Source organism: Phyllostomus hastatus, unplaced genomic scaffold (assembly GCF_019186645.2).
Source record: "Phyllostomus hastatus isolate PE091 unplaced genomic scaffold, TTU_PhHast_1.1 phas_scaffold_261, whole genome shotgun sequence".
In the NCBI taxonomy this organism is placed as follows: Eukaryota; Metazoa; Chordata; class Mammalia; order Chiroptera; family Phyllostomidae; genus Phyllostomus; species Phyllostomus hastatus.
Window position 1 is genome coordinate 85,012 of NW_025334021.1, and position 70,115 is coordinate 155,126.

The 70,115-nt window shown below is 50.7% G+C and overlaps 2 protein-coding genes and 3 pseudogenes across 6 annotated transcripts; all 5 read left to right on the forward strand.

Annotated features, from left to right (window-relative positions):
- Positions 1 to 3,198: 3,198 nt before the first annotated feature.
- Positions 3,199 to 13,052, forward strand: LOC123804992 (leukocyte-associated immunoglobulin-like receptor 1). Of its 5 annotated transcripts, XR_006783262.1 has the most exons (13): positions 3,199 to 3,597; positions 4,729 to 4,869; positions 5,334 to 5,369; positions 6,711 to 7,034; positions 7,845 to 7,904; positions 10,215 to 10,250; positions 10,362 to 10,400; positions 10,712 to 10,822; positions 10,918 to 10,960; positions 11,050 to 11,087; positions 11,295 to 11,350; positions 11,880 to 12,497; positions 12,604 to 13,052. XR_006783262.1 is itself a non-coding variant. In XM_045817442.1 (12 exons), the coding sequence occupies exons 1-12, from the start codon at positions 3,588 to 3,590 to the stop codon at positions 12,024 to 12,026; spliced, it is 1,041 nt and encodes a 346-aa protein (XP_045673398.1). In that variant the 5' UTR covers positions 3,199 to 3,587; the 3' UTR covers positions 12,027 to 13,052. The 5 variants fall into 5 exon arrangements, 4 of the variants coding, with proteins under 4 accessions (XP_045673398.1, XP_045673399.1, XP_045673400.1 ...); XM_045817442.1 differs by having other exon boundaries at positions 11,880 to 13,052; XM_045817443.1 differs by lacking the exon at positions 4,729 to 4,869 and adding an exon at positions 4,870 to 4,928 and having other exon boundaries at positions 11,880 to 13,052.
- A 9,790-nt stretch (positions 13,053 to 22,842) lies between these two features.
- Positions 22,843 to 23,798, forward strand: LOC123804987 (annotated as a pseudogene).
- Positions 23,799 to 24,488: 690 nt separating this feature from the next.
- On the forward strand, positions 24,489 to 40,590 carry LOC123804974 (leukocyte-associated immunoglobulin-like receptor 1). Its single transcript, XM_045817420.1, has 13 exons — positions 24,489 to 24,540; positions 25,207 to 25,249; positions 25,341 to 25,378; positions 25,586 to 25,641; positions 26,180 to 26,244; positions 31,906 to 31,970; positions 32,367 to 32,402; positions 33,709 to 34,043; positions 39,279 to 39,378; positions 39,474 to 39,516; positions 39,607 to 39,644; positions 39,852 to 39,907; positions 40,444 to 40,590. Exons 1-13 carry the CDS (start codon positions 24,489 to 24,491, stop codon positions 40,588 to 40,590), a joined length of 1,074 nt encoding a protein of 357 aa, XP_045673376.1.
- On the forward strand, positions 36,758 to 38,067 carry LOC123804986 (annotated as a pseudogene).
- Positions 40,591 to 60,673: 20,083 nt separating the features above from the next.
- Positions 60,674 to 63,863, forward strand: LOC123804982 (annotated as a pseudogene).
- Positions 63,864 to 70,115: the final 6,252 nt, after the last annotated feature.

Below are 70,115 nucleotides of genomic sequence, written 5' to 3' on the forward strand. Positions count from 1 at the left end.
CCCCACACTTTGCCCATACAGGTGTTTCTTAACCAGAACACCAAAAATGCTAAAGATAAGACAAAATACAGATCAGCCCTGGCCCAGTGGCTCAGTTGGTTGGAGCATTGTCCTGTCCACCAAAAGGTTGTAGGCTCGATCCCCAGTTTCTCTCTCTCTCTCCCTCCATTCCCCTCTCTCTAAGAAAAATCAATAAGTATATCCTTGCATGAGGATTTTTTTAAAAATACAGATCAACTGGACTATAATGAGATTTAGAAATTCTGTTCTTTAAAATACACAAGAGGGCCCTGGCTGGTGTAGCTCAGTGGATTGAGCACAGGCTGTGAACAAAAGGGTCACTGGTTCAATTCCCTGTCAGGGCACATGCCTGGGTTGTGGACCAGGCCCCCAGTAGGGGGCATGAGAGAGGCAACCTCACATTGATGTTTCCCTCCCTCTCTTTCTCCCTCCTTTCTCCTCTCTCTAAAAATAAATAAATTAAATCTTTAAAAAATACACAAGAAAGTGAAACTTCAGCTAGACTAGAAGATACTCACAATGAAGGTATCTGAAAAAGAACTAACATACGTAACAAGGAAAGAGAAAGCTCTCTATTGTTTAGTTAAAGAAAAAAGACAGTCAACTCCTTCTAATGAGGAAATGAGAAAAAGACCCAAATAGACATTCCGGAAAACTAACAAAGATATCCAAATGACCCAAACCATATGAAAATGTCCCCAACTGTGTTAGTCATCAGATAAATGCAAATTAACCACAACAGTGTAGCTAAAATAAAGATGGAAACTTGACAAGTTTTCTGAGAATGTGAAATAACCAGGAAACTGAAATGCACTGGGTATAAGCTGTTACCATCGCTCCGAAAAATGTTTGCCAGTACCCACAAAAGTCGAACAAATGCACAACATGAAAAAACAATTACGTTCCTAGGTTTATACGAGCAGAAATGAACGTACATCCTCATCGAGAGATAGGTATTAACATATTGAAAACAGCCATGGCTGGTGTGGCTCAGTGGATTGAGTGTCAGCCTGCAAACCAAAGGGTCACCAGTTCAATTCCCAGTCATGGCACATGCCTGGGTTGCATGCCAGGTCCCCAGAGTGGGGTTCACAAGAGACAACCACGCATTAATGTTTCTCTCCCTCTCTTTCTCCTTCCCTCTCTCTAAAAATAAATTTAAAAAATCTTTTAAAAATAGATATTGAAAGTGTTATTATCTGTCTTAAACAACTAAACATAAACAGATGCACAGAAACAGAGAATACACTGATGGCTGCCAGAAGGGAAGGGGGTTGGGGGGCTAGGTGTAAAAGGGGGTGGGGTTAAGAACAGATTGGTAGTTACAGAATAGTCACTGAGAGGTAAAATATGGCATAGGGAACAGAGTCAATAATATTGTAATGACTGTATGGTGTCAGATGGGCACTAGATTCTTGAGGGGGAGTGTTTCCTAATTTCCATAAATGTCTAACCTCTATGCTGTCAGGTTTGTGGTCTAGTTGAGACAGGGAAGTACTGGGTGGGGCAGGGTGGGGTACACCACAGGCACAGATTCTATTTTGATCAGTTGTCTTGCAGTATGTTGATTTCACGGGGGTTTCCTTTATGTTTTTTGTTTGTTTAATTTTTTCTAAAGTGGCCTTTCGACATTGATCAGCAATGTGAGGGTAAATGTGGACCAATCGGCTTTCAGAGAAAACAACAACAACCCTGATTTGTAGTTTTTGCCAATTTCTGTGGTGTAAATACTGACACCAAGGCTGAGTCTGAGCTACCAAAGTGGTATCACTGAACATGGAATTGGAAGGAGATGCCCACAACCAGGTGTCAGGGGCTGGTCTGAGCTAAATGGCCCTAGCACACCACTGAATATAGCAGCTGGTACAGTGAAAATTGTATTAACCCAAAGGCCTGGAGCTATAAGGCTGTCTTAAAGAGAAATAAAGTTTAGGGAGGGAGAGGCAGAAGGGTGAGCAGCAAAGGTGGAAAGGAGGAAGAAAGAGAGAGCAGGAGGGAGACAACAGGGGCATGGGGGAGAGGGAGACAAAGAGGATAGATAAAGAAGATAGATATTTAGATAGCTAGGTATTGCAGATAGATAAGAGATGGATGGATGAATAGGCAGGTAGATAAAGAGACACACAGAGAGACAGACAAACATGTAGATAGATGGATGATACACAGATGATTCTTAAAGGATACATACATAGTTAGACATAAATATAAGAGATAACTGATAGATGACAGCCCATGATGATGAAGTTCAATAGACAGATGTAGATAAATAATAAATAGATATAGATAGATGAAAGAGATATCAATACATGATAGAAAGCTGGGTAGATGATGATGATGGTGATAAGAGAGAAAGATATATGGGGGCTAGAAAAAGAGAATCCTATGGTCCAAAGAATAAGAGGATTTTAGATAAGCCTTTAAGAAACAATATCATATGTTGTTATTAAATGGAATTCAAAGGTTCATCCAGTAACTCACTGGCCTCCATGTAGGAAAATCACTGGCTTTACAAGTGGTGCTGAGTCAGAATTCTCGGCGTAATCATTGGAATTTGTGTGTTGTAAATGTTTTTTTTTCTTTCTATTTTTTTCCTCTGTGTGTTGTAAATGCTTTCATTTCACAAGAATAGTACACTTACATATCTCGTTGGTGAGGGAATATTCTACACCACAATAAGACACTGTAGGTGAGGAAGGAAGGAAAGGCACAAAAGTGTCAGCGTTGATGTGAGTGCAGCACCTGCTGAGACCAGGTTGTCCCGATGGGGAGCTGAGGCTGTGGGCAGAGCTGCCCCCTGTGCAGGCACCCAGGAGGGGAGCCTCACTCCCCCTGGGGTCTCCTGCAGAAAACTTCCAGGAAGCTGCCTGCCTGCCTCAGCCCCAGCCTGGGGAAGATCAGAGACTTACACAGAGTGGGGGGAAAACCAACTGCTCACTGGGTGGTTGCTGTTTAAATTGTGGTGGGGAGCCCAGTCCACCACATCCTGTGCACTTGTGAGTTTGGTGCGGCTCCTGCTTGGGGTGCAGCTGGAGCATTTTTCTTGTTGTTATTTTTAGAAATTCGTACTTTATTCTTTGCTTTTTTGTTGTTCAACTACAGTTGTCTCTATTTTCCTGCCACCACTTTCCCCCACTCCACTCACTCGCACCTCCCACCCTCAATCCTTCCCCCTTTGTCCATGGGTCCTTTATACTTGTTCCTTGATAGCCCTTCCTCTTCTTTCCCCACTTATCACCCTCCCCTCTCCCATCTGGTTACTGTCAGTTTGTTCTTTGTTTCATCTTCACCCCCCACTTTCGTCACCTTGTGTCCCAGTTAGTTCAGAGAAGGAGGGGAGGGGAGGGCAATAGTGGAAAACCCTCTCCTGGACACGCGGCCTTCCACAGCCCAGGGCTGCAGGTGGGAGCCAGTGGGCAGCTGGGTTCCTCCCTAGCCTGAGTCCAGGCCAGACTGCCAAGGCTGACAACCCAGATGACGCTACCTTCCTGGGAGCCTGGGTTTCGGATGAATGTGGATCGAGGTCATGAGGTCTACCTTCCAGGTTCCATTGAGGTCTGAGGATCTGCATGCAAGTGGGTGAGTTCACCGGCAGCCCTAGGTTGCCTTCCGGGCTGGACACCAAGGTTCTCCCAGCAGGAGGAGTGAAGGGCAGGGGAGTGGGCGAATGTGGAGGCCTTGGGAAGGGTTGTGCATTTGGGTCTCCTGGGAACACCAAGAAGCAGAGACCCCTGGGCTTTCTAGGATCACTCTGTCCTGCAGACCCCATGGCAGACACTCCTGTTTGGCTGAGCTGGCTGAGGATGCTCAGAAACATGGGGCCAGTGGAGATCTGAGCGACCACTCTGTGTGTGAGGGCAAGACCCTTGGCTGCAACGTGCAGCTGGGGCAGAATCGAGCTCCAGAACCCGGGTCTGTCCTCGGGGCTCATGACCCCATCCCAGTCCCAGGAGGAGGACTGGCCAGCATCAGGGCCCCTGTCTGAGTACTTTAGGGATATTCCAAGTATTCTGATGAAGACTCACCTTTTTAAAAAATCAAAATATAATTGACATAAAATACTGTGTAAGTTAAAGGTATACAATGCAATGATTTGTTGCATTTATATGCAGTACAATTGCCATTGTAGCCGGGAGGAGTACAAACACCTTCCCACTCCTGCTCCTGCCCTTCCTCCCAGCACCCAGCTGGGGGCCCCATGTGCCCTCCCTCCCCCGGAATGGCTCCTGCAGCCTCTCTCCCTTTAAGGGGTTTAAAGGGGCTCAGTCCCTTTAGGGTTTTGCATCTGCTGATGGGGCAGCCTGCCCTCTCCTGTTTCCAGGGCCACAGTGGTGGGGGAGGCATTGGGGGGGAAAGATGGGAAGGGAACTGGCATTAACAGCACACATTTACTGCACCAACTCCCTCTCTGGAATTTAACATGTAGCTTAACATTAAATGCATGGAGGGGGATTTCAGGCTTCCCATTTTATACATGAAGACACGTTGGTGTGAAATGGTGCCACGCTTTGCACAAGGACAGAGGGTTCGTTTGTGAAGCTAGAACCGAAATTTATGGCAGCTGGTTGAACAAATCCATGCTCTGCCTTGTCCTGTAAAATAAAGTCAAGTCCACACTCAGGGGGTCCTCTGGAGATCAGTTCAGACTCACCAAAGCATGGAGGGGGAGGAAATAGTTTTGGAAGCCAAGGCCCTCCCGTGTCTCCTTAGTGAGAAATGTGGAGAGGACTGGAAAGACCTCTTCCCCTTTGTACAAAGACATTGATGCAACAACCCCGGGACGGGCCCCCGACCAACACTTCCTGTCCACGGTGCCAGCTGCTGTCTCTGTCCTCCACCCTCTGGCTCCAGGTTGGTGCCTGCTGCAGGGCTGGCCATGCGTCCCTGTCCCACCTGCCTCTGGGTCCTTGGTGAGTCCTGAATTGCAGGGACAGCCTCCTGGGACAAAGGGGTGGAAGCTAGGGGAGGTGTCTTTGTCCCTTTTTGAGTCCTGACTCCTGCCCAGGAAACTCCTGGTTCCTCCTGGGAGTCTGACCCCTCAGCTCTGGCCCTGACCCAAGTCTGACCATTGAAGGTTGAGTCCTAGAAGCTGGTACCTGAGTGTGGGAACAGGTTCAGGCTGAGTACCTGTTGGGAGAGGGGACAGGGGCTTTGCTGAAACTCAGAGCAAGAAGAAAGGCTGTGCTCAGAGGTAATGCTGAGGAGGGAGCTGGACATTCTTGGGGACTGAGCCCTGCCTCCATCAGGGCCCTTGAGTGCAGCCCCGGGAGGAGGCCGGGCATTGGGCATTTTTCTCACCACAGCTTCTCTTCCAGTGCTCTGCCTGGCCCAGACCATCCACATGCAGAACAGTAAGTCTACCTTTTTAAATTCCATTTTTCATGTATGTTGTGTTTTCTGACAAAGTATTAATATTCCTTAAAGTCCTGTGATGGTTTATCTTCAGCCAGGAGGACACCCAGGCCCCTCTTTCTGTCTGGATGGGTCTGTTCTCATGCTGTGTGACTCACTGATCTGCAGAGACACAGCCTTTCTTTTACTTCCACAGACACTGTTGTCTCCCTCACTCGATTCCTATCCCTCCCTGGCTGACGTTACCTCTCACTGGGCTGGTTCACACTTGGCAGTTGGATCTCAGCTCAGTGCCTCTCCTCTGTGTCTCCCAGAAGAGGTCAGCTGTCCCTCGTCAGCTTTGAGCATACCACACTCACTGGGGTACATGCCTATAAGTGTGGCTGTGGGTTTGCACAATCCCTTCATCAGCCTCTGTGCTCCCTCTTCCCTGCTGACAAGCAGGCAGGTCCTTGTGTGTGAGACTCATGTTTGTGGGGCCAGTGGCACATGGAGCCTCTCTGTAGATGGATGGAGAGGAACTAGGATGTGGATGAAAGAATGAGCGAAGGAGGGAGTGAGTGAACTGGTGGGGAGCCTCAGCCAGTGCCTGCCTCTGTGGGGCTCCAGTGACGTGGGTGCCATCTTTCTGTTTCAGGGCTATGAGCCCCCTCTTCCCCCCTCCCCAGACATGTGGCACATGGGGCTTCAGGACCCTCAATACTAGAATGGGAATAGGCTGCATGGAAGGTAGAAAATGCAGTGAGAATAGAGATCAGTGCTGCTCAGAAGATTGCCCTGGAGTCTGGAATTCCCACCCACTGGGGTCATGTGACCAGATCTGTGTGGAGCTCCACCCCCACTGTACATTCAGTGGAGCTCTGCAGCCCCTATTGGTCCCCACATTGTCGCCAGCTGCCCTTCAGACCCAGCCCAGGTCACTCCCACATCTCAGACTCCTGTTTCCTTGTCCCCACATGTGACCTGTCACTGTCACCCTCTGCCTCCCTTCTAGAGTCTCTGTCTCCTAGAAAGTGGTCCTGGGCAGAGAGATGTACCCAGGACCCCAGCCTGCACTGACCCCTCCCATGTCACCCTGAGAAAATCACAACTTGTGACCACGACTCGGGGGTCCTGTGTCAGGGGGGTGACTCTGCAGTGATGAGGATTCAGTCACTGGAGTTAGCGTGGGGGGTGGTGTTTGGTGAAAGGATGGTGGGAAGTTCTAAACTGGATTGAGGGGATGGTCGCACAGCTCTGCAAGTTTGCTAAAAACATAGAAAAGAACCCAGAAAACAGGGGACTGTGAGTGTGGGGACTTCCTCCTGAGGGACCCTGAGATCTGCTCTGCTTCCTCCCAGGGGTCCTGCCCAAACCCTCCATCAGTGCCGAGCCAAGACCTGCGATCCATTGGGGACAGCCTGTGACCATCGTGTGCCAGGGCCCAGCTGGGGCTGACCTATTCCGTCTGGAGAACAAGGAGAATATATCTGTTTATTGGGATCAGAAAATCACTTCTCAACATGGCTCACAGGGGGCAGAGGCCAGATTCTGCATCAGCGCAGTGAGTGATGACACTGCCAGGAGTTATTGGTGCCGCTATCGCCAAGAGACTGGCTGGTCTGAGCTCAGTGAGCCCCTGGAGCTGAAGGTTGCAGATGAGGAAAACAACATTCCACTGTCAGGTTTGCCCCATGTCCCTGCACTCTGTCCCCAGCTATGTCCTCTGTCCCAGGCCCCTGCCCTCCTGCTGGCCCCCAGCCCTGTGGCTCCCCTGTCCCTCTGCACTCATATCCTTTGACCTTCACCCCTGGCTCAGGGCCCTGGAGTACTGGACCCTTTCTGAAACCACGATGACCTGGACACTGAGCCTGGCACTGTGGACACAGAGCTGTCCCTGCAGGGCTGGGTGGGGAGTGGACTCCCAGAGGTCAGGTGGGGACAGCCCCCTTCAAGGAGACAGGTGTCACACCCTGCAGGATGGTGTTTTACTGTCCTTTTTCCTGGGCCAGACTCGATGGGGCCACAGGTAATGTGTCCTGTATGCATGATTGATCCTTTTTGGAAACTCATGGGGTCCAGGAGCCATGACCAGGTCTGGATGTTGCTTTGCAGAATTTGGGGGTTGAAGCTGTCCATCCCCAGTGTGTTCAGGCCTGAGATGTCTTGGACCCAGAGTCCACTGGGGACACTGTGACCTCCTCCATGTCCTCCTGGGTTTCAGAGGATCAATTCCTTGCTGACTCATGGGGTCTGGAGCAGCATGGTGGTGGGAGGTGAGACAGTGACCACTTCCCCTCAGCAGAACCAAGCAGGGATCTCTCCATGACTCCTGTCCTCCATTTCTCAGGAATGTGAGGGGTCTTCTGGGACTGAAGGATGGACTAATGTGGCCTGTGGGTGGATGATCAGGATGGAGAAGGGCCAGGGGATCAGGTGGGATGGACCCAGGCAGCCCCCACATGGCATCAACTCTTCTCCTGCCCTGTTCACAGGAGCCCCCAGAGTTGTCAGCTCCACCCCCTTCTCATGCACAAAGCCCCCCACCACAGCTGGTGAGTAGAGACTTCAGTCTAGAGGGGTTTTGGGGGGCTCTTCACTGGAGATCAGGCTCCGGGGTCCAGCCCTCTGCCCTGGGCTAGGAGAGTCAGAGAAAGACAAATACTGCATGATCTCACTTCTGTGTGGAGTCTAATGAACAAAATAATGTAACAAACAAAATAGAAACAGAGGCACAGATACACAGAACAGAATGACAGCTGTCAGAGGGGAGGGGGTTGGAGGCCAGGTGAGCAAGGTGAAGGATTATTTTTTAAATTTACATATATGTGTGTATATATACATGTATGTATTTGACATGTAGACACAACCACGGCATGCAGACAGCCAGAGGGAAAGGAGGTATGGGAGGTGGAAGGAGGCAGGAAGGCAAGGTCATTGGAGACAAAAAGAGACTTTACTTTGGGTGACAGGCACACAATGCAGTGTGCAGATGATGTTCCATCGAGGTATGCACTTGAATCCTATATGGTTTTATTAACCAATTTCACCCCAATAAGTTCAAGTTTAAGAACAGACCATGGCAAGGGGCTGGCACACACAGGGCGGCACTAACGTTGGTGACTGGGACAACTTCACTGGCAGGATGGATAACTCGGTGTCAGGCTCTGTGGCAGCATTTCCTGCCCACCACTGACAGTTGGGGGAGGGGTGCTTGTCTGACCTCTAACAGCCTCACTTTTTTAAATCTGCAGAAACAAAGCTCAAGTTTCTTGCCCAAAGACACAAGGTTATGAAGAGGCAGGAGCAGCCCAGGGTGGACAGAACCCAGGCCCCAGGGTTTGTTCACAACTCTGCACCTCCCCCTTGTGGGCAGAGTCGTACTACCTTGCAAGACAGAGGGACAGAAGGACAGAGAGACACGGGGACAGGGGGACTGACAGCTCAGATTCCAAACTTGGACCCTAGGAGAGAAGCGACCTCATGACGGTTGTCCCTGAAGAACGACTTAGTCACCTAGAGGCAGAGACTCCGCCCTGGGAGATCCTGAGCGCAGCGCTGCTGCGGGGACAGGGAGGTCATTACACAGGGCAGGGCGCTGAAGTCCTTTTCCCGCGGGACAGGGACAGAGGGACAAGCTCTTAACCACCACATTGAGCACATAGTTCCTGGTCACTGCGCCTGCGGCAGACGCCCCCTAGCGGCGGGCTCGGTGCACACGGGGAATCAGTAGAAAGGGTTCCTGTCACCCTAGTTTTAATGGGGAGAATTAATTAGAACAAGCAGAAGAAAGGCCTATATTAATGTGTCTGCATGTGCAAATATAAATATGTAATTTACAGTGTGAAGTTTCAGATCTATAATTTATGTCAGTGCATATATTTAGATTGTATATTAAATATATAAGTCATATAATTTATATAATGAACATATTAACATCATCACAAATGTATATAGACATTATAAATTTTTCCCGTATTACTAAAATTAACATATGTAGATTTTTACGTAAATATAGACCATATATGATACAATAGAATGTGTAATTGGTAAAATTGATATATATGACTTATGTCATATAAGTTTTTTAAATGATTTATTTTTAAACATTCATATAATTTAAATTATACCTATATAAGTTAAATCACGTAATTTATACATGCTTACATCTGCTACAATTATACTTCAATCATGTGATTATTATAAATAAACACCTTATGCAATTACACGTATCATACATACACTGCATGTACATGGAATTTAAATCGAGGTGAACGTCACCCAGGTGAGCTCAGACAGCGGCGTGCAGAACGGCCGGTGGGTCCTGGATCGTGGACTTCACAGGTGCTGAGCGAGGCACTCTCTGGGAAGTGAAGCTTTTTACCTTCCTAAGGGGTAGTGACGACTCAGTCTCCGGCAGGGGCGGGGCAACGGTTCCAGCGAGGGAACAAGGGACCCGCTCCCTGGGCCTGGACCAAACTCAGGACCTCAGTTTGACCGCCAGGGACCTGAGTGGTGACGCGCATGCGCAGAGGAGGTAGCTGGGACCGTGAGGGACATACAGCGCATGCGCCAAACTCAGACCCTGTCCAGTGCTTCATATGCTGGCCAGCTGGCTGCGGGGATTCCCGCAGCACGAGGGCAGCGGCTTGGCTTTCTCCTGCTGTGGGAAGGAAATACGGTATTTCATCTGCTCCATCCAGTGAGCACGTCATTAGCCAGGTGTGGCCACTGAGCCTTTGAAATGTGGCTAGTGCAGCAGAGGGCCTGGCTTTTACAGTTCTTTAACTTCAATATCAGTGGATTCAATAACATGCGGTTACCACTTTGGACAGGACTGACATACGGTATTTCCATCCCCACAGAAAGTTCCACGAGCAGAGCAGCATTGGAGGGAACAGGTGAGAGTCCCAGAGGCAGGGAGACCCCCTGGGTGGGGGCTGGGGACACTCAGAGCCTCCTCTGCCCAGCTCTGGCCTTTGACCCATGTCCTCCTGATTCCTTACTCCTAGGACACACGCAGACAAATTCCCCGGACACTAAGACCAGCAGTGAGTGGTGGGGTCAGAGGGCCATGGACCTGGAGCGTGCCTCTTGGGGGAGGGAGAAAGAATGGGGTTCGGCGTTCGTCACATTCCAGTTCTTTCATTGTCCTGTGGACAGAGGACCCGATGTCCTCACTCAGGACCCCGGTTTTGTAAAATGGGGGTGATCATCTCGGTGTGGCAGGACTGTGAGGCACGTGAGCGATTATCCATGTGGGTGTGAACATGCCAAGCCCCCAGTACAGCTATGGTATGCAGTAGGTGCTCAGTAAATGCACGCTGCTGATACCTTGGTTCCATTTTCTCTGCTCACCCAGTTCTGTCACCAGAGCTGCTTTATATTCTTGTCGGCATCTGTGTGGCTTCTCTGCTTTGTCTCCTCCTCCTGGCCTTCCTCTTAGTCCACCGTCAGCGTCAGAAAAAACCTGGTAAGTCTCAGGGTCAGGCTGGGGTCATGTGGGAAAGCATTTGGGGTGCTGGGAAGACAGCCTTCCTCCTAATTCACACCCCTGACTGTCCTCAGGGACCCCCAGCAGCAAGGATGAGGAGCCAAGACCCCAGGAGAGGTGAGGCCCCCTGGGGGTGACCATGCACCCCCTCTTCCAGTTCTCTGCCTCCAGGTGCCCCCTCATGCTCACCTGTTCTCTCTCCTCAGGCTCAGCCCGACAGATGACATCACAGAGAGCCCAGCAGGTAAAGGGACAAGGAGAGGGGACCTCTTGGGAGAAGGAAAATGGGCATTCAGTGCCATTCCAGAAGCAGTGTGGGTGGGAGGGTGTCTGGGAACATTGTAGGCTCTTCTGGAGGAAGAGGGTATGAAATCGGACCCTGTGAATTCTCAGGCACATTTGGCTTCAAAGGTCCACCCCCAATAGCTGACCACTGTTCTCTCCCCTCCAGATGTGGCCACCACAGTGGATGTACTTCCTGAGGAAAATGGAGACATGCACAGCCCAGTGAGTCCTTGTATTTGCCACTGGTTTCTGGGTAACAGAGCACCCCCACTTTAATGGGTTCACAAAACCATCCCAGCATCCTGGGTGAGGATTTGGAAGCAGAAGGGATGTGCTGGGTGGTGCTGGCTCAGGGACTCTCATGAGGTTGCTGTGCAGACGACTAGGGCTGCATAGTCCATGTTTAGGGTGGCACCCCCATGGGACTGTGGGTGGAAGGCCTCAGTTCCTCTGCAGGCAGGTGGGCTCCTCCATGGCAGGTGGCCTCCCCAGAGGGCAGGATCCTGAAGTGGATGCAGGGAAGCCACATTATCTTTTGTGGCCCCTCCTTGGAGACCACACGACCTCACTTGTGCCATGTCCTGTGGGTCACACAGACTGTCTCTGACTCTGTGTGGAAGGAGGCCATACAATGGAGATTCAGGAGGAGGGATGACAGGGGCCACATGGAAGCCGTCTTCCCAGTCTTTCCTTCCTACAACCCCCACCCTCAGCCTCTGCCACACTAACTTAGCTTGGGTGTGTCCCTCAGAGCCCTGCTGCAGGAGACCCCCAGGAGGTAACATATGCCCAGCTGGACCAGTGGGCCCTCACACGGAGAGCAGCTCACACCGAGTCCCCACAACCCACAGAGCCCACAGCTGAGTCCAGCGTGTATGCAACCCTCCCAGGACACTGACTTCAGGACCACCTGGCCTCTGCACCTCAAGACACCGGATGCCAATCTTGCAGAGGCCGGTAGCAGCCATTTGGAGGACTTTCCTATTAAACTATCTCCCTCCTGAAAGTCATCAACACATTTCTGCTGGAGGCAAGACCTGGACTTTGGGGACCCCTACTGAAGAAGCAGGAGGTTCACCAACCAGGTTGCTCCTCCTACAACCAACCAGCTTGGTGGAGCACAGTTGGAACTCTTGTTTCCAGAGACCCAGCTACTGGTACCTGGCTGTTTCCAGAGACCCAGCTAATGTTGTCAGGCAATTTCCATAGAACCAACCAATGTCCAGCAGTTTCCAGAGATTCAACTAATTTTGTCTAGCAGTTTTGAGAGACCCAGCTAATGCTGTGCAGCAGTTTCCAGAGACCCTGCTAGTGCTGCCTATCTGGTTTCAGCAGACCCAGCTATGGGTCAAACCGGCTGCCCCATCAGGTTAAAAGGAGTCTTTACCCTGAGAACCTCTAGGGGGCGCGAGGGTCTCCTTCAGATAATTCAGCGGTTTTTATTTATTTATTTTTTTGCTTTCTTTTTTTAATAGGAAAAAAGAAGAAACTTGCATGCCTGTTACAGACCTGGTATTAAAAATGTTATTCCATAGTAAAATAATATTTTAAAAGTTCAACCAAAACTCAGCCAGCCCTTTTAAATGTGCAATTGCTACTTTAGTTCTATGAAACATCAGCATATTCAAACCCTCCGTAATACCTGCAGTCTTTCCTCTGACTTGTTTTTTAAAAACTAGGCACTGAAATACTCACTAAGTTGACCAAGGTCAGCTACCTCTGACTTCAGGAGAGGAAAACATCTCATTAGCCGGGAGGTTTCTGTCCTGGTTCAGAGAGGGTGAGTGTCCATCCTTCCCCCTCAATTTTAAATTGTGCTGATCTTTCATGTGCCATTTCTACTCAGGGTGACTTTCCCCCAGGAATTTGTTTTCCAATTCTGCATTTTTATCTTTATTTCTTTGGCATTACATCATGGATTGAATTTCTGCCTTTCCATGTCTTTGTTACTTTTGATCTATTAGTGCATTAGTCTGGGCTCTTCAGGGACACAGAACCAGTGGGTTCTGGTATTTATGTTACCTAGAGACACAGGAGAGTAAGGATGGATTCAGCACAGGAACAAGCTCACAGGTCACAGAACCTGCAAGTCCCACCAGCTGCCGTCTGCCCATGGTGGAGCCCCAGGAGAGCTGGTGTTATACATCTGACCGCAGATGCTGGGTTCCCTGCAGCACACCAGGATGCTGACTGCTGTGGCCACACCATCCCAAATCCACAGTTTCACCTCCTGGGTTCTTCCCCAGGGCAGAGCCCGTGGTCTGAAGCTTCTGTTTCTTGGAGGTGCTGGGTGACTGGGGCTTGGGAACATGGGGCAAAGGATGGGCAACATTGAGGCCCAGGATAATAATGCACATGGGCCTTGGTGTCAGGAGGGAGGGCACACTCCCAGAGCCCGATGCTCTTCTTCTTGAGCAGCAGTGACCACAGGACTGGGTGCCCCCTGGGCTGAGCTCATGTCTGGGGAGAGCAGCAGGTCTGTGCCCTTGGAGAGGCTGAGCCCCACCCCATACATGAGGACGTGACAGCAGGCCTTGCAGACACCTCCTCTTCTCTTTCTGACCTCACCTGGCTGACCTAGGACAATGAGGAAGTCCCTTTCCACTGACCCCAGCTCTTCCTGGGAGACTGCCTGCCTGGTGCTGCAGCCCAGCAGCCCCTCTCTGGGCTGTGCCTCTGAGAAGTCTCAGGTCTTTCCCTCCACGTCCGGTTTCTCCCCCTCTTGGGGCTGGGCCCTCCCCTGTGAGGTCATAATCATGCGACTTTCTGTTCTGAGGGACAGAGGCTAGGAGTCCACCTTCTCTACACTCAGTGCCTGTGATCTGTGCCATAAATGACCTAGAGATGCCCACAGCATCCTGGTTCTTTGCAAACACAACCTTCCATGAAGCTCCGCCCACAATCCTTTGGGCAACATGACTGATTCATTAGTGCATTTGCTTCTATAGACTTAGGGGCTTTTATTTTAGAAGTTACTGGTGCCAGCTGGGAGGCAGGTGTGTGCAGAGTACAGCCCAGGGTCACAGGACACAGAAGGACACAGAGACAGGGGCATCGTGACTGAGCAGGCTGCCACCTGCCCTGGAGAGCATGGGGGGCGGTGTCGTTCACTGAGTGTCCTTTCAGTGTGCCACTCTCCTCTCTGTGTCCCCCCAGTAATAACATGAAGGTCTCAAGAGAGTTGTATGCTTGGCCTTCTGCACGTGGGAAAACAAAGTGTTTGCATAAGTGTGTTGTTGGGGACAGTCAGCCTATGAAGACCAGAAGCCAAGCCAATAAGATTCCTTGCTTATGCTGTCCATGTACTTGTCTCTGTATCTAAGTCTCTATGTACCTAAGTATTTATTTGTCTATGTTACTATCTATGTATTGAAGTGTCTATGTGTCTTTTTATGTAAACATTGATCTATGTATATATCTATGTAACTTTCAATCTATATATTTATCTATGTGCCCATATACCTCTGTATAAGTTTCTATGTATCTAAGTGTGTATATATCTATCTATGGTACATATGTATCCAGGTACCTATCATTTTTCTATCTAGGTATTATTTACTTAGCTATTCATCTACCTGTCCTCTACTTTTCTATCTACCCACCCATTACCTATATCTATGTTTATCTATCATTTATTTATCTATTCTTTATCTATCATTTATCATCTCTTTACATCTCCATACAGTTCTCATTTATTTATATATCTATCTTTATCCATCTATGATGCAGTTAATACCAGATGGTCTTTATGTGGACGTGGGTTCAGCAGGTTATGGAATATCTCAGTAGAAATGCCTTCGGGAAACCAAAGCCTCTGTAGACCCAAGGAGGCAATGTTAGAGTTGGGTCTGGGGGCACCCAGCCTTGCCTCCTGTGAGACCACGGAAATGAGCCCACGGAGTGGCCACTGCACACTTCCTGAACTACAGGGCCCTGTCCTCCTCCCCACAGACAAGGACAGAGAAGGTGGTGAGAGCCTGGGACCTACTACAGAGGAAGGGAACTGCCCCCTGGGAGTCATGTGGATCATGGTGGTTTGGAGGTTACAGAGGAGACAAAGTGTTTCCCTGCAGCACACTGATCTTGATGCCCAGTTAAGGAGATTAAACAGTGGGCATATTTCTCCCTGGGTCTTCCCTTGTCACTGTCTGCCTGTGCTGGGTGATCCACATCCAGGAAAGGAGTTATTTGTATACCTCTAAACCCTCCAACCCCAAGGGCCGCTCTGACTGGAGTCCTGTGGGTTCTGGGAGGGATTGAATCCCGGTTACAGCCGAAGAATGTCCTTCCCAAGTCTCCCCTGATGGCTGCAAACACCCCCGGCATGTCACACTGATCTCCAGACCCCTCAGAGCCAATATATGCAAAACTGGACCCCTGGTTCTCACCCACTCACACCCGACTCCTCATCACTCTGCTCCTGTTTTCTCAGTGAGGGTCGAGAGTCCAGCACCAGGGAACACAGTCACCCTAGGTTCCCTGTATGTCCCTCCTCATGTCCCTCCATCCCAGATCCCTGCTGATTTCTCTCCATGTGTCCTCACATGTCCTCATGTGTACCCATGTCCCTGCTGGGGACTGTGTCCCCAGTCTGAGCTCCCTCACTCACCCCTCCATAGCAGTTATTGGGGTGTCCAGGGGACCCTCTCTGCCACCATTGCCCTGTTCTGTCCTGCAGGTGGACTTAGAGAAAATATTGATTCTTTCCATCGGAAACCCTCAACAGGTTGAATTGAAGGCACATCAGATCCCTTATCAATGTGTCTCCTCTGGCCGTGTCTACCTCTAGCCACCTCCTGCCCTGCTCTGTGTGACCCCTTGTCACTAGACATGTTGGGTTTCTTTTGTCTTCAATTAACAAAGATGTATCAAAGATATTCACACAAGAGCAACAATTGAACACAAAAAGCAGGGAAGTTGGTATTGTTTTCCCAGCTGGACACACTCCATGGAACAGTGGCAGAGGGTCTGGGATCTCATCTCTGAGGCATCATCCCTTCCAGATGCTGCCTTACACAAGTCACCTGTCATTCTGCCAATGGTCTTGATCTGCTAGTAAGAAGATGCAGAAAGTGTTCTTTCCTTTAGAAACAACCCCACTGCTGCCTTCGGTGGTCAGGGACAGGAATGTAGGGACACAGGAAACAGGGCCCCAAGACCCACATCAGTTGGTGTGTCCTGAAGAGGAAGTGCTGGCATGTGAGAGCCCCTCCCTCAGAGGAGGCTGCCCCAGAGCCCAGGGCCAAGGGCTGGTGAGGGCTCTGCTGTGTATGGGGGGATGGGGGCATCTCTGCCAAGTGCTGACCCATGAGGGGGCTGGCTGGGTGGGGAGGTGATGGGTCAGACAGGAGGCAGCACAGGGAGCTGAGGACAGAGAAGCCACCTGTGTTGGTCATTAGAGGGCAGGCCAGCAGGTGCTCTGGGGGCAGTTCTCAGTCTGCCCAACAGAAAGGGAAGTTTGGACACTTGTATTGGGGGAACCAGGAATGTGTAGTGTATTCACAGGGCCTGATGAGAAAGGTGGGAAGGGAGATGCCCCTTTTCTCTGTAAGAGTGACTGTCAGGAAGCATCACAGGTAAACCCCACACCTGCTCTAGAGAAGGTGTGTCCTTTCTGCCTAACACACCAAGGCTCACCCGAGTTCTGTCTTCTCAGCATCATTTAGAGAAGAGAGACCATCCAGCATCCCACCCTCCCCTCCACAGCACCCATGAGATGGCCTCCAAGGGTTTTGTCTTCAAAGTGGGTGCAGGAAGGTCTAGGTGACAAGGTGGACCTGTGTGCACCTCTGCCAGCACTGACCACAGACTGTGCCTGAGATCTGGGGCTACAGTCACCACCCAACCCTGGTGAGCACAGCTATCAGCCTCTGCTCCAGCCCCACCATGGTTCTGGGCACCGTTTCAGCCCTGTTGCAGTTCCCTGGGCCCTGGGCATGGTCATAGCCTCCTGCACTGGGCAGGGCTCCAGTCTCTCTCAGTGTCTCACAGGAATTGTACTCAACCTGCACTCAGGACCATCTGCATTAGCTCTTCCCCTTTGCTCTAGGACATTGATGTAGCAACTCCCGGAAAACCCCTGACCCCACGCTTCCTGACCACTGTGCCAGCTGTTGCTCTGTCCTTCATTCTGCACCTCCAGGACAGTGCAGGCTGCAGGTCTTGCCATGGGCCCCAATGCCAGCTTCTACCTGGTCCTCGGTGAGTGCTGGAATGGAGGGATAATGTGCCAGGACAGAGGGGGTGGGAGCCTGGGGAGGCATCTTCATCCCTTTTGAGTCATGACTTCAGCTCAGGAGGCTCATGGTCCCCCCTGGGGGTCTGACCCCTCTGTTCTGTCCCCGACCCAAGTCTGACCATGGAAAGCTGAGTCCTAGAAGTGGGTACCTGAGTTTGGGGACAGGTTCGGTCTGAGTACCTGTGTGGGAGAGGGGACTGGAGCTTTGTTGAAACTCATAGCAAGAAAAAGGTCTGTGCTCAGAAGTAATGCTGAGGAGGGAGCTTGACATTCTCAGGGGCTGACCTGTCTCCATCAGGGTCCCTGAGTGCAGCCCCAGGAGGAGGCTGGATGCTGGGTGTTTTTCTCACCACAGCTTCTCTTGCAGTGCTCTGCCTAGCCCAGACCATCCACATGCAGAACAGTGAGTCTACCTTTTTAAGCTCACTTTTTATATACATTGTGTTTTATGGCAAAGTATTAATGTTCCTTAGAGTCCTGCCATGGCTTGTCTTCAGCTAGGATGAGACCCAGGCCCCTCTCTCTGTCTGGATGGATCTGTTCTCATGCTGTCTAACCCACTATCTGCTGAGACCCTGCCTTCCTTTCACTTGCACAGACATACTGTCCTATTCACTTGACCCCATCTGCTCCCCAGCAGATATCTTCTCTCACTGGGTTTGGCTGGTTCACAGTTGGCCTATGGGTCTCAGCTCAGTGCCTATTCCTTCTGATTCTCAGAGGAGGTCAGTTGTCAGTCATCTGTCCTGAGACCCTCACACTCACGCTGGGTGCCTATCACCCACCACATGTGGCTGTATGTTTGCATGATCCCTTCATCAGCCTCTGTGCTCCCTCTTCCCTCCAGAGAAGGAGGCAGGTCCTTGTGTGTGAGTCTTGTGCTTGTGGGGCCAGTGGCACGTGGGGCTCCTCTGTAGATGGATGGAGAGGAACTAGGATGTGGATGAAAGAATGAGGGAGGGAGGGAGTAAACGAGTGGGGAGCCTTGTCCAGCGCCTGCCTCTGTCGGGGATCAGGTGCTGTGGTGCCATCTTCCTGTTTCAGGGCTATGAGCTCTCTCCTCCCCCCTCCCCAGCCACGTGGCACACATGTATTTTCAGGACCCTCAATATTAGAAATGGGAAGAGGCTGCATGGAAGCTAGAAAATGCAGTGACAATAGAGATCAGTGCTGCTCAGAAGATTGCTCTGTGGAAGGGAATCCCCACTTACTGGGGTCATGTGACCAGATCTGGGTGAAGCTCGACCCGCACTGGACTTCCAGTGGAGCTCTGCAGCCCCATTAGTCCCCACAGTGTCACCAGCTGCCCCTCAGTCCCTGCCCAGGTCACTCCCACATCTCAGACTCCTGCTTCCCTGTCCCCACATGTGACCCATCACCCTCACCCTCTGCCCCCCTGCCAGTCTCTGTTCCCTAGAAGGTAGCTGTGGGCAGAGAGAAGTTTCCAGGACACCAGCCTACTCTGGCCCCTCTGGTAGTATCCTGAGAAAAGCCCAACATGTGACCAGGACTGGGGATGCTGTGTCAGGGGGGTCACTCTGCAGTGATGAGGATTCACAGTCCCCTGGACTGGGTGTGGGGGGTGGTGTTTGGGGAAAGGATGGTGGGATGTTCTAAATTGGGTTGTGGGAATGGTTGCACAGCTCTGCAAGTTTGCTAAAAACAAGGAAGTGAACTGAAACGGGACTATGAGTGTGGTGACTTCCTTCTGAGGGACCCCAAGATCTTCTCTGCTTCCTCCCAGCAGTCCTGCTCAAACCTTGTATTAGGGCCGAGCCGGGACCTGTGATCTGCCGAGGACAGCCTGTGACCATCGTGTGCCGGGGCCCAGCCTGCGCTGACCTATTCTGTCTGCAGGAGAAGAACAGAATATCTGTCTATTTGGATCAGAGAAACGTGTCTCAACGTGGTTCACACTGGGCAAAGGCCACATTCCACATCAACGCAGTGAATGAACTCACTGCTGGGAGTTATTTCTGCCCATATCAAAAAGGGTCCTTCTGGTCTGAGTGTAGTGAGCTCCTGGAGCTGAAGGTGACAGGTGCGGACGGCTCCACTCCACCCTCAGGTTTGCCCCAGGTCCCTGCACCCTGTCCCCACCCCTGTCCTCTGTCCCAGGCTCCCTGCCCTCCTGCTGGCCCCCAGTCCTGAGGTTCCCCTGCCTGTCTGCCCATATGGCCTTTGACCTTCACACCCGGCTCAGGGTCCTGGAGCATTGGACCCTTCCTGATACCATGATGGCCTGGACACTGAACCCAGCATTGTTGTGGACACAGAGCTGTCCTTGCAGAGCTAGGAGGGGAGTGAGTTCCAGAGGTCAGTTAGGGACCCACCCCCTTCAAGGAGACAGTTATAATAGCCCACAGGATGGTGTTTTATTATCTTTTTTATGGGGCCCAGGTAATATGTCCTGTATGCATGATTGATCCTTTTTGGGAACTCATGGGGTCCAGGACTGGACCCCATGACCAGGGCTGGATGTTGCTTTGAGGAATTTGGGGGATAAAGCTGTCCTTCCCCAGTGTGTTCAGGCCTGAGATGTCCCGCACTCAGAGTCCATTGGGGACACTCTGACCCTTCTATATCCTCCTGGGTTTCACAGGATCAATTCCATGCTGACTCATGGGGTCAGAAGCAGCATGATGGTGGGAGGTGAGAGGAGTGACCAATTCCCCTCAGCAGAACCGAGCAGGGGCCTCTCCGAGACTCCTGGCCCTCATTTCTCAGGAATGTGAGGGGTCATTGGGACTGAGTGATAGGCCAATGTGGCCTGTGGGTGGAAAATCAGGGTGGAGAGGGGCCAGTCTGGGTGGGACAGACAGCAGGCAGCCCCCACATAGCATCAACCTTCTCCTGCCCTGTTCACAGGAGCCCCCAGAGTTGTCCATTCCACCCCCCTCATGCACACAAAGCCCCCCTCCACAGCTGGTGAGTAGAGACCACAGCTTGGAAGGGTTTCAGGGGGCTCTGTGCTTGGGATCAAGCTCTGGGGTGCGGCCCTCTGATCTGAGCTAGGATAACCAGAGAAAGACAAATACCATACGATCTCACTTCTGTGTGGAGTCTAATGAACAAAATAATGTAACAAACAAAATAGAAACAGAGGCACAGATACACAGAACAGAATGACAACTGTCAGAGGGGAGGGGGTTGGAGGCGGGTGAGCAAGGAGAAGGATTATTTTTTAAATTTACATATATGTGTGTATATATACATATATGTATTTGACACGTAGACACAACCACGGCATGTAGACAGCCAGAGGGAAAGGAGGTATGGGAGGTGGAAGGAGGCAGGAAGGCAAGGTCATTGGAGACAAAAAGAGACTTTACTTTGGGTGACAGGCACACAATGCAGTGTGCAGATGATGTTCCATCGAGGTATGCACTTGAATCCTATATGGTTTTATTAACCAATTTCACCCCAATAAGTTCAAGTTTAAGAACAGACCATGGCAAGGGGCTGGCACACACAGGGCGGCACTAACGTTGGTGACTGGGACAACTTCACTGGCAGGGTGGATAACTCGGTGTCAGGCTCTGTGGCAGCATTTCCTGCCCACCACTGACAGTTGGGGGAGGGGTGCTTGTCTGACCTCTAACAGCCTCACTTTTTTAAATCTGCAGAAACAAAGCTCAAGTTTCTTGCCCAAAGACACAAGGTTATGAAGAGGCAGGAGCAGCCCAGGGTGGACAGAACCCAGGCCCCAGGGTTTGTTCACAACTCTGCACCACCCCCTTGTGGGCAGAGTCGTACTACCTTGCAAGACAGAGGGACAGAGAGACACGGGGACAGGGGGACTGACAGCTCAGATTCCAAACTTGGACCCTAGGAGAGAAGCGACCTCATGACGGTTGTCCCTGAAGAACGACTTAGTCACCTAGAGGCAGAGACTCCACTCTGGGAGAATCCTGAGCACAGCGCTGCTGCGGGGACAGGGAGGTCATTACACAGGGCAGGGCGCTGAAGTCCTTTTCCCGCGGGACAGAGACAGAGGGACAAGCTCTTAACGACCATATTGAGCACATAGTTCCTGGTCACCGCGTCTGCAGCAGACGCCCCCTAGCGGCGGGCTCGGTGCACCCGGGGAATCAGTAGAAAGGGTCCCTGTCCCCCAGTTCTAATGGGGAGAATTAATTAGAACAAGCAGAAGAAAGGCCTATATTAATGTGTCTGCATGTGCAAATACAAATATGTAATTTACAGTGTGAATTTTCAGATCTGTAATTTATGCCAATGCATATATTTAGATTGTTTATTAAATATGCCATATAATTAATATAACAAACGCATTAATATCATCACAAATGCATATAGACATTATAAATTTATCCCGTATTACTAAAATTAACATATGTAGATTTTTACGTAAATATAGACCATATATGATACAATAAAATGTGTAATTGGTAAAACTGATATATATGACATATGTCATGTAAGTTTTTAATTATTTTAATACTTATAAAATTTAAATTATACCTATACAAATTAAATCACATAATTTATACATAATTACATTTACTGAAGTTTCAGTACAATCACTCAGTTTATTGTAAATAAACAGCTTATTATTTTGACACCAGAGACAAAGGGTCAGGGAGGGAGGGAGGGAAGGACCTCCCGAGGGAAACTCCACGGGTCGAGGGCGCCCTACGTTTTCAGGCAGGTATGTGACACCCCTGGAGAGGCAAGATCGGCTGTCCTCCCGCGCCCTTCCCCAGGTCCCCCGCCAGCTGTCCTCCTTGGGTTCCACCCCATCCTCAGCGAAGGAGTGCGGGCCAGGGCAACCGGTGCGCAGAGTAGGCTCCTCAGACTTTCCCCCTTTATTACGCTTTGGATGTGGCACAGGAGAAACAGGACCTGGACAATGGTCGGGGCAGGACAGGCTGCTGGTGTTCTCTGAGCGACAGCAACCTGTGTCGCCCCCGCCCCCACCTTGAGGACGACCATGGGGGTCGAGACTTGGTATTTTTAAATCTGGTGGGGCTTCTCCTCTCGGGCCAACTACGCCCCCCCTTTTTGCCCTAGCCAGTCAGCGTCAGGTCCGCCATTTTTCAAACCCTCTTCCTGCCGTCAATCAAGATGGAGCAGTACATTCCTCTCCTGACCGGTTCCAACAGGTCTGGAAGTTAAGGACCTGGGCGACCCACCGAACCTGCTAGGCTGGGGGCGGAGGGACGGCCCCGGAGAAACACTACCAATAGAAAGCCTCCATCGAGAGGGGGCAGAGCTCACCAGAGTTTGAATACTCACCAGACCCAATCAGAGAGGCGCGGGTGTGGCCTGTGGTCTGGCTGGTCAAGGTGCCCTGGAGCTGAGTGGAGCGGAGAAGACTGCAGAACAACTGCCTGAGGATTGGGTAAAATAAGCCAGTTCACGCTGGAGCCCAGCATGGGAAGCCTCTCAGCAGGAGCTTGCTACTTGGCGGGGACGCTGAGGAAGACCTACCGTCAGCTAGATGCCGTCTGTCACCATGGCTAAAGGCGACCCCAGCAAGCCGAGGGGCAAGATGTCCTCATATGCCTTCTTCGTGCAGACCTGCCGGGAAGAGCACGAGAAGAAGCACCTGGACTCCTCAGTCAGCTTTTTCCGAGTTCTCCAAGAAATGCTCGGAGGGATGGAAGACCATGTCTGCAAAGGAAAAGTCCAAGTTCGAAGATATGGCACAGAGTGACGAAGCTCGCTGTGACAGGGAGATGAATTAGTTCCTCCCAAAGGTGGTAAGAAAGGAAAGAAGAAAGATCCCAACGTTCCTAAAAGACCTCCGTCTGCCTTCTTCCTGTATTGCTCTGAACATCGCCCAAAGATCAAAAGTGAACACCCTGGTTTATCCACTGGGGATACTGCAAAAAAATTGGGCGAATTGTGGTCTGAACAGTCAGCCAAAGATAAACAACCATATAAAGAAAAAGCAGCTAAACTGAAGGAGAAGTATGAAAAGGATATTGCTGCATACCGTACCAAAGGCAAAAGTGAAGTGGGAAAGAAGGGACCTGGAAGGCCAACAGGCTCAGAGAAGAAGAACGAACCAGAAGATGAGGATGAGGAAGAAGAGGAAGAGGAGGAGGAGGAGGAAGAGGAGGAAGATGAAGAATAAAAGGCTATCCTGTAATGATGCGTGTGGAGTATGTGTGTGCTCAGGCAATGGTTTTGCTAAGAATGTGAATTCAAGTGCAGCTCAAATTAGCTTCAGTATAAAAACTGTACAGATTTTTGTATAGCTGGTAAGATTCTACGTAGAGAAAATACTTTTTTCAAAATGCAGGTTGTAGGTTTTTGAGGGGCCTACTACATTCAGTTAGGTTTTAAGGCTTTGGATGTTAAATGTTTCTAAATATGTAATGGTTTCTTTAATTTCTTGACTAGTGTATGGTAGCACAGCAAACTGATAGGAATTAGTATCAATAGTAAATTTTGGGTTTTTTTGGAATGTTGACATTTAGTTTTACAAAAAATTTTGTAATAAAATTATGTATATTAAAAAATAAACAGCTTATGAAATTACACGTATCATACATACACTGCATACACATGGAATTTAAATCGAGGTGAACGTCACCCAGGTGAGCTCAGGCAGCGGCGTGCAGAACGGCCAGTGGGTCCTGGATTGTGGATGTCACAGGTGCTGAGGGAAGCACTCTCTGGGAGGTGAAGCTTTTTACCTTCCTAAGGGGTAGGGAGGACTCAGCCTCAGGCAGGAGCGGGGCTGCAGTTCCAGCAGAGGGAACTCTGGGTGCTCCCTGGGCCTGGACCAAACCCGGGACCTCAGTCTGGCCCCTAGAGACCTGTGTGGTGGCGCGCATGCGCAGCGGAGGAAGCTGGGACTGGTGAGGGACAGAGCGCATGCGCCAAACTCAGACCCTGTCCAGTGCTTCATATGCTGGCCCGCTGGCTGCGGGGATTCCGGCAGCACGAGGGCAGCGGCTTGGCTTTCTCCCGCTGTGGGAAGGGAATACGGTATTTCATCTGCTCCATCCAGGGAGCACGTCGTTAGCCAGGTGTGGCCACTGAGCCTTTGAAAAGTGGCTAGTGCAGCGGAGGGCCTGGCTTTTACAGTTCTTTAACTTCAGTATCAGTGGATTCAATAACACGCGGTTATCAATTTGGACAGAGGATGGTATGTCCATCCCCACAGAAAGTTCCACCAGCACAGCAGCATTGGAGGGAACAGGTGAGAGTCCCAGAGGCAGGGAGACCCCCTGGGTGGGGGCTGGGGACACTCAGAGCCTCCTCTGCCCAGCTCTGGCCTTTGACCCATGTCCTCCTGATTCCTCACTCCTAGGACACACACAGGCAAATTCCCGGGACACTAAGACCAGCAGTGAGTGGTGGGGTCAGAGGGCCATGGACCTGGAGCATGCCTCTTGGGGGGAGGGGGGAAAGAATGGGGTTGGGCGTCCATCACATTCCATCTCTGCCATTGTCCTGTGTACAGAGGATGTCCCCACTCAAGACCCTGGTTTTGTAAAATAGGAATGATGGTTCCCATGTGGAGGACTATGAGGCACGTGAGAGATCATCCATGTGGGTGTGAAAATGCCAAGCCCCCAGCACAGGCATGGTATGCAGGAGGTGATCAGTAAATGCACACTGCTGATACCTTGGTTCCATCTCCCATGCTCCCCCAGGCCGGTCAACAGAGCTTCTTTATATTCTTGTCGGGATCTGTGTGGCCTGTCTGCTTTGTCTCCTCCTCCTCCTGGCCCTCCTCTTAGTGCACAATCAACGTCAGAAAAAACCTGGTAAGTCTCAGGGTCAAGGTGGGGTCATGTGGGAAAGCATTTGGGGTGCTGGGAAGGCAGCCTCCCTCCTAATTCACACCCCTGACTGTCCTTAGGGCCCCCCAGCATCAAGGCTGAGGAGCCAAGGCCCCAGGAGAGGTGAGACTCCCCTGGGGGTGACCATGCACCCCCCTTCCACTTCTCTGCCTCCCGGTGTGCCCCCTCATGCTTACCTGTTCTTTCTTCTCAGGCTCAGCCCGACAGATGACATCACAGAGAACCCAGCTGGTAAAGGGACAAGGAGAGGGGACCTCTTGGGAGAAGGGAAATGTACATTCAGTGCCATTCCAGAAGCAGTGTGGGTGGGAGGGTATCTGGGAACATTGTGGGCTCTTCTGGAGGAGGAGGGTATGAAATCTGACCCTGTGAGTTTTCAGGCATATTTGACTTCAAAAGTCCATTCCCAAGAGCTGACCACTGTTCTCTCCCCTCCAGATGTGGCCACCACAGTGGATGCACTTCCTGAGGAAAATGGAGACAGGCACAGGCCAGTGAGTCCTTGTAATTGCCACTGGCTTCTGGGTAGCAGAGCACCCCCACCTTAACAGGTTCACAAAACCTTCCCAGCATCCTGGGTGAGGATTTGGAAGCAGATGGAATGTACTGGGTGGTGCTGGCTCAGGGACTCTCATGAGGTTGCTGTGCAGATGACCAGGGCTGCATCCAGCTGAAGGTTTGACTGGGGCTGCATGGTCCATGTGTAGGGTGGCACCCCCACAGGGGTGGGGTGGGAGGCCTCACTTCCTCTGCAGCAGGTGGGCTCCTCCATGGAGCCGGCCTCCCCAGAGTTGAAGGGCCAAAGGCACAATGTCTTTTGTGGCCCCTCCTTGGAGGTGACAGGCCCTCACTTCTGCAATATTCTGTGGGTCACACAGACCAACTCTGACTCTGTGTGGAAGGAGGCCACACAATGGAGATTCGAGAGCTGGGATGACAGGGGCCACATGGAAGCTGTTTTCCCAGTTTCCTTCCCACAATCCCCACCCCTTAGCCTCGGCCACATTAACTTATCCTGGGTCTGTCCCTTAGAATCCTGCTGCAGGAGACTCCGAGGAGGTGACATATGCCCAGCTGGACCAGCGGGCCCTCACACAGTGAGCAGCTCGGACTGAGTCCCCACAACCCACGGACCCCACAGCTGAGTCCAGCATGTACGCAGCCCTCTCCAGACACTGACTTCAGGACCACCTGGCCTCTGCACCTGGAGACACACCACTCTTGCAAAGGCCGGTAGCGGCCACTTGGAGGATTTCACTATTAAACTATCTCCCTCCTGAAAGTCATCAACACATTTCTCCTGGAGGCAAGACCTGGACTTTGGGGACCCCTGTTGAAGAAGCAGGAGGTTCACTAACCAGGTTGCTCCTCCTACAACCAACCAGCTTGGTGAAGCACAGTTGTAACTCTTGTTTCCAGAGACCCAGCTACTGGCACCTGGCTGCTTCCAGAGACCCAGCTAATGTTGTCAGGCAATTTCCATAGAACAACCAATGTCCAGCAGTTTCCACAGATCCAACTAACTTAGTCTAGCAGTTTTGAGAGACCCAGCTAATGCTGTGCAGCAGTTTCTAGAGACCCTGCTAATGTTGCCTATCTGGTTTCAGCAGACCCAGGTATGGGTCAAACCAGCTGCCCCATCAGGTTAAAAAAAGTCTTTACCCTGAGAACCTCTAGGGGGCGCCAGCGTCTCCTTCAGATAATTTAGCGGTTATTATTATTATTATTGTTATTATTATTATTTGCTTTCTTTTTTTAATAGGAAAAAGAAGAAACTTGCATGCCTGTTACAGACCTGGTATTAAAAATGTTATTGTATACTAAAAGAGTATTTTAAAAGTTCAACCCAAACTCAGCCAGTTCTCTTAAAAGTTCAACTGCTACTTTAGTTTGCGAAACAGCATATTGAATCCTGGTTCAAACCCTCCATAGTACCCGCAGTCTTTCCTCTGACTTGTTTTTTAAAAACTAGGCACTGAAATACTGCTAACTTGCCCAAGGTCGGCTACCTCTGACCTCAGGAGAGGAAAACATCTCAGTAGCCAGGAGGTTTCTGTCCTGACTCAGAGAGGGTGGATGTCCAGCCTTCCTCCTCAATTTAAATTGTGCTGATCTTTCCTGTGCCATTTCTACTCAGGGGTAATTTTCCCCCAGGAATTTGCTTCTAATTCTCTATTTTTTCTTTATTTCTTTGGCGTTATATCATGTGTTGAATTTCTGTTTTCCGTCTTTCATCTCCTTGTTAGTTTTTGTCTATTAGTGCATAGTCTGGGCTCTCCAGGACACAGAACCAGTACGGTGTGGTATGTATGTTACCTAGAGGCGCAGGAGAGTAAGGACGGATTCAGTAGAGGAACAGGCTCACAGGTCATAGAACCTGCACATCCCACTGTCTCCCGTCTGCACGCTGGAGCCCCAGGAGGGCCGGTGCTGTAATTCTGACCACAGACGCCAGTTCCCTGCAGCACACCAGGACACTGACTGCTGTGGCCACACCACCCTGAATCCTCAGGTTCACCTCCTGGGTTCTTCCCCAGGGCAGAACCCATGGTCTGAACTTCTGTTTCCTGCAGGTGCTGGGTGACTGGGGCTCAGGAACTTGGGGCACAGGGAGGGTAGGGTTGAGGCCCAGGATCATAATACACATGAGCCTTGGTGTCAGGAGGGACGGTGCACTTCCAGAGCCTGATGCTCTTCTTCTTAAGCAGCAGGGACCACAGGACTGGGTGCCCCCTGGGTGTGAGCTTAAGATCTGGGGAGAGCCTCAGGTTTGTGTCCTTGGAGAGGCTGAGCCCCACCCCATCTAGGAGGACATGACAGCAGGCCTTGCAGACACCTCTTCTCTATCAGACCTCACCTGGCTGACCCAGGACAATGAGGAAGTCCCTTCCCACTCTCCCCAGCTCTTCCTGGAAGACTGCCTGCCTGGTGCTACAGCCCAGCAGCCCCTCTCTGGGCTGTGCCCCTGAGAAGTGTCAGGTCTTTCCCTTCAGGTCCTGATTCTCCCCCTCTTGGGGCTGGGCCCTCCCCTGTGAGGTCATAATCATGGGACTCCCTGTAGTGACGGGCAGAGGCTAGGAGTCCACCTTCTCTACACACAGTGCCTGTGGTCTGTGTCATAGATGACCTAGAGACGCCCACAGCATCCAATTGGAACTCCAGCCCCCAGATCCAACTGGTTCTTTGCAAACACAACCTTCCATGAAGCTCTGCCCCCCCAACCTTTGGGCAACATGACTGATTCCTTGGTGCATTTGCTTCTATAGAATTAGGGGCTTTTAGTTTAGGAGTTGCTGGAGCCAGCTGGGAGGCAGGTGTGTGCAGAGCACAGACAGCTCAGGGGCACAGGACACAGAGGGGCACAGAGACAGGGGCATCGTGCCTGAGCAGGCTGCCACCTGCCCTGGAGAGCATGAGAGGAATGAATGAGTGTCCTTCCAGTGCCACTCCCCTCTCTGTGTCCCCCCCCCCAGTAATAACATAAAGGTCTCAAGAGAGTTGTATGGTTTACCTTCTGCACGTGGGAAACGGAAGCGTTTGCGTAAGTGTAATGTTGGGGATGGTCAGCCTGTGAGGACCAGAAGCCAAGCCAATAAGTTTCCCTGCTTATGCTGTCCGTGCATTTCTCTCTGTATCTAAGTCTCTATGTACCTAAGTCTTTATGTGTCTATGTTACTATCTATGTATTGAAGTGTCTGTGTGTCTTTCTATGTAAACATTGATCTATGTATTTATCTATGTAATTTTCAATCTATATATTTATCTATGTATCCATGTAGCTATATAAGTATCTATGTATCTAAGTATGTATGTATGTATCTATGGTACATATGTATCCATGTACCTATCATTTTTCCATCTACCTATCATTTACTTATCTATCCATCTACCTGTCCTCTACTTCTCTATCTACCCACCCATCCCCTCTATCTACATGTTTATCTATCATCTGTGTATCTATTCTTTACCAATCTATTATTTATCATCTCTTTGTATCTCCATACACTTCTTTTATTTATATCTCTATCTTTATCCATCTGTTATGAAGTTAATACCATAGGTTTTTAGATTGACATAGATTCAGCCCCTTTATGAAATATCTCAGTAGAAAAACCTTTTAGAAACTAAAACTTCTGTGGACCCAAAAAGGGGACGTTAGAGTTGGGCCTGGGGGCACCCAGACTCACTTCCCTTGAGACCACGGAAATGAGCCCACAGTGTGGCCACTGCACACTTCCCAACCTGTAGGGCCCTGTCCTCCCACCCAGAGGACAAGGACAGAGAGGACAGTGAGAGGCTGGTTATGGACCCCAATACCACCCCGCTTCTGGGCCTCAGGGAGTTGGAATGCAGGGGCAGAACCCCAGGGACAAAAGGGGTGGCATCAGTGTGAGGTCCAGGCCCCACCTCAGTTGTGCCTCTAGTCCAGGACCTGCTGGGCCCTGGGAGAGAGTCAGTCATGCAGGCCCTGCCCACTCTGGGGCACCTGGGCCTGAGCCTCCAGAGGAGGGTCCAGGTCCCCTAACCTGTTCTGACCCTGGGAAGGGGCAGATCCCATAGAGAAAGGTCATGGTAAGTCTGGGTGAGAGGTGCCTGGAACTTGAGTGACACCCACTACAGAGGAAGGAAGCTGCCCCCTGGGAGTCATGTAGATCAGGGTGGTTTGTAGGTTACAGAGGAGACAAAATCCTTCCCTGCAGCACACTGACCTTGACCCCCAGTTAAGGAGACTAAACAATGGACATGTTTACCCTGGGCCTTCGCTTGCCACTCACTCACTGCCTGTGCTGGGTGACCCACACCCAGGAGAGGACTCATTTTTACACCTCTAATCCCTACCATCCCAAGAGCCGCTTTTACTAAAGTCCTGTGGGTTCCAGGAGGGACCGTACTGTGGTTAAATCTGAGTGATGTCCCTCCCAAGTCTCTCGTGATGGCTGCAAACACCCCCGGCATGTCACACTGATCTCCAGACCCCTCAGAGCCAATATATGCAAAACTGGACCCCTGGTTCTCACCCACTCACACCTGACTCCTCATCAGTCTGCTCCTGTTTTCTTAGGGTCATGAGTCCAGGATCAGGCAACACAGTCACCCTAGATTCTCCATATGTCCCTCCTCATGTCCCTCCATCCCAGATCCCTGCTGAGTTCCCTCCATGTGTCCTCACATGTCCTCACGTGTACCCATGTCCCTGCTGGGGACTGCGTCCCCAATCTGAGCTCCCGCAATCCCCCCTCCACAGCAGCTACTGGGGTATCCAGGGGACTCTCCCTCTGACCGCTGCCCTGTTCTGTCCTGCAGGTGAACTTAGAGAAAATATTGATCCTTTCCATCTGAAACTCTCAACTGGTTGAACTGAAGGCACATTAGATCCCTTATCATTATGTCTCCTCTGGGCGTGTCTACCTCTAGCCACCTCCTGCCCTGCTCTGTGTGACTCCTTGTCACCAGACACATTGGGTTTCTCTCAGTTTCTCTTGTCTTCAATTGACAAAGATGTATCAGAGATATTCACATAGGACAACAACTGAACACAAAAAGCAGGGAAGTTGGTGGTTTTCCCAGCTGGATACACTCCATGGAACAGTGGCAGAGGGTCTGGGATCTCACCTCTGAGGCATCATCCCTTTCAGATGCTGCCTTACACAAGTCACCTGTCATTCTGCCAATGATCTCGTTTGGCCAATAAGAAGATGCAGAAAATGCTCTTTCCTTTAGAAGCAACCCCACTGCTACCCTCTGTGGTCAGGGACAAGAATTTGGGGACACAGGAAACAGGGCCCCAAGACCCAGAGCAGTGTTGTGTCCTGAGGAGGAAGTACTGGCATGTGAGAGCCCCTTCCTCAGAGGAGGCTGCCCCAGAGCCCAGGGCCCAGGGCCGGTGAGGGCCCTGCTGTGAATGGAGGGGTTCAGTGAGGGTTCTGCCAAGTGCTGACCCATGAAGGGGCTGGCTGGGTGGGGAGGTGATGGATCAGACAGGAGGCAGCACAGGGAGCTGAGGACAGAGAAGCCACCTGTGTTGGTCATTAGAGGGCAGGCCAGCAGGTGCTCTGGAGGCAGCTCTTAGTCTGCCCAATAGAAAGGGAAATTTGGGCACTTGTATCGGGGGTACTAGGAATGTGCAGTGTATTCACAGGGGCTGATGAGAAAGGGAAGATGCTCCTTTTCTCTGTAAAGGTGACTGACAGGAGCCATCACAGGTAAACCCCACACCTGCTCTTGAGAAGGTGTGTCCTTTCTGCCTAACACATCAAGGCTCACCAGAGTTGAGTCTTCTCGGCATCACTTAGAGAAGAGAGAGCATCCAGCATCTTGCCCTCCCCTCCCAGCACCCACGAGAGGGCCTCCAAGGGTTTTGTCTTCAAAGTGGGTGCAGGAAGGTCTAGGTGACAAGGTGGACCTGTGTGCACCTGTGCCAGCATTGACCACAGACAGTGTCTCATGGATGGGGCCACAGTCATCATCCAGCCCTGATGGGCACAACCATCAGCCACTGCTGCAGCCCCACCACTGTTCAGGACACCATCTCAGCCCTACTGATGTTCCCTGGGCCCTGGGCATAGGCATAGTCTCCTGCCCTGGGCACGGCTCCAGTCTAAGTGTCTCACAGGAATTGTACTCAGCCTGCACTCAGGACCATTTGCATTAGCTCTTCCCCTTTGCTCTAGGACATTGATGTAGCAACTCCCGGAAAACCCCTGACCCCACACTTCCTGAGCAATGTGCCAGCTGCTGCTCTGTCCTTCATTCTGCAGCTCCAGGACAGTGCAGGCTGCAGGTCTTGCCATGGGCCCCCACCCCAGCCTCCTCCTGGTCCTCGGTGAGTGCTGGAATGGAGGGATAACATGCCGTGACAGAAGGGGTGGAGGCCTGGGGAAGGGTTTCATCCCTTTTGAGTCCTGACTCCAGCTCAGGAGACTCATAGTCCCCCCTGGGGGTCTGACCCCTGAGCTCTGTCCCTGACCCAAGTCTGACCATGGAAAGTTGAGTGGGTACCTGGGCGTGGGGACAGGTTCAGACTGACTACCTGTTTGGGAGAGGGGACAGGGGCTTTGTTGAAACTCAGGGCACGAAGAAGGGCTGTACTCAGACGTAATGCTGAGGAGGGAGCCGGACATTCTCAGGGGCTGAGCCCTGCCTCCATCAGGGCCCCTGAGTGCAGCCCCGGGAGGAGGCCGAGCGCTGGTTGTTTTTCTCACCACAGCTTCTCTTCCAGTGCTCTGCCTGGTCCAGACCATCCACATGCAGAGGGGTAAGTTTATATTTTTTAATTTTTTTTATATATGTTGTGTTTTATAGCAAAGTATTAATGTTTCTTAGAGTCCTCTGATGGCTTATCTCCAGCTAGGATGAGACTCAGGCTCCTCTCTCCGTCTTGGTGGGTCTGTTCTCACTCTGTCTGACTCACTGATCTGTGGAGACGCAGCCTCTCTTTCACTGCCACAGACAGTGTTGTCCTACTCACTCAACTCAACCTCCTCCCAGGCTGATGTCTTCTATTTTCACCTCCCCCTGAGACTCCCAGATAAGATCAGCTTTCCCTCATCAGTCCCGGGACTCCCACACTCACTGGGTACATGTCACCGCATGTGGCTGTGGGTTTGCATGATCCCTTCAACAGCCTGTGTCCTCCTTCTTCCCTCCAGACAAGCAGGCAGGTCCTTGTGTATGAGTCTCGTGTTTGTGGGGCCAGTGGCACATGGAGCCCCTCTGTAGATGGACGGAGAGGAACTAGGATGTGGATGAAAGAATGAGGGAGTGAGTGAGTGAGTTAATGAGTGTGGAGCCCTGGCCAGCACCTGCCTCTGTCAGGCTTGTGTGACATGGGTGCCATCTTCCTGTTTCAGGTCTACGAGTCCTCTCCTCCCCACTCCCAATCCACATGGCACACATGGGCTTTCAGGACCCTCAAGACTAGAAATGAGAACAGGCTGCAAGGAAGGTAGAAAATGCAGTGGGAACAGAGCTGAGTACTGCTCAGAGGATTGCCCTGGGTTTGGAAATCCCCACCCACTTGGGTCACATGATCAGATCTAGGTAGAGCTCCACCCTCCTCTCCCCTGACTTCCAGTGGAGCTCTGCAGCCCCCACTGGTGGCCACAGTGTCACCAGCTCCCCTTCATACTTGGCCCAGGTCATTCCCCAGACGCCTGCTTCCCTGTCTCCATATGTGACCCATCACCTTTACCCTCTGCCACCCTCCCAGCATCCTTGTCCCCTGAAAAGTGACTGTTGGCAGGGAGTAGTATCCAGGACCCCAAGCTGCTCTGCTCTGACCCCTTCTGTGTCACCCTGATAAAGACCAATGTGTGACCAGAACTTGGGGTCCTTTGTCAGGGGTGTCATTCTGCAGTGATGAGGATTCACAGTGCCCTGGACTGGGTGTTGGGGCTGGTGTTTGGGGAAAGGATGGTGGGAAGTTCTAAACTGGGTCAAGGGGACGGTTGCAGAGCTCTGCACGTTTGCTGAAAGCATTGAGGTGAACCCCAAAAATAAGGGACTGTGAGTATGGTGACTTCCTCCTGAGGGACCCTGAGATCTGCTCTGCTTCCTCCCAGGGCTCCTGCCCAAACCCTCTATCAGGGCTGAGCCGGGACCTGTGATCCGCCGGGGACAGCCTGTGATCATCGTGTGCGGGGCCCCAGACTGGGCTGACCTATTCCGTCTGGAGGAGAAGAATATAAGATCTTCTCATTGGGATGAGAGAAGCAAGTCTCAACATGGTTCTCGGGGGAAAGAGGCCACATTCCACATCGATGCCATGAGTGATGACACTACCAGGAGTTATCGCTGCTTGTATTGCCAAGGGACCCTCTGGTCTGAGCGCAGTGAGATCCTGGAGCTGAAGGTGACAGCTGAGGACGTCATCACTCCACCCTCAGGTTTGCCCCAGGTCTTTGCACCCTGTTCCTCAGCTGTGTCCTTTGTCCTCAGGCCCCTGCCCTCCTCCTGATGCCCAGCCCTGTGGCTCCCCTGCCTCTCTGCCCACATGACTTTTGACCTTCAAACCTGACTTAGGGCCCTGGAGGCCTAGTGACTGTCGACACCATGATGGCCTGTACACTGAGCCTGGCATTGTTGTGGACACAAAGCTGTCCCTGCAGGGCTGGGTGGGGAGTAGACTCCCAGACGTCAGGTGGGGACACACCCCCTTCAAGGAGACAGGCGTCACATCCTGCAGGGTGGTGTTTTACTGTCCTTTTTCCTGGGCTAGACTTGGTGGGGTTCCAGGAAATGTGTCCTGTATGCATGATTGATCCTTTCTGGAAAATTATTTGGTCCAGGGGCCCATGACAGGACTGGGTATTGCATTCAGGAATTTGAGGGTTGAAGCTGTGTTTCCCCAGTGTTTTTAGGCCTGAGATGTCCTGGACTCAGAGTCCATCGGGGACACTCTGACCCCCTCCATGTCCTCCTGGGTTTCACAGTATCAATTCCTTGTTGACTCATGGGGTCAGGAGCAGCATGGTGGTGGGAGGTGAGAGGAGTGACCACTTCCCCTCAGCAGAACTGAGCAGGGGGCTCTCCATGACTCCTGTCCCCCATTTCTCAGGAATGTGAGGGGGCATCTGGGACTGAAGGATGGACTGATGTGGCCTGTAGGTTGATGATCAGGGTGGAGAGAGGCCATGCTGAGTGGGACGGACCCCAGGCAGTCCCCACATGGCATCAACTCTTCTCCTGCCCTGTTCACAGGAACCCCTAGAGTTGTTAGCTCCATACCCTTCTCATGCAGAAAGCCCCGCACCACAGCTGGTGAGTAGAGACTTGGGTCTAGAGGGGTTTTGAGGAGCTCTTCACTGGGGATCAGGCTCCGGGATCTAGCCGTGTCCTGGGCTACAAGAGTCAGAGAGACAAACACAATATGATCTCACTTCTGTGTGGAGTCTAATGAACAAAATAATGTAACAAACAAAATAGAAACAGAGGCACAGATACACAGAACAGACTGAAAGAGTCAAAGAGGAGGGGTTGGGGGCTTGGTGAGCAAGGTGAAGGATAATTTTAAAATTTACATATGTGTGTGTATATATACATACATGTATTTGACATGTAGACACAACCACAGCATGCAGACAGCTGGAGGAAAGGTGAGCAAATATTTCCTGGTCACCGCGTCTGCAGCAGACGTCCCCTAGCAGCTGGCTCAATGCACATGGGGAATCAGTAGAAATGGTCTCTGTCCCACAGTTCTAATGGGGAGAATTAATTAGAACAAGCAGAAGAAAGGCCTATATTAAAGTGTCTGTATGTGCAACTATAAATACATATTTTACAGTGTGAAGTTTCAGATCTATAATCTATGTGTGTGCATATCCTTAGATTGTATATTAAATATGTCATATAATTAATATAACAAACACATCAACACCATCACAAATGCATATAGACAACATAAATTTTTCACGTATTACTAATATTAACATATGTAGATTTTTACGTAAATATAGACCATATATGATACAATAAAATGTGTAATTGGTAAAACTGATATGTATGACTTATGTCATGTAAGTTTTTTAATTATTTATTTTAATACTTATAAAATTTAAATTATACCTTTACAAATTAAATCTCATAATTTATACATATTAACATTTACTACAGTTACACTACAATCACGCAATTTATTGTAAATAAACAGCTTATTATTTTGACACCAGAGACAAAGGGTCAGGGAGGGAAGGAGGGAGGGATCTCCCGAGGGAAACTCCACGGGTCGAGGGCGCCCTACGTTTTCAGGCAGGTTTGTAGCACCCCTGGAAAGGCCAGATCAGCTGTCCTCCTGCGCCCTTCCCCAGGTCCCCCGCCAGGTGTCCTCCTTGGGTTCCACTCCACCCTCAGCGACTTCGGGCAGGCCAGGGCAACCGGTGCGCAGAGTAAGCTCCTCAGACTTTCCCCCTTTATTATGCTTTGGATGTGGCACAGGAGAAACAGGACCTGGACAATGGTCGGGGCAGGACAGGCTGCTGGTGTTCTCTGAGCGACAGCAACCTGTGTCGCCCCCGCCCCCACCTTGAGGACGACCATGGGGGTCGAGACTTGGTATTTTTAAATCTGGTGGGGCTTCTCCTCTCGGGCCAACTACGCCCCCCCTTTTTGCCCTAGCCAGTCAGCGTCAGATCCGCCATTTTTCAAACCCTCTTCCTGCCGTCAATCAAGATGGAGCAGTACATTCCTCTCCTGACCGGTTCCAACAGGTCTGGAAGTTAAGGACCTGGGCGACCCACCGAACCTCCTAGGCTGGGGGTGGAGGGACGGCCCTGGAGAAACACCTACTGTTGTGGAAAATCCACCCACACGCGGGGAGATAATGAAGCACGAACTTTATTACCCGGGGGCCCAGAGCGGGTGGCTAACATCCAAATCCTCTGAGCTCCGATCCTCACTCTCCCGGGGTTTAAATAGTCCCAGGCTTCCTACCTACGTGGCGAAGCAAGGTTACAGAAGCCAAATGCGGAAGTTAGGTCCAGCTACCTTATATGGGAGACAAAGAGAAAACTCAGGAGGAATTTGCAGAACCAAGGAGCGAGGAGCTTATCATGGGAGTCTGTGTACGACCTTGAGTAACTGGCTGTTGCTTTGGTTACGACTTGTCAGCTTCTACAGTCCTGTGTGAAACTTTGCAAGTGTTACAGTTACAGAGCATAAGAAACCTTTGGAGTTTTCTTTTCCTGCCACACTACTAATAGAAAGCCTCCATCGAGAGGGGGCAGAGCTCATCAGAGTTTGAATACTCACCAGACCCAATCAGAGAGGCGCGGGTGTGGCCTGTGGTCTGGCTGGTCAAGGTGCCCTGGAGCTGAGTGGAGCGGAGAAGACTGCAGAACAACTGCCTGAGGATTGGGTAAAATAAGCCAGTTCACGCTGGAGCCCAGCATGGGAAGCCTCTCAGCAGGAGCTTGCTACTTGGCGGGACGCTGAGGAAGACCTACCGTCAGCTAGATGCCGTCTGTCACCATGGCTAAAGGCGACCCCAGCAAGCCGAGGGGCAAGATGTCCTCATATGCCTTCTTCGTGCAGACCTGCCGGGAAGAGCACGAGAAGAAGCACCTGGACTCCTCAGTCAGCTTTTCCGAGTTCTCCAAGAAATGCTCGGAGGGATGGAAGACCATGTCTGCAAAGGAAAAGTCCAAGTTCGAAGATATGGCACAGAGTGACGAAGCTCGCTGTGACAGGGAGATGAATTAGTTCCTCCCAAAGGTGGTAAGAAAGGAAAGAAGAAAGATCCCAACGTTCCTAAAAGACCTCCGTCTGCCTTCTTCCTGTATTGCTCTGAACATCGCCCAAAGATCAAAAGTGAACACCCTGGTTTATCCACTGGGGATACTGCAAAAAAATTGGGCGAATTGTGGTCTGAACAGTCAGCCAAAGATAAACAACCATATAAAGAAAAAGCAGCTAAACTGAAGGAGAAGTATGAAAAGGATATTGCTGCATACCGTACCAAAGGCAAAAAGTGAAGTGGGAAAGAAGGGACCTGGAAGGCCAACAGGCTCAGAGAAGAAGAACGAACCAGAAGATGAGGATGAGGAAGAAGAGGAAGAGGAGGAGGAGGAGGAAGAGGAGGAAGATGAAGAATAAAAGGCTATCCTGTAATGATGCGTGTGGAGTATGTGTGTGCTCAGGCAATGGTTTTGCTAAGAATGTGAATTCAAGTGCAGCTCAAATTAGCTTCAGTATAAAAACTGTACAGATTTTTGTATAGCTGGTAAGATTCTACGTAGAGAAAATACTTTTTTCAAAATGCAGGTTGTAGGTTTTTGAGGGGCCTACTACATTCAGTTAGGTTTTAAGGCTTTGGATGTTAAATGTTTCTAAATATGTAATGGTTTCTTTAATTTCTTGACTAGTGTATGGTAGCACAGCAAACTGATAGGAATTAGTATCAATAGTAAATTTTGGGTTTTTTTGGAATGTTGACATTTAGTTTTACAAAAAATTTTGTAATAAAATTATGTATATTAAAAAATAAACAGCTTATGAAATTACACGTATCATACATACACTGCATACACATGGAATTTAAATCGAGGTGAACGTCACCCAGGTGAGCTCAGGCAGCGGCGTGCAGAACGGCCAGTGGGTCCTGGATTGTGGATGTCACAGGTGCTGAGGGAAGCACTCTCTGGGAGGTGAAGCTTTTTACCTTCCTAAGGGGTAGGGAGGACTCAGCCTCAGGCAGGAGCGGGGCTGCAGTTCCAGCAGAGGGAACTCTGGGTGCTCCCTGGGCCTGGACCAAACCCGGGACCTCAGTCTGGCCCCTAGAGACCTGTGTGGTGGCGCGCATGCGCAGCGGAGGAAGCTGGGACTGGTGAGGGACAGAGCGCATGCGCCAAACTCAGACCCTGTCCAGTGCTTCATATGCTGGCCCGCTGGCTGCGGGGATTCCGGCAGCACGAGGGCAGCGGCTTGGCTTTCTCCCGCTGTGGGAAGGGAATACGGTATTTCATCTGCTCCATCCAGGGAGCACGTCGTTAGCCAGGTGTGGCCACTGAGCCTTTGAAAAGTGGCTAGTGCAGCGGAGGGCCTGGCTTTTACAGTTCTTTAACTTCAGTATCAGTGGATTCAATAACACGCGATTATCAATTTGGACAGAGGATGGTATGTCCATCCCCACAGAAAGTTCCACCAGCACAGCAGCATTGGAGGGAACAGGTGAGAGTCCCAGAGGCAGGGAGACCCCCATGGGTGGGGGCTGGGGACACTCAGAGCCTCCTCTGCCCAGCTCTGGCCTTTGACCCATGTCCTCCTGATTCCTCACTCCTAGGACACACACAGGCAAATTCCCGGGACACTAAGACCAGCAGTGAGTGGTGGGGTCAGAGGGCCATGGACCTGGAGCATGCCTCTTGGGGGAGGGGGAAAGAATGGGGTTGGGCGTCCATCACATTCCATCTCTGCCATTGTCCTGTGGACAGAGGATGTCCCCACTCAAGACCCTGGTTTTGTAAAATAGGAATGATGGTTCCCATGTGCAGGACTATGAGGCACGTGAGAGATCATCCATGTGGGTGTGAAAATGCCAAGCCCTTAGCGCAGGCATGGTATGCAGGAGGTGATCAGTAAATGCACACTGCTGATACCTGGTTCCATCTCCCATGCTCCCCCAGGGCGGTCAACAGAGCTTCTTTATATTCTTGTCGGGATCTGTGTGGCCTGTCTGCTTTGTCTCCTCCTCCTCCTGGCCTTCCCCTTAGTCCACCGTAAGCGTCAGAAAAAACGTGGTAAGTCTCAGGGTCAAGGTGGGGTCATGTGGGAAAGCATTTGGGGTGCTGGGAAGGCAGCCTCCCTCCTAATTCACACCCCTGACTGTCCTTAGGGCCCCCCAGCATCAAGGCTGAGGAGCCAAGGCCCCAGGAGAGGTGAGACTCCCCCGGGGGTGACCATGCACCCCCTTCCACTTCTCTGCCTCCAGGTGGGCCCCCTCATGCTTACATGTTCTTTCTCCTCAGGCTTAGCCCGACAGATGACATCACAGAGAGCCCATCAGGTAAAGGGACAAGGAGAGGGGACCTCTTGGGAGAAGGGAAATGTACATTCAGTGCCATTCCAGAAGCAGTGTGGGTGGGAGGGTATCTGGGAACATTGTAGGCTCTTCTGGAGGAGGAGGGTATGAAATCGGACCCTGTGAATTCTCAGGCACATTTGGCTTCAGAGGTGCACCCCCAAGAGCTGACCACTGTTCTCTCCCCTCCAGATGTGGCCACCACAGTGGATGCACTTCCTGAGGAAAATGGAGACAGGCACAGGCCAGTGAGTCCTTGTAATTGCCACTGGATTCTGGGTAGCAGAGCACCCCCACCTTAACAGGTTCACGAAACCATCCCAGCATCCTGGGTGAGGATTTGGAAGCAGATGGAATGTGCTGGGTAGTCCTGGCTCAGGGACTCTCATGAGGTTGCTGTGCAGATGACCAGGGCTGCATCCAGCTGAAGGTTTGACTGGGGCTGCATGGTCCATGTGTAGGGTGGCACCCCCGCAGGGGTGCGGTGGGAGGCCTCACTTCCTCTGCAGCAGGTGGGCTCCTCCATGGAGCCGGCCTCCCCAGAGTTGAAGGACCGAAGCCACAATGTCTTTTGTGGCCCCTCCTTGGAGGTGACAGGCCCTCACTTCTGCAATATTCTGTGGGTCACACAGACCAACTCTGACTCTGTGTGGAAGGAGGCCACACAATGGAGATTTGAGAGGTGGGATGACAGGGGCCACATGGAAGCTGTTTTCCCAATTTCCTTCCCACAATCCCCACCCCTCAGCCTCTGCCACACTAACAGTCTGGGTCTGTCCCTCAGAGCCCTGTTGCAGGAGACCCCGAGGAGGTGACATATGCCCAGCTGGACCAGCGGGCCCTCACACGGAGAGCAGCTCTCACTGAGTCCCCACAACCCACAGAGCCCACAGCTGAGTCCAGCATGTATGCAGCCCTCCCCAGACACTGACTTCAGGACCACCTGGCCTCTGCACCTGGAGACACACACACCACTCTTGCAAAGGCCAGTAGCAGCCACTTGGAGGATTTCACTATTAAACTATTTCCTTTCTAAAAGTCATATACACATTTCTCCTAGAGGCAAGACCTGGCTTCGGGGACCCCAACTCAACATGCAGGAGGTTCACCAACCAGGTGGCCCCTGCTACAACCCACCAGCTTGGCGAAGCTCACTTGTTTCCAGAGACCCTGCTACTGGCACCAAGATGTTTCCAGAGACCCATCTAATGTCCAGAAGTTTCTAGAGATGCAGCTAATATTGCCCAGCTCTTTTCAGCAGACCCAGCTTATGGGTCAAACTGGCTGCCCCATCAAGATAAAAGGAGTGCTTACCCCGAGAACCGCTAGGGGGTGCAAGCATCTCCTTCAGATAATTTAGCTTTCTTTTCTTTCTTTCTTTCTTTTTTAATAGAAAGAAGAAGAAATTTGCATGCCTGTTACAGGCCTGGTATTAGAAATGTTATTCTGTATTAAAAGAATATTTTAAAAGTTCAACCGAAACTTAGCCAGGTCTTTTTAAAGTGCAGGTGGTACTTTAATTCTGTAAAACATTAGCATATTGAATCCTGGTTCAAACCCTCCATAGTACCTGCAGTCTTTTCTCTCTTTTATTTTTTAAAAATTAGGCACTGAAATACTCACTAAGTCACTTAAGGTCGGCTACCTCTGATCTCAGGAGAGGAAAACATCTCAGTAGCCAGGAGGTTTCTGTCCTGGCTGAGAGGGTGGGTGTCCAGCCTTCTTCCTCAATTTAAATTGTATTGATCTTTCTTGTGCCATTTCTACTCAGGGCTGATTTTCCTCCAGGAATTTGCCTTCTAATTCTCCATTTTTATCTTTATTTTCTTGGGGTTCCTGCATGGATTGAATTTCTGTCTTTCCGTATGTCATCTCTTTGTTACTTTTGATCTATTAGTGCATTAGTCTGGGCTCTCCAGGGACACAGAACCAGTAGGTTCTGGTTTATACAATATCTAGAGAAACAGAGTAAGGATGGATTTAGTATAGGAACAGGCTCACAGGTCAAACTGCAAGTCCCACCAGCTGCTGTCTGGGCATGGTGGAGCCCCAGGAGAGCTGGTGCTGTATTTCTGACTAGATGCCGGATTCCCTGCAGCACACCAGGACACCAACTGCTGTGGCCACAACACCCTGAATCCTCAGGTTCACTTCCTGGGTTCTTCCCAAGGGCAGAGTCCATGGTCTGAAACTTCTGTTTCTTGGAGGTGCTGGGTGACTGGGGCTTGGGAACATGGGGCACTGGGCAGGTGAGGTGGAGGCCCAGGATCATAATGCACATGGGCCTTGGTGTCAGGAGGGAGGGCACACTCCCAGAGCCTGATGCTCTTCTTCTTGAGCAGCAGTGACCACAGGAATGGGTGCCCCCTGGGCTGAGCTCATGTCTGGGGAGAGCTGTAGGTCTATGCCCTTGGAGAGGCGGAGCCCCACCCCATCCAGGAGGACATGACAGCAGGCCTTGCAGACACCTCCTCTTCTCTTTCTGACCTACCTGGCTGACCCAGGACAATGAGGAAGTCCCTTTCTGCTGACCCCAGCTCTTCCTGGAAGACTGCCTTCCTGGTGCTGTTGCCCAGAAGCTGCTGCCTGGGCTGTGACCCTAAGACATCACAGATATTTCCCTTCAGGTCCTGATTCTCCTCCTCTTGGGGCTGGGCCCTCCCCTGTGAGGTCAGAATCATGCACTCCCTGTAGTGAGTGACAGAGGCTAGGAGTCCACCTTCTCTCCATGCAGTGCCTGCGATCTGTGCCATAAATGACCTAGAGATGCCCACAGCATCCAGTTAGAACTCCAGCCCCCAGACCCATCTGGTTCTTTGCAAACACAACCTTCCATGAAGCTCCTCTTACCAAACTTTGGACAAAACAACAGTCTGTGTAGTCCATTTGTCTCTGTAGACTTAGGGGCTTTTAGTTCAGAGAAAACTGAGCCAACTGGGAGGCAGGTGAGTGCTGAGCACAGCCCAGGGTCACAGACACACAGGGACACAGAGACAAAGGCATGGTGACTGAGCAGGGTGCCACCTGCCCTGGAGAGAAAGGGGGGTAGACTGAGTACCCTTTCACTGTGCCAAGTTCCTCTCTGTGCTCCCGAAGTCATCACATGAGGGTGTCAAGAGGGCTGTATGGTTCATCTTCTGCACTTGGGAACCTGAAGTGTTTGCATAAGTATGTTTCTGGGGACTGTCAGCCTGTGGAACCAGAAGCCAGGCCAATATGTCCCCCTGCTTATGCTGTCCATGTATTTCTCTCTGTATCTAAGTATCTATCTATGTACCTAAGTCTTTATGTATCTATGTCACTATATATGTATCAAAGTGTCTATGTGTCTATCTATGTTACCATTGGTCTATGTATGTATCCATGTAACTTTCAATCTATATATTTATGTATGTATTCATGTATCTGTGTGAATATCTATGTATCTAAGTGTGTATATATCTATCTATGGTACATATGTATCCATGTACCTATCATTTTTCTATCTACCTATCATTGACTTATCTATCCATCTACCTGTCTTCTACTTCTCTATGTACCCACCCATCCCCTCTATCTACATGTTTATCTATCATCTATGTATCTATTCTTTACCTATCTGTCATTTATCATCTTTTTGTATCTCCAAACACCTGTCTTTTTTTAAATTTACTTATTTTATCTTAGTCATTGTTCCAGTATAGTTTCTGCCTTTTGTACCCATTCCAGCCCACCCACCCATCCCTCCCCACCTGCCTCCCACTTCCACACCCCCTAGTTTTTGCCCATGTTTCCTTTACATTTGTTCCTGTAAACCCTTCCCATTCTCCCCTGAAATTCCCTCTTCTCTCCCCTCGGGTCACTGTCAGCCTGACCTCTATTTCAGTGACTTTGACTGTATTTTGCTTATTTGTTTGTTTTGTTGTTTAGGTTCCTGTTAAAGATAAGATCATATGGTATTTGTCTTTCACTGCCATGCTTATTTCGCTTAGCATAATGCTTCCCAACTCCATCCATGCTGTTGCAAAGGGTAGGAGCTCCTTCTTTCTCTCTGCTGCATAGAATTCCATTGTGTAAATGTACTATAGCTTTTTGATCCATTTATTTACTGATGGGCACCTAGGTTGCTTCCAGCCCTTAGTTATTGTAAATGGTGTTGCTATGACCATTGGGGTGTATAGGTTCTTTTGGATTGGTGTTTCAGGGTTCTTAGGATATAGTCCCAGCAATGGAATTGCTGAGTCAAAAGGAAGTTCCATTTTTAGTTTTCTGAGGAAGTTCCATACTGCTTTCCATAGTGGTTGTACGAGTCTGCAGTTCCACCAACAGTGCAGTAGGGTTCCCTTTTCTCCACAACCTCTCCAACACTTGTTGTTTGTTGCTTTGTTTATGATGGCCATTCTGACTGGTGTGAAGTAGTATCTCATTGTGGTTATAATTTTCATCTCTCTCATAGCTAGTGATATTGAACATCTTTTCATGTGTCTCTGGATCCTGTGTATGTCCTCCTTGGAGAAGTGTCTGTTGAAGTCCTTTGTCCATTTTTTAATTGGGTTGCTTGATTTCTTTGAGTGGAGTCATGTAAGTTCTTCATATATTTTGGAGATTAAACCCTTGTCTGAGGTATCATTGGCAAATATGTTTTCCATACAGTTGGTTCTCTTTTTATTTTAATATTGTTGTCTTTAGTGGTGCAGAAGCTTTTTATTTTGATGAGATCCCATTTGTTTATTCTTTCCTTTATGTCCCGTGCTCTAGAGGACATGTCCGTAAAAATGTTTCTGCGTGAAATATCTGAGATTTTCCTACCTACGTTCTCCTCTAGGACTCTAATGGTGTCAAGGCTTATATTTAAGTCTTTTATCCACCTTCAATTTATTTTTGTGTAAGGTGTAAGTTGGTGCTTGAGTCCATACACCTATCTTTTATTTATATCTCTATCTTTATCCACCTGTGATGCAGTTAATACCATTGGTCTTTAGATTGACATGGGTTCAGCCTGGTTATGAAATATCTCAGTAGGAAAACCTTTCAGGAACCAAAACCTGTCTGGGCTCAAGGAGGGAACGTTAGAGTTGGGCCTGGGGGCATGAAGACTCACTTCCTGTGAGACCACAGAAATAAGTCCACAGCATGGACCCTGCACACTTCCCAACCTGTAGGGTCCTGTCTTCCCACCCAGAGGACAAGAACAGAGAGGAAAGTGAGAGGCTGGTTATGGACCCCAATACCACCCCCTTCTGTACCTCTGTGAGTTGGAACACAGGGGCAGGAACCCAGGGACAAAAGGGGTGGCATTCAGGTTGGTGTCTGGGCTCCACCTCAGTCCAGCCTCTAGTCCAGGACCAGGAGGGCCCTGCGAGAGAGTCAGTCATGCAGGTCCTGGGCATTCTGGGGCACCTGGGTCTGAGTCTCCAGAGGAGGGACTAGGAAGTCCCCTAACTTGTTCTGACCCTGGGAAGGGATAGGCCTGATACAGAAAGGCCATGGGATGTCTGGGTGAGAGATGCTTGGGACGTTGAGTGAAACCCACTACAGAGGAAGGAGGCTGTCCCCTGGGAGTCATGTGGATCAGGGTGGTTTGGAAGTTGCAGTGGAGACAAAGCCTTTCCCTGCAGCACACTGATCTTGACACCCAGTTAAGGAGACTAAACAGTGGACATGTTTATCCTGGGCTTCTCTTGCCACTCTCTGGCTGTGCTGGGTGATCCACACCCAGGAGAGGACTCATTTTTACACCTCTAATCCCTCCCACCTCAAGGGTGCTCTGACTGAAGTCCTGTGGGTTCCAGGAGAGAGTGAACTGTGGTTCAGTCTGAGGGATTTCCCTCCCAAGTCTCTCCCGATGGCTGCAAACAGTCCCACCATGTCACACTAATCTCCAGAACCCTCAGAGCCAATAAATGCAAAACTGGACCCCTGATCCTCGTCCACTCACACCTGACTCCTTATAAGTCTGCTCCTGTTTTCTCAGTGAGGGTTGAGAGTCCAGGACCAGGCAACACAGTTACCCTAAATTCCCTGTGTGTCCCTCCTCATGTCCCTCCATCCCAGATCCCTGCTGATTTCCCTCCATGTGTCCTCACATGTGCTCATGTGTTCCCACATCCCTCCTGGGGACTGTGTCCCCAATCTGAGCTCCCTCACTTCCCGCTCCACAGAAGCTATTGGGGTGTCCAGGGGAATCTCCCTGCCACCATAGCCATGTTCTGTCCTTCAGATGAATTTAGAGAAAATATTGATGACTCTCCTTTCCAATTGAAACCCTTAACTGGTAGGATTGCACCCACATCAGATCACTTATCAATGTGGCTTTTCTTGCTGTGTCTACCTCTAGCCACCTCCTGCCCTGCTCTGTCTGACCCTTTATTGACAGAAACATTGAGTTTCTCTCAGTTTCTCTTGTCTTTAATTAAGAAGATGTATTAAAAAATATTCACACAAGGACAACAATTGAACACAAAAAGCAATGAAGTTCATGGTTTTCCCAGCTGGATACATTCCATGGAACAGTGGCAAAGGGTCTGGGATCTCACCTCTGAGGCATCATCCCTTTCAGATGCTGCCTTACACAAGTCACCTGTCATTCTGCCAATGGTCTCGTTCTGCCAATAAGAAGATGCAGAAAGTGCTCTTTCCTTCAGAAGCAACCCCACTGCTGCCCTCTGTGGTCAGGGACAGGAATGTAGGGACACAGGAAACAGGGCCCCAAGACCCACAGCAGGTGGTTTGTCCTGAAGAGGAAGTGCTGTCATGTGAGAGCCCCTCCCTCAGAGGAGGCTGTCCCAGAGCCTAGGGCCCAGGGCTGGTGAGGGCTCTGCTGAGTATTGAGGGGGGCCTGCCAAGTGTGGACCCATGAAGGGGCTGGCTGGGTGGGGAGGTGATGGGTCAGACAGGAGGCAGCACAGGGAGCTGAGGACAAAGGAGCCACCTGTGTCAGTCATTAGAGGGAGGGCCAGCAGGTGCTCTGGTGGCAGCTCCCTGTCTGCCCAACAGAAAGGGAAGTTGGGGCACTTGCTATCAGGGGTTCTAGGAATGTGCAGTGTGTTCACGGGGCCTGATGAGAAAGGGGGCAATGAGATGCCCCTTTTCTCTGTAAAGGTGACTGTCAGGAGGCATCACAGGTAAACCCCAAACCTGCTCTTGAGAGGGCTTGCCCTTTCTGCTAACACACCAAAGCTCAGCCGAGTTCTGTCTTCTTGGCATCATTTAGAGAAGAGACCAACCAGCACCCTGCCCTCCCCTCCCCAGCATGCACAAGAGAGCCTCCAAGGGTCTTGTCTTCAGAGTGGTGCAAGAGGGTCTGGGTGACAAGGTGGACCTGTGTACAGCTCTGCCAGGACTGCCCACAGACAGTGCCTGAGATCTGGGGCCACAGTCACCACTGAGCCCTGGTGAACACAGCCACTGGCCTCTGCTGCAGCCCCACCATGGTTCTGGGCACCATCTCAGCCCCACTGATGTTCCCTGGGCCCTGGGCATGGGCACAGCCTCCTGCCCTGGGCAGGGCACCTATCTCTCTCAGTGTCTCACAGGAATTGTACTCAACCTGCACTCAGGACCATCTGCATTAGCTCTTCCCCTTTGCTCCAGGACATTGATGTAGCAACTCCCGGAAAACCCCTGACCCCACACTTCCTGACCACTGTGCCAGCTGCAGGCTCTGTCCTTCACCCTCAGTCTGCAGGACGGTGCTGGTTGCAGGTGTGGCCATGGGCCCCCATGCCAGCTCCCTCCTGGTCCTGGGTGAGTGCTGGAAAGGAGGGATAATGTCCTGGGACAGAGGGGGTGGGAGGCTGGGGAGGGGTTTCATCCCTTTTGAGTCCTGACTCCAACTGAGGAGACTCATGGTCCCCCCTGGGGGCCTGACCCCTGAGTTCTGGCCCTGACCCAAGTCTCACCATGGAGGGTTGAGCCCCAGAAGTGGGTACCTGGGTGTGGGGACAGGTTCACACTCAGTATCTCTTTCGGAGAGGGGATTGGGGCTTTGCTGAAACTCAGAGCCAGAAGAAAGGCTGTGCTCAGAGGTAATGCTGAGGAGGGAGCTGAAGTTTCTTGAGGTCTGAGCCTCTTCTCCATCAGGGCTCCTGAGTGCAGCCCCGGAAGGAGGCCGGGCACTGGGTGTTTTTCTCACCACAGCTTCTCTTCCAGTGCTCTGCCTGGCCCCAATTATCCACATGCAGAACGGTGAGTCTATATTTTTAAATTCCATTATTCATGAATGTTGTGCTTTCTGGCAATGTATTAATATTCCTTAGAGTCCACTGATGGCTTGTGTTCAGCTAGGACAAGTCCCAGGCTCCTCTCTCTGTCTGAATGGGTCTGTTCTCACACTGTCTGACCCATTGTTTTGCGGAGATGCAGCCTCTCTTTCACTTCCACAGACACCCGTGTCCTGTACTCTCGGTCTCCTCCCAGCTGACTCTCCTCCCCCTGGGCTGGGCTGGTACACACTTGGCCATGGGTCTCAGTTCAGTGCTTCTCCCTTCTCACTTCTGTACAAAGTCATCTGTCTCTGTCATCCCCGAGACTCCCATGCTCACCTGGGGTCCTTGTATCCATCTGTGACTGTATGTTTGCATGATCCCTCCACCAGCCTCTGTGCTCCCTCTTCCCTCCAGACAAGGAGGCAGGTCCTTGTGTGTGAGTCTCATCTGGGGCCCCCTCTGTAGATGAACAGAGAGGAACTAGGATGTGGAGGAAATAATGAGCGAGGGAGGGAGTGAGTGAATGAGTGGGGAATCTCAGCCATCGCCGGCCTCTGTGGGGCTCCAGTGATGTGGGTGCCATCTTCCTGTTTCAGTGCTACAGGACCTCTCTCCCCCCCTCCCCAGACACATGGCACACATGGGCTTTCAGGACCCTCAATACTAGAAATGGGAACAGGCTGCAAGGAAGGTAGAAAGTGCAGAAAGCCCAGGCACCACTCCCTTCCTCAGACACTTTTCAGGGGACAGAGACTGGCAGGGGGGCAGAGGGTGAGGGTGATGGGTCACCTGTGGGGACAGGGAAGCAGGAGTCTGAGATGTGGGAGTGACCTGGGCCAGGTCTGAAGGGCAGCTGGTGACACTGTAGGGACCAATAGAGGGCTGCGGGGCTGTACTGGACATCCAGTGGGGGGTGGAGCTCCACCCAGATCTGATCACATGACCCCAGTGGGTGAGGATTCCCATCTGCAGGGTAATCGTCTGAGCAGCACTGATCTCTATTCTCACTGCATTTTCTACCTTGTGTCTGGGTCTCAGCCTGCACTGACTCCCCCTGCCCCATGTCAACCTGAGAAAAGCCCAACATGTGACCAGGTCTTGGGGTCCTGTGTCAGGGGCATCACTCTGCAGTGATGAGGATTCACAGTCACTGGAGTGGTTGTGCGGGGTGGTGTTTGGGGAAAGAATGGTGGGAAGTTCTAAGTTGGGTCGTGGGGATGACTGCACAAATCTGCACATTTGATTAAAACTTGGAAGTGAACCCAGAAAATGAGGGACTGTCGGTGTGGTGACTTCCTTCTGAGGGACCTTGAGATCTGCTCTGCTTCCTCCCAGGGCTCCTGCCCAAACCCTCCATCAGGGCCAAGCCGGGCCCTGTGATCCGCCGGGGACAGCCTGCAACCATCATGTGCCGGAGCCCAGCTGGGGCTGACACATTTCGTCTGGAGGAGAAGGACGGAAAAACGGAGCTTTGGGATCAGACAGGCACAGTTCATGTTGATTCACATGGGGCAGAGGCCACATTCCACATTGACTCAATGAATGAATTCACTGCTGGGCGTTATTGGTGCCGCTATCTCAAAGGGCCCATGTGGTCTGAACGCAGTGAGATCCTGGAGCTGAAGGTGACAGATGAAGTCGTCTCCACTCCGCCCTCAGGTTGGCCCCAGGTCCCTGCACCCTGTCCCCACCCCTGTCCTCTGTCCCAGGCTCCCTGCCCTCCTGCTGGCCCCCAGCCCTGTGTCTTCTGCCCCTCTGCAATTATGTCCCTTGTCCCTCACACCAGGCCCGGGGCTCTGGAACCCTGATGCCTTGTGGACACCATGATGGCCTGGACACTGAGGCCCAGAAGGGGGTGGACGGGAGCTGTCTTGCTGGGCTGGGTGGAGAGTGGACTTCCAGGGACAGACCCCCTTCAAGGGACCATTTGTCCTTTGACTCAGAATGATTTTCAGCCTTTTTTGTGCTCTTGGGCAGACTCAGTGGGGACCCGAGGTGGTGTGTCATCTGTGGGTGGTCCATCCACTACTGGGCAAGTCTTGTGGTTCAAGGAGTCTCTGACCAGGGGTAGAAGGTACTTATAGGACTCCTGGAATGAGGCTATCCTTCCTGTCTGTGTGGTCACCTCCGACAGGTCTTGCCGTCACAGTTCAAGTGACCCCACTCAGAAAGTGGGACAAGGAGGGAGGAATTCTCTCTTCCAAACCTTGTACTGTCTCTCCCTTTGCTCTTCATGCCACTGTGACTTAGACTCCCGTGGGTCAGTGGGTATGTCCAGTTTATCCTGACCTATGACCCCTCACTGCCCTGGGGGACTGTGGGAGACACAGTGGCCCCGATATGCGGGGCCAGGCTTCAGGACTCCCTTGACCCTGTGTTTAGGTGTGGTGGCTCCCACCCACCCTGTTTGTCTCTGAACCAGGGGGCAGCTGCTTCCTGTAATGTATCAAACATGGTGGAACATTCTGAGGGGTGTCCAGCCCCTCAGAGACGTAGAGCCAAAGCATTCCATCCCACTGTCCTCACATGTCCCTGTCTCCTCACTGGGGAGACTAGGGGGCGTCCTCTGTGCTGCCAGGTGCAGAGAAAGAGGCCAGGTGTGGACGCTGTGGGAGCTGCAGGGCTAGGCTGAGAGGCACAGGCTGAGGAGGAACCTGGGCTCAGGGCTTCTCCTGCCCCCTCACAGTAGCCCCTGGAGAGCTTAGCCTCCTCACCTGGAGCCCCTCCTGGCTTGGGGAGTGGAGACCTCAGCCTGGGGCATCACCTCCTGGAGGTTCTACTGGAGAATGGGCAGCAGGGTGACAGTGGGGATGGGTCCTGCTCCTGTCTTGGTGGGTGGACACTCAGCAGGCAGGGACATCTTGCATCCTCAAGTGCAAGAGGCCTATTCAGCCTGGGGGTGTCAGGGTCAGGGGGGGAGACTTGCCCTGGATCCCTGAACGAGTCTGAGTTTGTAGCTGTGCCCTGAACTGGGGGCCTGTAGACAACTGGTAGTGAAGCCTGGGGGTGCACATCCAGGATCATCAGGTGGGGAGGGCAGGGGCTGGGTGCTCCCAGGGAAGGGAGGGTCTGTGCAGGAGACAAATACTGGTCTTTTCTCACTCCTAGAAACTACCCAAGAAATCATGCCCCCACCCACAGAAGTCACTCTGGTACCCACAGAAGTGGGCTCCCAGACAGGTAAGTCACCTGGGAGTGTGCTCAAGAGAGTGCTGCAAGGGATGGGTCTGCCCAGTAAAGGGGGAACTCCTGTCTCATAGGTCCTGAACTTGGCTGATTCTTGCCCATCTGTCAGTGACTCCTTGACCTCTTCTTTTAGTTCCTGCTTCCTGGAATTACACTGTGGGGAACTATGTCCGCATTGGATTGGCTGGTGTGGTGTTGCTGATCCTGGTGGTGATTCTGGCAGAGGCTGGGCACAACTGGCACAGGTGGCTGCACCCAACACAGGACTGGAGACAAGGGAGCTAATGCCAGAGAAATTAGACTCCAGCAGACCAGAGGGGCTTCCCCCAGTGCCCCAGGCTCCCACTGGAGCCCAAGAGAGCCAGATTCACCCCTGCTCTGTGAACTTCATGGTGTCCCTGGTGAGGCTGCCCCATGCACAGGACTCTGTCCTCGGAAGGGTGCAGGAGCAGCGGGGACCTGGCCTCCTGTGTGGTCCATCTTCTTCTCCAGGATTTGGCTCCAGGCCTGACCCTCACCCACTCACAGCCCTGCCTCACTCCTGCCTGGGTCTCCCTTCTCTCCTGGATCTCAGACAGGCCCCAGGTCCCTGCAGCCTCTGCCTCCCTCTTTCTCCTCCTGGAGACCTGAGTTGTTGTCTGCTTTCTGGGGACTGGTTATATGCTGCTCAAGAGTTTGGTCTCACCCACACCTGTCACCTGTGAAATTGCACCTGCTCTAGACCCCCACCCACCCACCTCTGTTCCTGGGATGGTCTCTGCCTCCTGAATCTGTTCCCTTGGTCTCAGTAACTTGAATTCAGGGAAGGGACACAGGCCAAAACCACAGTGAGACATCACCTCACAATCCTCAGGATGAGTATTGCTGAAATTATTTTTAAATGGTGGGCACTAGACTTACTGGGGGGGTCATTTCATAAGGTATGTAAATGTCTAACCCCTGTGCTGTACGCTTCAAATAAGATATTGTATGTCGACTGTAATTGAAGAATAAATTAAACATACGAATCTAAGAACAGCAAGTGAGGCAAGGCTGTGGAGGAGCAGGAGCCCCTGGGCCCCCTGGTGGGGACGCAAAGTGGTGCAGCCTCTGAGCAGATCTGCAGGGCTGCTCCTCAGAACGTGAACAGGGAGTCTCCCTCCATCCAGCAGCCCCAGTCCAGGTTCCCATGCAGGGAAGTGACAGCAGGGATGTGGACACTACTTCATGTGCCCCCAGGACAGCATGACTCACAAAAGTCAAGGCCATCACAGCCTCCTCAGGGGTGGAGGAGGAAGCAGACACTGGGTCCCAGTGTCGCCTCCTGAGAAGGACCCACTGGCTTTGAAGACAAGGGAGGAAGGGCCCTGTGCCCTTCCTCAAGATCACCTCAAGATCAGCCCGTTGAGACTTCCGACCTCCCACATGCTGAGATCACACATCTGCGTGGCTGTGAGCCATCACGCTAGTGCGCATTTGTCACAGACGCGAGGGGACTCTCAGGAGCCTGGTGTCCCACACTCTGGGGTCTCAGGGTGCCCTCGAAGTTGTGGAAGTCAGGGCAGAGGTTTCCTGACAAGTTCTGACCTCACCCCCTGACCCTTCACCCAAACTAGCCCACCAGAGTCGGACGCCCAGCCGGGCACCACATGGGCTCAGGGGCCTGGGGGACGCGGCTTGAGTCTGGAGTCTGAGACGCTGCGTGTGTGGCTGTGCTGCACCCACGCTGGGTCCCTGTGCGGGCCCGGATGCAGGAGGAGACAAGGGCCAGTCACCTGGTCTCCTGCAGAACAGGGCTGGGTAGGGAGACTCCCGCCCTCCTCTGTCCCCGCATGGAGAGGGGAGGCTCCCTTTGCTCTCACTGAGACTTCTGTTCTCCAGGGAAGTGCCAGCCCCTCTCTGCTCCGGATCTGAGCCATTCTTTGGGAGGGAGGGGCTCCTCCAGGACAGCACACTGCCTGCAAGGTGCCTGTGTCCTGCTGGGAGCAGGGTCCTCCTCCCCGTGAAATGCTGCTCCATTTCCCAGACTTGTCTGCAAAAGGTCCTTTCCTGCTGCACTTCCTGAGACATCTGCACACCTTAGCTGGGGCCTGGATGAGCTGTGCAGATTGACAGGGAGCCCCAGTCCATCTGTGCTCCTGCCCTGAACCAGGGGCCCCCACAGTCTCGGGCCCCTTTCATTGGGTACAATATTTTGAAAGCCTGACCTTGGGTTATGTGAACCAAGGACTACTGAGGTTTTGTTCTGTATCCACCACTTAGTATCAGGGAGGATGCACCGTGTCCATCCACACAGGTATTTCCCACCTGGTGTAACATTACAAGTTTACTTATGTTGTACCTGTGCCCCTTATATGAAAACCCAAATCCTAGCAAATTCGTAGATTTCCTTTTTTTTATTTAACCCTGTAGCTATCCTGATTGAATATCAATACAGTCATATTTATTTTTATTTCTTTATGTCAGAGTGTGATTTCTCTTATGACTTTATTGTGTCCTGAATATGTAGAATATTTTCAGGTTTCAGATGTTAGATCTGCAAAAAATAATACAATCAGAGATGACCACTTGATTCTCTCCCCTTCTCCTTGTACCTGCACATATTGGAGGTGAGTATTTTTGTTAGTTTCTGGTTTGCAGAATGAAAAAATAAGATGTGAAAAATAGGTAAGCAGACACAAGATCTTATTTTACCTCCTTTATGTTTTTTAATTGTATTTATTTATTTTTAGAGAGAGAGGCAATGAAGGAGAAAGAGAAAAAGAGGAACGTCAAGGTGTGCTTGTCTCTCTTGCGCCTCCTACTGGGGACCTGGCCAGTAACCCAGGCTTCTGCCCTGACTGAGATTCGAACCAGTGACCCTTTGCTTCACAGGCCAGCACCCAATCCACTGAGCCACACCAGCCAGGGTTATGTGTATCTTCTTGATACATTGATAAGCACCTAGGTGGATTCCATAGCTTGGCTATTGTGAATAATGCTGCAATAAACATGGCAATAGTTTTATGTCTTGAGTATCCTATTTCCATTTCCTTTGGATATACAGACAGAATTAAATGGCTGAATGCTATGACTGGCTTATATGTTTAATTTTTTAGGATCCTCCATACTGTTTTCCATAGTGTCAGGAAGCATCACAGGTAAACCCCACACCTACTCTGGACAAGTTGAGCCCTTTCTGCCTTAAACACAAGGCTCACCAGAGTGCTGTTATCTTGGCATCATTTAGAGAACAGAAGCAATCCAGCATCCCACCTTCCCGTCCCCCACACTCAGGAGAGAGCTGCTAAGGGCTCTTGTCTTCAAGTGGGTGCAGGAAGTTGTAGGAGACTTGGTGGATCTGTGGCCCATGAGCGTCAGGAGGGGCCTCAGGGCCAGCATGTCTCTCTCCTGCCCCATGGAATGCAGCCCAGGCAGCCCCCAGCTCCAGGACACCACATGGGGTGTGATTTCAAAGCCACTTCCCTCTTGATGTTCCCGTAAAGGCAGTGTTGGCTGCAACGCAATGGGAGAACCAATAGCTCTTCAGAAAATAAAAGACTGTATGCCACACGGCAGCTTGAACTCTCAATGCTGCTTTATTCCCATAAGAATTGTGTAGGGACTCAGCCTCCAGACTCCCTCCCAAAGAGGACAGATGCTGGGAAGAAAAAGGAAGCAGCTAGGGACAGTCCCCAAACTAAAGGGGAGAGAAGTGGACATTGCCCATCACATCCCTTTCCCCAAGCCAGTCCTGGGACCTCTGTGTAACTGTGAGCTTCCATGTCATTTTAAATTAAAAATATTCATTTTACTAAAAAATAATACAGGAAATGGAGAGATGACATGTACAAATACGTGTTTACTGATCTCCCCTTCGCTTTCATTCTCAGTGAAGACAGAAAGCACAGGTTTGCGATGGGGCGGGGCTGCCAGGGGGCAGAATGAGTTGTGGGGAGGATGCGGAAGTTGTCAGGACACTTCCTCATCTCCTCCTTCATCAGTTCCATTTGAGGGGAAAAATGAGGAAAACAAACCAACAAAAAGGCAGACAGGTACAGAGGACACATTCCCGAAGTACAATTCCTAGTCCCACTTGCTGACCTAAGAATCTAGCCTCTCTTTAACCTGTGGGGTTGCTGAGGTCACCATGAAGCTGAGACTGAAGCTTCAGAAGGAAGATCATTCCCTAGAGAGTGCTCTGGGGTCCTGCAGACAGGCCACCTAGTGACTCCATTCCTGCTGAGTGAGCCCCGCACACGGGTGCCACCTGCCTCGGTGGTGCAGCTCCCACCAGTCTCTGTCAGTTTCTCTAACATGATGTACCCAACTTGCACTGAGGGCCGTTTGCATTAGCTCTTCCCCTTTGCGTGAGGATGTTGATGTAACAACCCTGGGAAAACCCCTCACCTACACTTCCTGTCCTCTCTGCAGGCTGAAGGCTCTGTCCTCCACTCTGTAGCTTCAGGACGGTGCAGCTGCAGGTCTGGCCATGGACCCCCATCCCAGCTTCCTCCTGGTCCTTGGTGAGTGCTGGAATGGAGGGATAATGTCCTGGGACAGAGGGGGTGGGAGCCTGGGGAGGCATCTGCTTCCATGCCGAGTCCTGACTCCAGCCCAGGAAACTCATGGTCCCCCCTGGGGGTCTCACCCCTCAGCTCTGATCCTGACCCAAGTCTGACCATAGAAGGCTGAGTCCTAGAAGAGGGTACATGGGTGTGGGGACAGGTTCAGACTGAGTACCTGTTTGGGAGAGGGGACTGGGGCTTTGTTGAAACTCAGGGCAAGAAGAAGGGCTGTGCTCAGAGGTAATGCTGAGGACGGAGCTGGACATTCTCAGGTCTGAGCCTTGCCTCCATCAGGGCCCTTGAGTGCAGCCCAGGGAGGAGGCCGGGTGCTGGGCGTTTTTCTTACCACAGCTTCTCTTCCAGTGCTCTGCCTGGGCCAGACCATCCACATGCAGAAGGGTAAGTTTATATTTTTTAATTTATTTTTTCATATATATTGTGTTTTATGGAAAAGTATTAATATTCCTTAGAGTCCTCTGATGGCTTATCTTCAGGTAGGATGAGACTCAGGCCCCTCTCTCTATCTGGATGGGTCTGTTCTCACTCTGTCTGACCCACTGATCTGTGGAGACGCAGCCTTTCCTTCACTTTATGGACACTGTTGTCCTACTCACTCAACTCGAACTCCTCCCAGGCTGATGTCTTCTATTTGCATGTTCCCCGGAGACTCCCAGATAAGGTCAGTTTTCCCTCATCAGTCCTGGGACTCCCACACTCACTGGGTACATATCACTGCGTGTGGCTGTGGGTTTGCACAATCCCTTCATCAGCCTCTTCCCCCCAGAGCAGCAGGCAGGTCCTTGTGTGTGAGTCTCGTGTTTGTGGGGCCAGTGGCACATGGAGCTCCTCTGTAGATGGACGGAGAGGAACTAGGATGTGGATGAAAGAATGAGGGAGGGAGTGAGTGAGTGAGTTAATGAGTGTGGAGCCCTGGCCAGCACCTGCCTCTCTCAGGCTTGTGTGACATGGGTGCCATCTTCCTGTTTCAGGTCTAGGAGTCCTCTCCTCCCCACTCCCCAGCCATGTGGCACACATGGGCTTTCAGTACCCTCAAACTAGAAATGAGAACAGGCTGCAAGGAAGGTAGAAAATGCAGTGGGAACAGAGCTGAGTACTGCTCAGAGGATTGCCCTGGGTTTGGAAATCCCCATTCACTTGGGTCATGTGACCAGATCTGGGTGGAGCTCCACCCCCATGGGCTTGCAGTGCAGCTCTGCAGTTCCCATTGGTCCCCACAGTGTCACCCAGGTGCCCTTCAGTCCCAGCCCAAGTCACTTCCACATCTCAGACTCCTGTTTCCCTGTCCCCACTCGTGACCATCACCCTCACCCTCTCCCTCCTTCCCACCATCTCTGTCCCAATAGAAAGTGCCCATTGTCAGGGAGTAGTGCTCAGGACCCCAGGCTGCACTGACTTTCCCCCACCCTGTTTCACACTGAGAAAAGCCCAACATGTGACCAGGACTCGGGGTCCTGTGTCAGGGGGTCACTCTGCAGTGATGAAGATTCACTGTCCCCTAGACTGGGTGTGGGGGATGGTGTTTGGGGAGAGGATGGTGGGATGTTCTAAACTGGGTCAAGGGGATGGTTGCACAGCTCTGCACGTTTGCTGAAAGCATGGAGGTGAACCCCAAAAACAAGGGACTCTGAGTGTGGTGACTTCCTCCTGAGGGACCCTGAGATCTGCTCTGCTTCCTCCCAGGGCTCCTGCCCAAATCCTCCATCAGGGCTGAGCCGAGACCTGTGATATGTGGGGGACAGCCTGTGACCATCATGTGCCGGGGCCCAGCTGGGGCTCATACATTCCATCTGGAGGAGAAGAGCATAAGATCTTCCTATTGGGATCAGAGAAGCGAGTCTCAATGTGGTTCTCAGGGGACAGAAGCCACATTCCAAATTGATGCCGTGAGTGATGAGGCTGCCAGGAGTTATCACTGCCTCTATAGCCAGCTGGTCTGAGAGCAGTGAGATCCTGGAGCTGAAGGTGACAGAAGAAGACATGTTTACTCCACCCTCAAGTTGGCCCCAGGTCCCTACACCCTGCCCCTGCCCACCCCTGTCCTCTGTCCCGGGGTCCCTGCCCTCCTGCTGGCCCCCAGCCCTGTGGTGCCCCTGCCCCTCTGCACTCATGTCCTTTGACTTTCACATCTGGCTCAGGGCCCTGGAGCCCTGGTGACTGTCAACACCATGATGGCCTGTACACTGAGCCCGGCACTGTTGTGGACACAGAGCTGTCCCTGCAGGGCTGGGTGGGGAGTGGACTCCCAGGGGTCAGGTGGGACACACCCCCTTCAAGGAGACAGGTGTCACACCCTGCAGGATGGTGTTTTACTGTCATTTTTCCTGGGCCAGACTTGGTGGGGTTCCAGGAAATGTGTCCTGTATGCATGATTGATCCTTTTTGGAAAATTATTTGGTCCAGAGGCCCATGACGGCTGGATATTGCATTCAGGAATTTGAGGGTTGAAGCTGTGTTTCCCCAGTGTGTTCAGGCCTGAGATGTCCTGGAGTCCATCGGGGACACTCTGACCCCCTCCATGTCTTCCTGGGTTTCACAGGATCAATTCCATGCTGACTCATGGGGTCAGGAGCAGCATGGTGGTGGGAGGTGAGAGGAGTGACCACTTCCCCTCAGCAGAATAGAGCAGGGGCCTCTCCCTGACTCCTGCCCCCCATTTCTCAGGAATGTGAGGGGTCATCTGGGACTGAGGGATGGACTGATGTGGCCTGTGGGTGGACAATCAGGGTGGAGAGAGGCCAAGACTGGTGGGACGGACCCCCAGGCAGCCCCCACATGGCATCAACTCTTCTCCTGCCCTGTTCACAGGAACCCCTAGAGTCATTAGCTCCACCCCCTTCTCATGCACAAAGCTCCCCACCAGAGCTGGTGAGTAGAGACTTCGGTCTAGAGGGGTTTTGAGGAGCTCTTCACTGGGGATCAGGCTCCGGGGTCCAGCTGTGCCCTGGGCTAGGAGAGTTAGAGAAAGATAAACACCGTATGATCTCACTTCTATGTGGAGTCTAATGAACAAAATAATGTAACAAAATAGAAACAGAGGCACAGATACACAGAACAGACTGACAGTGTCAAAGAGGAGGGGTTGGGGGCTGGGTGAGCAAGGTGAAGGATTATTTTAAAAAATTACATATATGTGTGCATTTATACATATGTGTATTTGACATGCAGACACAACCACAGCATGCAGAGAACCAGAGGGAAAGGAGGTGTGGAAGGTGGAAGGACACAGGAAGGCAAGGTCGTTGGGGACACTTTACTTTGTGTGATGGAGACACTTTGCAGTGTCTTTACTTTGTGTGATGGAGGCACAATGCAGTGTGCAGATGATGTTTCATTGAGGTGTGCAGTTGAAACCTGTACAGTTTTATCCATCAATTTCACCTCAATAAGTTCAACTTTAAAAACAGACCATGGCTGCCCTGGCTGGCATAGCTCAGTGGATTGAGCGCGGGCTGCGAACCAAAGTGTTGCAGGTTCGATTCCCAGCCAGGGTACATGCCTGGGTTGCAGGCCATGACCCCCAGCAACCGCACATTGATGTTTCTCTCTCTCTCTATCTCCCTCCCTTCCCTCTCTAAAAAAAAATAAATAAAATCTAAAAAAAAATAAAATAAAAACAGACCATGGCAAGGGGCTGGCACACACAGGGCGGCACTAACTTTGGTGACTGGGACAACTTCACTGGCAGGGTGGACGACCTCGGTGTCAGGCTCTGTGGCAGCATTTCCTGCCCACGACTGCCAGTTGGGGGGGTGCTTGTCTGACTTCTAGAGCCCTCACTTTTTTAAATGTGCATAAACAAAGCTCAAGTTTTTTGCCCAAAGACACAAGGTTATGAAGAGGCAGAAGCAGCACAGGGTGGACAGAGCCCAGGCCCCAGGGTTTGTTCACCACTCTGCACCTCCCCCTTGTGGGCAGATCCTACTACCTTGCAAGACAGAGGGACAGGGGGACAGGGGGACTGAGAGCACAGCTTCCAAACTCGGGCCCTAGGAGAGAAGCGACCTCTTCATGGTTCTACCTGAAGAGTGACTTAGTCACCTAGGGGCAGAGACTCCGCTCTGGCAGAATCCCGAGCACAGCGCTGCTGTGGGGACAGGGAGGTCATTACACAGGACAGGGCACTGAACTCTGTTACCCCGGGGACAGAGACAGAGGGACAAGCTCTTAACCACCACATTGACCACATATTTCCTGGTCACCGCGTCTGCAGCAGACGCCCCCTAGCGGCGAGCTCGATGCACATGGGGAATCAGTAGAAAGGGTCCCTGTCCCCCAGTTCTAATGGGGAGAATTAATTAGAACAAGCAGAAAAAGGCCTATATTAATGTGTCTGCATGTGCAAATACAAATATGTAATTTACAGTGTGAAGTTTCAGATCTATAATTTATGTTAGTGCATGTATTTAGGTTGTATATTAAATATATGTCATTTAATATAACAAACACATTAACATCATCACAAATGCATATGGACATTATACATTTTCCACGAATTACTAAAATTAACATATGTAGATTTTTACATAAATATAGACCAAATATGATACATTAAATGTGTAATTGGTAAAATTGATATATATCACTTATGTCATGATATACATACTTACTTACATTTAAATATAAATATAAAGTATACTTATATAAATATATAAGTATATATTTAAGTAAATAAATAATTATTAATTTAAAACAATTAGGGAAATAAATATTCATTATTTAATAAATAAATAATTAAATAATCCATTTAACCATCTATTTATTATAAATAATTGAATAAATTTAATTATTTATTTATAAACAACCGAATATTTATTATTTAATTATTTATTAAATGCTAGCTAATTATTTATTTGATTATTTTAAATAAATAATTAAGTTTTTAAATTATTTATTTTAAAATACTTATATAATTTAAATTATACCTTTACAAATTAAATCTCATAATTTACATTTACATTTACTACAGTTACACTACAATCACGCAATTTATTGTAAATAAACAGCTTATTATTTTGACACCAGAGACAAAGGGTCAGGGAGGGAGGGAGGGAGGGACCTCCCGAGGGAAACTCCACCCGTGGGTCGAGGGCGCCCTACGTTTTCAGGCAGGTATGTGACACCCCTGGAGAGGCGAGATCGGCTGTCCTCCCGCGCCCTTCCCCAGGTCCCCCGCCAGCTGTCCTCCTTGGGTTCCACTCCACCCTCAGCGACTTCGGGCAGACCAGGGCAACCGGTGCGCAGAGTAAGCTCCTCAGACTTTCCCCCTTTATTACGCTTTGGATTTGGCACAGGAGAAACAGGACCTGGACAACAGTTGGGGCAGGACAGGCTGCTTGTGTTCTCTGAGCGACAGCAACCTGTGTCGCCCCCGCCCCCACCTTGAGGACGACCCCCATGCTGGCGACTTGGTATTTTTAAATCTGGTGGTGCTTCTTCTCTCCGGCCAACCACTCCCTCCCTTTTTGCCCTAGCCAGTCAGCATCAGACCCACCATTTTTCAAACCCTCTTCCTGCCGTCAATCAAGATGGAGCAGTACATTCCTCTCCTGACCAGTTCTAACGGGTCTGGGAGTTAAGGACCTGGGCGACCCACCGAACCTGCTAGCCTGGGGGTGGAGGGACGGGCCCGGAGAAACACCTACCAATACAAAGCCTCCATTGAGTGGGGGCGGGGCTTATCAGAGTTGGAATACTCACCAGACCCAATCAGAGAGGTGTGGGTGTGGCCTGTGGTCTGTCTCCTCAAGTTAGGCAGAGCGGAGAAGTCTGCAAAACAACAGCCTGAGGATTGGGTAAGCACTAAACCAGTTCACGCTGGAGCCCAGCAATGGAAGCGTCTGGGCAGGAGCCTGCTACTTGGCGGGACGCTGAGGGAGACCTAACGCCAGGTAGACGCCGTCTGTCACCATGGCTAAAGGCAATCCCAGCAAGCCGAGGGGCAAGATGTCCTCATATGCCTTCTTCGTGCAGACCTGCCGGAAAGGGCACAAGAAGAAGCACCCGGACTCCTCTGTCAGCTTTTCCGAGTTCTCCAAGAAATGCTTGGAGAGATGGAAGACCATGTCTGCAAAGGAAAAGTCAAAGTTCGAAGATATGGCACAGAGTGACAAAGCTTGCTATGACAGGGAGATGAATTACGTTCCTCCCAAAGGTGATAAGAAAGGAAAGAAGAAAGATCCCAACGTTCCTAAAAGACCTCCGTCTGCCTTCTTCCTGTATTGCTCCGAACATCGCCCAAAGATCAAAAGTGAACACCCTGGTTTATCCATTGGGGATACTGCAAAAAAATTGGGTGAAATGTGGTCTGAATAGTCAGCCAAAGATAAGCAACCGTATGAACAAAAAGCAGTTAAGCTGAAGGAGAAGTATGAAAAGGATATTGCTGCATACCGTACCAAAGGCAAAAGTGAAGTGGGAAAGAAGGGACCTGGAAGTCCAACAGGCTCAGAGAAGAAGAACGAACCAGAAGATGAGGATAAGGAAGAAGAGGAGGAGGAGGAAGAAGAAGAAGAATAAAAGGCTATCCTGTAATGAGCGTGTGGAGTATGTGTGTGCTCAGGAAATTGTTTTGCTAAGAATGTGAATTCAAGTGCAGCTCAAATTAGCTTCAGTATAAAAACTGTACAGATTTTTGTATAGCTGGTAAGATTCTACATAGAGAAAATACTTTTTTCAAAATGCAGGTTGTAGGTTTTTGAGGGGCCTACTACATACAGTTAGGTTTCAAGGCTTTGGATGTTAAATGTTTCTACATATGTAATGGTTTCTTTAATTTCTTGACTTGTGTATGGTAGCACAGCAAACTCATAGGAATTAGTATAAATAGTAAATTTTGGGTTTTTTAGAATGTTGGCATTTTTAATAAAAAATTTTGTAATAAAATTATGTATATTAAAAAATAAACAGCTTATGCAATTACACGTATCATACACACACTGCATACACATGGAATTTAAATCGAGGTGAACGTCACCCAGGTGAGCTCAGGCAGCGGCGTGCAGAACGGCCAGTGGGTCCTGGATCGTGGACGTTACAGGTGCTGAGGGAAGCACTCTCTGGGAGGTGAGGCTCTTTACCTTCCTAAGGGGTAGTGAGGATTCAGCCTCCGGCAGAGGCGGGCCTGCGGTTCCAGCAGAGGGAACTCGGGGCGCTCCCTGGGCCTGGACCAAACCCAGGACCTCAGTCTGACCGCCTGGGACCAGGGTGGTGACACTCATGCGCAGAGGAGGTAGCTGGGACTGGTGAGAGACAGCGCATGCGCCAAGCTCAGACCCTTTCCAGTGCTCTATCTGCTGGCCCGCTGGCTGTGGGGCTTTGGGCAGCAGGAGGACATCTCCTTGGCTTTCTCCTGCTGTGGGAACAAAATACGGTATTGCATCTGCTCCATCCAGTGAGCCTGTCATTAGCTAGGTGTGGCCACTGAGCCTTTGAAAAGTGGCTAGTGCAGTGGAGGGAGTGGCTTTTCCAGTTCTTTAACTTAAATATCAGTGGATTCAATAACACGCGGTTACCACTTTGGACAGAGGATGGTATTTCCATCCCCACAGAAAGTTCCACGAGCACAGCAGCATTGGAGGGAACAGGTGAGAGTCCCAGAGGCAGGGAGACCCCCATGGGTGGGGTCTGGGGACACTCAGAGCTTCCTCTGCCCAGCTCTGGCCTTTGATGCATATCCTCCTGACTCCTTACTCCTAGGACACACGCAGGCAAATTCCCGGGACACTAAGACCAGCAGCAAGTGATGAGGTCAGAAGGCCATGGACCTGGAGTGTGCCTCTTGGGGAAGGGGGAAAGAATGGGGTTGGGCGTCCATCACATTCCATCTCTGCCATTGTCCTGTGTACAGAGGATGTCCTCACACAAGACCCTGGTTTTGTAAAATGGGGTGATGGTTCCCATGTGCAGGACTATGAGGCCTGTGAGACATCATCCATGTGGGTGTGAAAATGCCAAGCCCCCAGTGCAGGCATGGTATGCAGGAGGTGTTCAGTAAATGCACACTGCTGATACCTTGGTTCCATCTCCCATGCTCCCCCAGGCTGGTCAACAGAGCTTCTTTATATTCTTGTCGGGATCTGTGTGGCCCCTCTGCTTTGTCTCCTACTCTTGGCCCTCTTCTTAGTGCACGATCAACGTCAGAAAAAACGTGGTAAGTCTCAGGGTCAGGCTGGTGTCATGTGGGAAGGCATTAGGGGTGCTGGGAAGACAGCCTCCCTCCTAATTCACACCCCTGACTGTCCTCAGGGCCCCCCAGTAGCAAGAATGAGGAACCAAGGCTCTAAGAGAGGGGAGACCCGCCTGGGGATGACCATGCACCCCCTCTTCCAGTTCTCTGCCTCCAGGTGCCCCCTGATGCTCGTCTGTTCTTTCTCCTCAGGCTCAGCCCGACAGATAACATCACAGAGAGCCCAGCAGGTAAAGGGACAAGGAGAGGGGACCTCTTGGGAGAAGGGAAATGGGCATTCAGTGCCATTCTGGAAGCAGTGGAGGTGGGAGGGTATCTGGGAACAGTATAGGATCTAGAGGAGGAGGGTATGAAATCTGACCCTGTGAGTTTTCAGGCATGTTTGATTTCAAAGGTCCACTCCCAAGAGCTGACCACTGTTCTCTCCCCTCCAGATGTGACCACCACAGTGGATGCACTTCCTGAGGAAAATGGAGACATGCACAGCCCAGTGAGTCGTTGTATTTGCTATTGATTTCTGGGTAACAGAGCATCTGCACTTTAGCAGGTTCACAAAATCGTCCCAGCATCCTGGGTGAGGATTTGCAAGCAGATAGAATGTGCTGGGTGGTGCTGGCTCAGGGACTCTCATGAGATTGCTGTGCAGATGACCAGGGCTGTGTCCAGCTGAAGGCTTGACTGGGGCTGCATGGTCCACGTGTACGGTGGCAACCCCGCAGGGCTGGGGGTGGGGGGCCTCAGTTCCTCTGTGGGCAGGTGGGCTTCTCCATGGCAGCTGACCTCCCCAGAGGGTGGGATCCCAGAGTCGCTGGGCCGAAGCCACAATGTCTTTTGTGGTCCCTCCTTGGAGGGAGCCTCACTTGTGCCATGTTCTGTGGGTCACACAGACTCTGTCGGACTCTGTGTGGGAGGAGGCCACACAATGGAGATTCTGGAGGTGGCATCACAGGGGCCGCATGGAAGCTAGCTGTCCCGTCTTTCCTTCCCACAACCCCCACCCCTCAGCCTCGGCCACACTAACTTAGTCTGGGTCTGTCCCTCAGAGCCCTGCTGCAGGAGACCCCCAGGAGGTGACATATGCCCAGCTGGACCAGTGGGCCCTCACATGGAGAGCAGCTCACACTGAGTCCCCACAACCCACAGAGCCCACAGCTGAGTCCAGCATGTATGCAGCCCTCCCCAGACACTGACTTCAGGACCACCTGGCCTCTGCACCTTGAGACACTGGACGCCACTCCTGCAGAGACTGGTAGCAGCCACTTGGAGGACCTCCCTATTAAACTATCTCCGTCCTGAAAGTCATCAACACATTTCTGCTGGAGGGAAGACCTGGACTTTGGGGTCCTGTACTGAACAAGCAGGAGGTTCACTAACCAGGAGGTCCCTCCTACAACCCACCAGCTTGGTGAAGCACAGATGTAACTCTTATTTCCAGAGACCCAGCTACTGGCACCTGGCTGTTTCCAGAGACCCATCTAATGTTGTCCAGCAGTTTCCAGAGACCCATGTAATGCTGTCCATCAGTTTCAGAGAGCCATCCAGTGTCCCACAGTTTCCAGAGACCCAGCTGATGTTGCCCAGCTGTTTTCACCAGACACAGTTTATGGGTCAAACTGGCTGCCCTATTGAGTTAAAAGGAGTCCATACCCTGAGAACCGCCAAGGGGCACCAGCGTCTCATTTAGATTAATTTAGCTTTTTTTTTTAATTGGAAAAAGAAGAAAGTTGCATGCCTGTTAAAGGCTTGTATTAAAAATGTTATTCCATATTAAAAGAATATTTTAAAAGTTCAACCAAAAATCAGCCAGGTCTTTTAAATATGCTATTGCTACTTTAGTTCTATTAATCATTAGTATATTCAAACCCTCCATAGTACCTGGAGTCTTTCCTCTGTCTTGATTTTTAAAAACTAGGCACTGAAATACTCACTAAGTGCCCCAAGGTCACTACCTCTGACCACAGGAAAGGAAAGCTTCTCACTAGCAAGGAAGTCCTGGCTCAGAGAGGGTGGGTGTCCACCCTTCCCCCTCAATTTTAAACTGTGCTGATCTTTCCTGTGCCATTTCTACTCAGGGGTGATTTTACTCCATAAATTTGCTGTCTAATTCTCCATTTTTATCTTTATTTTCTTGGGGTTCCATTATGGATTGAATTTCTGTCTTTTCATCTCTGTTACTTTTGATCTGTTTGTGCATTAGCCTGGGTTTTCCAGTGACACAGAACCAGTGGGTTCTGGTATGTATGTTACCTAGAGACACAGGAGAGAAAGGATGGATTCAGTACAGGAACAGGCTTTCAGGTCACAGAACCTGCAAGTCCCACCAGCTGCAGTCTGCACATGGTGGAGCCACAGGAGAGCTGGTGCTTATAATTCTGACCAGAGATGCCAGGTTTCCTGCAGCACACTGAAACACCAACTGCTGTGGCCACACCACCCTGAATCCTCAGGTTCACGACTTGGATTCTTACCCAGGGCAGAGCCCATGGTCTGAGCTTCCTGTTTCTTGGAGGTGCTGGGTTACTGGGGTTGGGGAACATGGGGCACTGGGCAGGTGAGGTGGAGGCCCAGGCTCATAATGTACATCAGCCTTGGTGCCAGGAAGGAGGAGGAACTCCCAGGAGGAACCTGATGCTCTTCTTCTTCAGCATCAGTACCACAGAATTGAGTGCCCCCTGGGCTGAGCTCATGTCTGGGGAGAGCTGTAAGTCTGTGCCCTTGGAGAGGCTGAGCCCCATCCCATCCAGGAGGATGTGACAGCAGGCCTTGCAGACACCTGCTCCTCTCTTTCTGACCTCACCTGGCTGAACCAAGACAATGAGGAAGTCCCTTCCCAATGACCCTATCTCTCCCTGGGAGACCGCCTGCCTGGTGCTGCAGCCCAGCAGCCCCTTTCTGGTCTGTGACCCTGAGAAGTCTCAGGTCTTTCCCTTCAGGTCCTGATTCTCCCCTTCTTGGGGCTGGGCCCTCCCCTGTGAGGTCATAATCATGCGACTTTCTGTTCTGAGGGACAGAGGCTAGCAGTCTACCTTCTCTAAACACAATGCCTGTTATCTGTGCCATAAATGACCTAGAGATGCCCATAGCATCCAGTTAGAACTCCAGCCCCCAGACCTATCTGGTTCTCTGGAAACACAACCTTCCATGAAGCTCCTCTTACCAAACTTTGGACAAAACAACAGTCTGTGTAGTCCATTTGTATCTGTAGACTTAGGGGCTTTTAGTTCAGAGAGAACTGAGCCAACTGGGAGGCAGGTGAGTGCTGAGCACAGCCCAGGGTCACAGACACACAGGGACACAGAGACAAAGGCATGGTGACTGAGCAGGGTGCCACCTGCCCTGGAGAGCATGGGGAGGGTAGACTGAGTACCCTTTCACTGTGCCAAGTTCCTCTCTGTGCCCCCCCACCCCCCAGTCATCACATGAAAGTCTCAAGAGAGCTGTATGGTTCTCCTTCTGCACTTGGGAAACCGAAGTGTTTGCATAAGTGTGTTGCTGGGGACTGTCAGCCTGTGGAACCCGAAGCCAGGACAATAAGTCTCCCTGCTTATGCTGTCCATGTATTTCTCTCTGTATCTAAGTATCTATCTATGTACCTAAGTCTTTATGTATCTATGTTACTATGTATCAAAGTGTCTATGTGTCTATCTATGTAACCATTGGTCTATGTATGCATCTATGTAACTTTCAACCTATATATTTATGTATTCATGTATCTATACGAATATCTATGTATCAAAGTGTGTGTGTGTATATATATATGGTACATATGTATCCATGTACCTAACATTTTTCTGTCTACCTATCATTTACTTATCTATCCATCTACCTGTCCTCTACTTCTCTACCTATCCACTCATCCCCTCTATCTACGTGTTTATCTATCATCTATGTATCTACTCTTTACCTCTATCATTTATCATTTCTTTGTATCTCCTTAACACCTATCTTTTTTAAATTTATTTTTTAATTTTAGTCATTGTTCCAGTAGAGTTTCCTGCCTTTTGTTCCCATTCCAGCCCACCCATCTATCCCTCTCCACCTACCTCCCACTTCCACCCCTCCTAGTTTTTACCCATGTGTCCTTTATATTTGTTCCAGTAAACCCTTCCCATTCTCCCCTGAAATTCCCTCTTCTCTCCCCTCGGGTCACTGTCAACCTGACCTCTATTTCAGTGACTTTGACTATATTTTGCTTGTTTGTTTGTTTTGTTGTTTAGGTTCCTGTTAAAGGTGAGATCATATGGTATTTATCTTTCTCTGCATGGTTTATTTTGCTTACCATAATGCTTTTTAGTTCCATCCATGCTGTTGCAAAGGATAGAAGCTCCTTCTTTCTTTCTGCTTCATAGAATTCCATTGTGTAAATGTACCATAGCTTTTTGATGCATTCATTTACTGATGGGCACCTAGGCTGCTTCCAGCACTTAGCTATTGTAAATTGAGCTGCTATGAACACTGGGGTGCAATGGTTCTTTTGGATTGGTGTTTCAGGGTTCTTAGGATTTAGTCTCAGCAGTGGAATTGCTGATTCAAAAGGAAGTTCCATTTTTAGTTTTCTGAGGAAGTTCCATACTGTTTTCCACAGTGGTTGTACCAGTCTGCAGTCCCTCCAATAGCACAATATGGTCCCCTTTTCTCCACAACCTCTCCAACACTTATTGTTTGTTGTTTTGTTTATGATGGCCATTCTGACTGGTGTGAAGTAGTATTTCATTGTGGTTATAATTTTCATCTCTCTCATAGCTAGTGATATTGAACATCTTTTCATGTGTCTCTGGATCCTGTGTATGTCCTCCTTGGAGAAGTGTCTGTTGAAGTCCTTTGTCCATTTTTTAATTGGGTTGCTTGATTTCTTTGAGTGGAGTCATGTAAGTTCTTTATATATTTTGGAGATCAAACCCTTGTCTGAGGTATCATTGGCAAATATGTTTTCCATACAGTTGGTTCTCTTTTTATTTTAATATTGTTGTCTTTAGTTTTGCAGAAGCTTTTTATTTTGATGAGATCCCATTTGTTTATTCTTTCCTTTATGTCCCGTGCTCTAGGGGACATGTCCGTAAAAATGTTTCTGGGTGAAATATCTGAGATTTTCCTACCTATGTTCTCCTCTAGGACTCTAATGGTGTCAAGGCTTATATTTAAGTCTTCTATCCACCTTCAATTTATTTTTGTGTAAGGTGTAAGTTGATGCTTGAGTCCATACACCTATCTTTTATTTATATCTCTATCTTTATCCACCTGTGATGCAGTTAATACCATTGGTCTTTAGATTGACATGGGTTCAGCCTGGTTATGAAATATCTCAGTAGGAAAACCTTTCAGAAACCAAAACTTCTCTGGACCCAAGGAGGGGATGTTAGAGTTGGGCCTGGGGTAATCCAGATTGCTTCCTTGAGACCACGGAAATAAGCTCACAGCATGGACCCTGCACACTTCCCAACCTGTAGGGTCCTGTCCTCCCACCCAGAGGAGAAGTACAGAGAGGACAGTGAGAGGCTGGTTATGGACCCCAATACCACCCCCTTCTGGACCTCTGTGAGTTGGAACACAGGGGCAGAACCCCAGGGACAAAAGGGGTGGCATTCAGGGTGGGGTCCAGGTCCACCTCAGTCCAGCCTCTAGTCCAGCACCTGCTGGGCCCTGGGAGAGAGTCAGTCATGCAGGCCCTGGGCATCCTGGGGCACCTGGCCCTGAGTCTCCAGAGGAGAAACTAGGTCTCCTAACCTGTTCTGACCCCAGGAAGGGACAGGTCCGATACATAAGGCCATGGGATATCTCAGTGGGAGGTGCCTGGGAACTTGAGTGAAACCCACTATAGAAAAAGGAAGCTGCCCCCTGGGAATCATATGGATGAGGGTGGCTTGGAAGTGCAGTGGAGACAAAGTCTTTCCCTGCAGCACACTCACCCTGACTCCCAGTTAAGGACACTAAACAGTGGACATGTTTATCCTGGGCTTCTCTTGCCACTCTCTGCCTGTGTTGGGTGATCCACACCTAGGAGAGGACTCATTTTTACACCTCTAATCCCTTCCACCCCAAGGCCCGCTCTGATTGGAGTCCTGTGGGTTCCAGGAGGGACTGTACTGTGGTTAAATCTGAGGAATGTCTTTCCCAAGTCTCTCCTGGTGGCTGCAAACACCCCTGGCACCTCACACTGATGTCTAGACTACTTGGGATGAATAAATGCAAAACTGGACCCCTGGTTCTTGCCCACTCACAACTGACTCCTCATCACGCTGCTCCTGTTTTCTCAGTGAGGGTCATGAGTCCAGGACCAGGCAACACAGTCACCCTAGATTCCCTGAATGTCCTTCCTCGTGTCCCTCCATCTCAGATCCCTGCTGATTTCCCT

Coding starts and splice junctions, on each gene's coding strand:
- LOC123804992 (XM_045817442.1), top strand. Junction 11,088..11,294: donor CATCACAGAGAGCCCAGCAG/GTAAAGGGACAA, acceptor TCTCCCCTCCAG/ATGTGGCCACCACAGTGGAT. Junction 11,351..11,879: donor ATGGAGACATGCACAGCCCA/GTGAGTCCTTGT, acceptor TGTGTCCCTCAG/AGCCCTGCTGCAGGAGACCC.
- LOC123804974 (XM_045817420.1), top strand. CDS start 24,489: ATGTCCATCCCCACAGAAAGTTCCACCAGCACAGCAGCATTGGAGGGA. Junction 31,971..32,366: donor CAGCCTCCTCCTGGTCCTCG/GTGAGTGCTGGA, acceptor CTTCTCTTCCAG/TGCTCTGCCTGGTCCAGACC. Junction 32,403..33,708: donor GACCATCCACATGCAGAGGG/GTAAGTTTATAT, acceptor GCTTCCTCCCAG/GGCTCCTGCCCAAACCCTCT.